General features: G+C 42.5%; 1 protein-coding gene across 1 annotated transcript; it reads left to right on the top strand.

Annotated features, from left to right (window-relative positions):
* The first annotated feature begins 6,477 nt into the window (after positions 1-6,477).
* On the top strand, positions 6,478-53,295 carry TRANK1 (tetratricopeptide repeat and ankyrin repeat containing 1). The gene is made up of 24 exons (XM_080975692.1): positions 6,478-6,667; positions 19,508-19,660; positions 19,991-20,120; positions 21,307-21,457; positions 22,926-23,044; positions 24,176-24,259; positions 24,725-24,863; positions 25,767-25,898; positions 27,117-27,287; positions 29,276-29,437; positions 31,204-31,458; positions 32,922-33,098; positions 34,631-37,582; positions 38,805-39,004; positions 39,468-39,605; positions 40,125-40,268; positions 40,895-41,051; positions 41,690-41,778; positions 43,998-44,101; positions 45,077-45,209; positions 46,042-46,187; positions 47,012-50,052; positions 50,449-50,550; positions 52,144-53,295. The coding sequence occupies exons 2-24, from the start codon at positions 19,509-19,511 to the stop codon at positions 52,254-52,256; spliced, it is 8,991 nt and encodes a 2,996-aa protein (XP_080831818.1). The 5' UTR covers positions 6,478-6,667; position 19,508; the 3' UTR covers positions 52,257-53,295.
* The last annotated feature ends 13,145 nt before the right edge of the window (positions 53,296-66,440 follow it).

Below are 66,440 nucleotides of genomic sequence, written 5' to 3'. Positions count from 1 at the left end.
AGAATAATACATATTATTTGATCAACTTTTTAGCATCCCTCCGCTTAAAAAAAACAAACCCCAACAGAAAGCCTATTGGTTCACATATTTTATCTGTGGCTAAAGGATCATGAATCACTTCCATCATTTGCATTGATGTAAACCTCTGGAATGTACAGTCATACCTCGGGTTGAAGTAGCTTCAAGTTAAGTATTTTTGGGTTGTGCTCCACGGCGCTCCGTTACTTCCGGGTTTCGCCGCTCACGCATGCGCAGACGCTAAAAATGATGTCACACACATGCGCGGAAGCGGCAAAACGCGACCCCCCCCACACAGACGCGCAGTCACGTTACGTTTACTTCAGGATGCGAATGGGGCTCCGGAATGGATCCTGTTCGTATCCAGAGGCACCACTGTATTTAGTATAGCTAGCTATTTAGCTCCATCACCAGTATATTTTATCTTATTGCTATGGCTAGTAGCTAATGCAAATAAAGTTTCTATCTATCTATCTATCTATTTATCTATCTATCTATCATCTATCTATCTATCTATCTATCTAATCATCTGTCATCTATCTATGCAGATGGCGGCTCTGCTAGGGCCAGTTCTTCCTTTGGGGAGTACTGAGACCAATTACTGGAAACACTTGTGTGACACTGTGAAACAGCAGGAAAAGTCACTCCGGCATTTCACGGCATACAGCATTTGGGTAGAAACACCATCTAGGTGTGGACTATATAAATGCATTTATGCAGAACGTCACTGCATCATAAACCAAGGAATTCAGCAATGGAGGGGCGTGTTCAAATGCCTAGTGGCTAATACATTGTTAAATATAGGCACTCACTGTGCTGTTTTATATGCCTGCTAAAAACAAGGTAGTACGATGTAATAAGTATGTGCAATATGATTAAAAGAACAGCAGGGATCAGAACAGTTAACTCGGACATGCTCTGATAGTGCAAAGGGATATGCGACTTGAAGGACTTTTGCTTCAGCTCGATTTCCCTACATTTCCTCAGAGGTTCCCATCCTGCAAAGACTTATATTTGCAAGCAAGAGAAAGGAGACGAAGACTTGAATGCAGAGAGAACGACCTTTTCCCTTTACTGATCAGAAATAGGACCCGACCCTCATGTTGGTTTCTGTTTCCCTCACTGAGCAGCAGCTGGCAGTCACAAGACTATGTTTTCATTCCACAGTCCAGATACTGTTGGATTCCCACGGGAAAGGGAGACGGGATGTGACGTTTACTGGTTTCCTTTTTTTTTTGTACTGTCGTTTCTTTGTTGGAGTTGGTCTCTACTTCCCACAGAGACAAGATGTATATTTGTATGCTCTCAGCATAGTTTAGAAATAAAGAATAGAAGAAGAAGAAGAGTTTTGGATTTGATATCCCGCCTTTCACTCCCCTTCAGGAGTCTCAAAGCGGCTAACATTCTCCTTTCCCTTCCTCCCCCACAACAAACACTCTGTGAGGTGAGTGGGGCTGAGAGACTTCAAAGAAGTGTGACTAGCCCAAGGTCACCCAGCAGCTGCATGTGTAGGAGCGGAGACGCGAACCCGGTTCCCCAGATTACGAGACTACCGCTCTTAACCACTACACCACACTGGCCCTCAATGTAGCAATGTGCTACTAGCAATGTAGCACCATACCTGCCTCAACCTTTCGTTGTGGACACTGGATGTATACTCTGCTGGGCTCGATCCAAGATGAGCCGTATCAGCTCAAGATGGGCCGGAGCTGAATTTAACTGACACTTCATATCTGTTTGGAATAGAGCCCCTGAGTGGGACTTCTCCACCTTTGAGTACATGCCCAGAATTTCTCATGCGACAAAGAACATTTTATCTGTGGTCACACCATCATGTAAATCCATTGCATAATCAGTATATTCTCAAAATAAAACCGTGTTGTGGTTTTCTCTCACTATGGTGGTGTTTGAAATACCCTTCAAGCACACATTTTTATTTTCAGCCTCCCAAATGCCAAGGCTATTACTCCATCTCAGCAAAAAGATAAAAGCTGGATATTTCTGTTGTCATCCGTTTTGGTCATAGAATCACAGAACTGCCGAGCTGGAAAGGACACGGGGGGTCATCTTGTCCAAATTCTGGAATCTCAACATATGGGTCCCCCCATCCAATTTGAAACCATAGTAGATGTTGCTTCGCTTTGCAAATATGTTAACAGGTTTGGTTTTTTTTAAATCAAAGCCAGCATTGAACCATCATGGATGCATGATGGTGTTTGTTGAATTCAGCAGTGCTAAAATAACAATAATTAATATGTGATAGGATTTGGGGAAGTCCAGTGCACAGATATCTAAACATGTTTCTAATTTGCATTTCCAGTGTGAGGCATAAAGGATATTTTGCATGAAGGCATATGGAGCATAAATTATTATTATTATTATTATTATTATTATTATTATTATTATTATATTTATTTATACCCCACCTTTCCCCCCCAACAGAGACACAAGGCAGCTTATAGATAAAATGTTGTTGTTTGTTGTTTAGTCATTTAGTCGTGTCCAACTCTTCGTGACCCCATGGACCAGAGCACGCCAGGCACTTCTGTCTTCCACTGCCTCCCACAGTTTGGTCAGACTCATGTTTGTAGCTTCGAGAACACCGTCCAACCAACTTGTCCTCTGCCGTCCCCTTCTCCTTGTGCCCTCTATCTTTCCCAACATCAGGGTCTTTTCCAGGGAGTCTTCTCTTCTCATGAGGTGGCCAAAGTACTGGAGCCTCAGCTTCACAATCTGTCCTTCCAGTGAGCACTCAGGGCTGATTTCCTTAAGAATGGAGAGGTTTGATCTTCTTGCAGTCCATGGGACTCTCAAGAGTCTCCTCCAGCACCATAATTCAAAAGCATCATGGTAAAATAGATAAAATAGATAAAATATTTTTATCTATTTTATTTATAGATTTTATTTATAGATTTTATCTATTTTATTTATAGATAAAATAAGAACAGCTAAAAACATAGACAAAAATCTTTTTTTTTAAATTAAACATTAATAGCATATATCATCTATTGAAAACTTACAGGTAATTACAATTTAAAAATGGATTTTCAGATTGAGGCTCCAACATACCAAAGTTTGCGGATGTCAATCTTTGAGTAGTTTGGACAGAAATATGAGGTGTTACAATAGTGATTGGATTTGATCCACAGTAAGTTACTTGCATTTAGTTTCTACTGAAATCAGTGGGACTTAAATTCAACGGACAGCTTAATCCTATACATGCTTTCTCAGAAGGAGACAGCTCTCTGACCCATCAGTAACAGTGGTTAGGCTTATGGAAACCAAAGACGAGGTCTGTTTAAGTGGTGGTCCTATACTTATGGAATATGCTCCCCTAAGGATGTGGGTGGACAACCAAACCCGGACAATGGGTTGAAAACTTAATTTCCCCACTCCACACAGACCAATTTTATAGGGATCACTCACCTTTCCTAATACTGTAATGACATCAAGTAATTAAAAGCATAGCTGTTAACGTTTCCCCCTTTTTAAGGGAAATTCCCTTATTCCCTGAATAGGATTCCTCGCAAGAAAAGGGAAAAGTTGACAGCTATGATTAAAAGGTGTCAAGAGTTCAAAAGGGGTCACTGAACCTATCAGTGGTTATAGCAATAGCCTTTAAAATGAGCTCATTGGTGCTTTGCAAGGGATTTGCTGTAACTGCTAAATTCATTGGAGATCCCAGAAAGCCCCTTTGAAGTCTGCTTAGAGAGCCAACCTGTAGACATCCTGTTTTGCCTCAGCAAAGAAAGCGCTGTTTGGAGAACGCAGTTTGGATCCAAACTGCTTCCTGCAGAAGGAGAAAAGGGAAAGCACACCCCCTCAGCAGTGGGGCTTCTTGCCAGTGATGATCACTTTAGGTTTCTGATTTTAATAAAAAGTTAAATACCTGTGTAGGGCAGGTAGGCATGGTTTAGTCAATAACAGTCAAATGGGGGGACCCATTTTGGGCCTAACTGATATCGAGGGCCAGAGGCGCTCTTCCATCACCCTGATAATTTTTTAAAACTCTCATATCAGCTTTTAATTAGATCCACATTTCATCCATTTTTATCCCATGTGCCTTCACTGCCCCCTCCCTATTTTAAAGGGGGCTAATTTTTGCCTTAAATTGCTTCTGCATGGCTTTTGCAGGCTGCCTTATGACGTTTGCCCTAATTATATAAACCTTATAATGCAATTTACACGTGTGTGTGTGTGTGTGTAGTTTTTTTTATTAAAATTTGTTTTACAATTTCAAATAAACATTGTACGTACTTAAAATATCAGTGACTTCCCTTCTTCTCTTTCCATGGTTCATTTTGCATATCTTATATCTCTGCATATTTTACAACAACTATACCAGTTTTTCATTACTACATCCGTCACAGATTACCGTATTTACACTGTTGAATTTATCTTAATGCTGCCAGCGTTTTCAGCTGTAGTTATTTTCCTTATACTCAATAAACATTTCCCAATCTTCTTTAAACGTATTGTTCTTCTGGTTCTCTTATTCTATATGTTAAGTCTGCAGGTTGTGCATATTCTGCAAACTTAAGTTGCCAATCTTCTTTCATTGGGACCTCACTCTTTTTCCATTTGGGGGCTAACAAAGGAGGGACCACAGTTGTTGCATATATAAATAATCTTTTCTTACACCTGGGGATTTCAGTCTGGGTTATCCCCAACAGAAAGGACTCTGGGGTTTTGCTTTTTTGGCAAAGTAATTTTAAACCTTTTTTCCAGTTCATTATAAATAATTTCCCAATCCTCCTTTACATGTCCATCACGTATGAAAGAACATTCCCTCCAGCTCTTTACACTTCCAGCACCTGTCTGATTTTGCCTTGGAAATCTTAGCAAGCCCACTCGGAGTTAGAGACCACCTGTGAATCACTTTCAGATAGTTCTCCTTCAAAGAACATCATGCTGTAGATTTCAAGTCGCTTCCCCAAAGTTTCTCCCAAAGGTGAAAAATCTCTCTTGTGTCCTGTAGAGTAATGCAATTTGCTTCTGAGACAGGGAACCCTGGACGAGAGAGACAGGCAAAAGACAGGGTGGAAAGTCAGACTAGAAACCGACTTTTTACACCCAGCCATAGCTGTCAACCGTCCCTTATTTGGTGGGAAACTCCCTTATCCCAGCGCCATGTCCCGCTGCTGTCCCTTATTGATGATGTCCCTTAAATTTATCGGGTTTCATGCTTGCCCGGCTCGGGAGGGAAGCAGCGGCTCAGGGTCCTCCGCCGCGCGAGAGAGCGCGCGCACAAGCTGCCGCATTTCCATCTCTCCCTTTTCCCCCTCAGGGGCACGTTGTGAGGAGACGGGTGGCGACGGGCGGGCAGGCAACCACTCTCTTGCGAGACTTCCGCCGCGCGGCCAGGGGAAGCCGGAGGCGGCAGCGGCGGCTGAAGAGGCGGCCTGAGGGAGGAGGAAGAGGAGGGGATGGGGACGGACGCAGAAGGGCGGCGCTTCAGCAGCCGCCACCGTGCCGCAACTGCCTCATGCCGGGCTCGCGGGCAGCGTGGGCAAGAGTCTCCCTCCCTCCACCCCTCTCTCGGGCGGGGAAGGGCCGATGGAACTCCTCGTGCCAGGACGACGGCAGCCCCGACGTGCTGCTTTGCATCCCCTCCAACCAGTGCAGCATCTTAATGTATGATTTCCCCCTCTGCATCCCTTTCATAACTCTATTTTAATAAATCATTCGTCCATCCATCCTTCAAATTTTTACGACAAGTTTTCTGTCAATCCTACCAATGTATGTAACACTTTGCAATAGCTTTTCAACTAAATTATAAACTTTCCCCATTCTTTATTAAAGAGGTCCTCTTCCTGGTTTCTAATTCTGCCTGTAAGCTTTGCCATCGCGACGTCGTTCATCAGTTTTGTCTGCCACTCTTCTTTGGTGGGAGTTGTAGACCCTTAGGATCATCTAGTCCAATCCCCTGCAAAACACAGTCAGTGGCAGCCAAAGCAGCATGGCTCCATCAGTGGTGAATTTCTGCATAAGCTAAGCCAAAATCCCTTATTTTGGCTGCTGATCCCTTATTTTCGAGGCTGCTGGTCCCTTATTTTCAAATCTGTAAGTTTTTTTAAGGTGTTTTTTTTTTACACAAAATCACAATCTATTAATTAAAATATATTTTTAATTAATATAATTAAAATATATTTTAAAATCAATTCCTTCTAAAATCAATTTTCTCAATCAGGAAGCTTGCTCTCCTTCCAGGAAAGTCATAGAATCATGGAGTTGGAAGAGACCACAAGGGCCATCGAGACCAACCATCGAGACCAGCTGGGGCTGACAGCTACGCACCCAGCTCCCAGGCGGAGAAGCGCCGGCGGAACTGGGGAAAGCTTCATATTCGCTTTCGCTTTCGCCGAAAGGAAACACGCTGCCTGCGAGGAAGCGCCCCTTTCCCCGAAATGACGTCGCGGGGGCGGGGCTGGCCCGCGGCTTGCGCTTCTTCTGCTCCCACCCGCGCGCGCCTTCGCAGGATGGCTGGCTTGGCTGATGCGCAGCAGCTGAGCGGCGGCAGCTCCCGCTTTGGCCGGGCGCGCGCGCCTTAAAGCAGCGAGGAGCGCCGCGCACCGCCTTGCCCGGGGGGCCGCCGGGTTACTTCCAGCCCAGGAAGAAACGAAGGAGAGGCGCGTCTTTTTGCATCAACGTATGTATATGCATGCGCGCACGGGGCATGTTTTGTGTTTAGCAAACGAACTGGCCCCAAATCGGAAGCGGTGTTTCCTTGCGCGGGTGTGTTGTCCCGGGGCAATGGAAGCAATTGGTTTGCATGGCAAACCTCGTCACTTTTTAAATTTTTGCCACGTAAACCCTAATCCTGCACGCCCATTGTTAGGGTGGGAGCAATGTTTGGGGTTTGCGTTTCCTTGGGTTGCAGGATTCGCGTAAGAGCTGAGCCTCAGGGTGCAGTCCTTTTCGAGATTAAGTTTCCTGGAGCTCCCTGGTAATTGGTTTAATTTCTGTGCGGAAATGCACAGCCAACAGCTGTGAGTCATGGGCGGCAGGAAGTTAAGTCGGGTTTTAAGTATAACTGGAGGGCAAGCAAGCGGACCAAAGGAATCAGGCATAGTCTCACAGGTTTATTTGAGTGTTTCTGCAGGGCTGGAGTGGCTAAAACCTGCTGCTTTTCACATATTTGTTGGACTACAACTCCCATCATCCATAACCACTGGCCAGGACTGATGGGAATTGGAGTTCCGGCGAGCGAAAGATTAGGCCCTTGCCTTGCAGAAAAGTGGCTGGCAGTTGCCTCCCTGATCGCCAGCGTAGGTTGTAAGAAACATAACTTCCAGCACTGCCCGGGTTAGATTTTTTTTGGCTTTCTACTTGGAAAGGCACACACTGTGAGAGAGCAGATCTGGGTATTGTTACAGGATCACACTTGGGAGAACATGTCCTCTTCAGACCTAGACTGTTTTTTCTTTCAACTTGGATTGAAACTGGTTTGGAGGAGTATGCATTGAAACAGTATTTCGGTTCCACTAGTGTAGGCTGCTCTCCAAAACCAGAGTAAAAGGAAGTGTGTACACATCCTTCGTAGGAAAATGAACATAAACGTTGGTGGTGACGTCTGACCCAATTGACTAATGTTGGTGGCTTGGCTATTTCAGAATAGTTGTCCTGCAAATAAAAAAATAAGTATGAGAGCTTCGACCAACCCTCGTGCTTGCAAACTACCAGAAGCTGGTCCAGGAAAAATGAAGTGCCCCTTTTAGACACAGTAGTTGGTTTCTGTGCAACTTTGTGAAGCCTCTGAGTTGGCCTTTGTTGGGGAGGGGGCATTGAAAGTCTGTTGAGAACTGAGAAGTTGCTAGCACGCTAAATGCAGTTTTCAAAGAAGGATGCAGGTCATTTTGAAAACTAGCATGGAATCTGGTGTCTTTTGAAAAGGCTGTCACGTTTACTGTAGGCCAGAGCTCATTTTATGAGACGCATGAAGTGGTCATTAAAGATATGTTGTTGTTGTTGTTTAGTCGTTTAGTCGTGTCCGACTCTTCGTGACCCCATGGACCAGAGCACGCCAGGCACTTCTGTCTTCCACTGCCTCCCGCAGTTTGGTCAAACTCATGCTGGTATATAAAGATACAGTTCCACATTATTCTGTCTCTAGTCTGTACCATGTCCGTTAGAAATTAAATGTTACCTGCATCACCAATTCCATTGCATGTCATACGCTCTTCCTTGAGGAAAACAGGGCAGAGAGGCAACTTCTCCTTTCTCTTTAGATTTTGCAAGAGTTTTGCTTCCCTGAACCCTCCTTTCTGAAATCGTAAGACATGTTACAGAAGTTGTTCCCTTTCCCCCATCCTTGAATTCCCTTTGTTGTTCCTTTGAACGTTGGCTGGGCCATGTTTTGCAAATGCAGAGTATGACTTCCGAAGAAGAAAAGATTGTATACATTTGTTTTAATAGCGAAAATTTTAACCAGCCTAGAAATAGTAGTGGTGTGATTGTTATCAAGTCAACATTTTAAAAACCCCACTCTGCTTTTCTTGCACTCAGAACAATTACCTGAACCTTTCTGGCAACTTTTAAAGATTTGTAAGTAAAGCTGTTTCCAAAAAAGATTGACTGCTTAGGACAGTCAATCCTGCTTAGGATATGTTTTTCTCAAGGGCTTTGGTTTTGAATTTGGAACAGCCTTTCTTCAAGCGGAGATGAACTTGGAATTTTTTTATTTGCATTTTATAGCACCACTATAAAAACTGAAAAACTAGAGTGCATGTTTGGAGAGTTGGCTTCTTTTAGACCAAGTTAGTTTAGCTCTTTAATAATTGCATTAGCAATGTGTTCCCGTATAGAAGCAACTGGGAATCCTTGGCATTACCGCAGAAAAAAAATGTTGCCAATAACAAAGCAGTAAAAATCTTCTTTGGAAAACAAGCCGTCAAGCCAAACAATGTTAGTAACCATTCGCTGGATCCTCCAGGGATTGAATATTACCTAAGTTTTGGCATGAAAGTGCAAAACCGTACAGTTTTGTTCCTACTTGTTGTTTGCAGGCAGATTGTTCTTATCTAAAGCAAGGGCATTTTGAAAAATGTTATGGTTGTCTTTACTGCTTTAGTTTAAAGTGTGATAGCACTGTCCAGAAGCCATCTACCATACTGACCTTTTAGTCAACCAACAAGCCTGAAGCAGACCAATGTTAACTGCTTTATACTGTGAAGTATCGAGTTCCCTTAATATACAGGTGATTTATGAAAATGTATTTCTTTTAAAAAACAATGCTTCCAGAATGTAAGAAAATTATTCCAGACAAACATTGCTTATGCCACTTTCATGTGAATAAACACCCAGCAATAAAAGATAGTGGGAGAGGATTTACCCCAGCAAATTATTTCTCAAAATTACAAATACCCAAATACAGACGGTCACTTACCCTTGCTAGATTCAACGTGCTGCCATCTGCCTTATTGCAGGGCACATTCGAGGGACCATACGTGGAACGAGTCTGCCCCTGCGGCTTGATGGAGGTAGAAACTCTCTCTCATGTCTTGTTACGCTGCTGTTTCTACGGGGATATACGCTCGGTATTTATCACTCCTGTTGTGCAAAAATCTCCAAATGGGCCCAAACTTCAATGTCTAAAACTCCTGGTAGAGGACAAGGATCTAGAGATCACGCTAAAGGTGGCCAAATTCTGTGCGACTGCCATAAAACAAGCTGTACTACTAAAATGATTAAGGTTTTAAATGACAATTTAAGGTTATATTTTAGTGATCAAGATTTAATATATATTTTTAACTGCCGCTATATCTGTATTGTCTCTGTTAGACCCAATTGCAATTCAGTGTATTCCTGTTGTGTTTTATGATTTTCCTGATATTGTAAGTGAGCCACTTTCATGTTCTTGCAACTTCATTTTTGCTGCTTCTTATACCAGTCCATGCCCAGAAGGAAGTTTTGACTATGCCCTGGGTCCTTTTATGTTTTCCTCCCCTCCCCTTAAATTACCTTAAGATTCTCACGCAAATTCTATGTGGGATGGTTGAACAGGGCAGAAGTTTCAGTTTTCTGCTAGCCCCTGCTTTCATTTGAATGTGTGGATAAATAAGGGCTAACCAATAAATCTCCAAAGACAGAGTGGGGTTAAGCAAGATTACTGTAGCACTTAATTCACATTGCATAGCTGTTTGCAGTAGCAGAATGTCTTGTGTTAGATAAAGAACTGCTGTGTCTCAAGCTGCTTTTGAGAATCTCAGTTTCCATGTAGCGTGAAGGGCTGTTGATTGAGAAATGTGGCAAAGGTCGACATAAATGGCTGGTACTGTTCTTTGGATCCCGTTTGTGCAAGTCTTCTTAAATTATATTCCCGGTTTTCTTCATGCAGAATTTGCATTACCCTGGCACATAATTATATTGGCACTGGTTCATCTGAAATATTTTCCAAATCCTCCTTCGGAGAGGGTTGTACAGTTAAAAATAAAAATAAAACAACTGAACAAAAGCCTGCCGGAGTAAAATGCATAATTGTGTGTAAACAAGCACACCAGAGTGACAATATAATCATGGATGTGGTGAACAGAGGGCGCGATCTTCTTCCTCGCAGACTCTCCAAGTGTCCCTGTTTCTGATTTGATCCCGGAATGTCCTGCTTTTCCTTAGGTTGTGCCTATTTTCACTGGAGAAATTGTTGGAGGGTATGGAGTCATCCACCCCCCCACCCAAACCATCTGAAGGCAATCCTGTATAGGGAAGTTTAAAAAAAAAAGTTTCATGTTTTATTATGTTTCTCTATATGTTGCACGCTGCCCAGAGTGGCTGGGGCAACTCAGTAAGATGTAAATAATAAAATTATCATTATGTTATGGGACATCCCTATTTTCGTCGGAGAAATGTTGGATGGTATGTCCTCGTTGCGGCTCTTGGTGAAATTCAGACCAAGCAAATTGTTTTTTGAAGCAGATAAACATGTATTTTTTATCGGGCTCAACTTGGGTTTGAGCTATGGAGAAGCCCCCTCAGGATCACAAATATAAAATAAAACATCAAAATGGAAAACTTTGGATCACATAGATGAATTTTGTTTAGACGCCATGTGGAAAGGACCTTCACATTACTCATTTCCTACTAATTTTCTGTTGAAGGGGATGAGGGGCAGTATATCTTGTTGCTGTTGTTTACTACTCGGAAGGGTAGTGGAAGCTCTTTCTTGCCCCTGACCTTACGGCTGCCTTATGAGGACTGTGGGCAGTTGTCATTTTGTATTTTAACTTAGGTGGGTGGGTTGCTTGATGTATTAATAATTTGCAAAACCTAAAATGCTAGAGCAGTGTGTCTCAGTACATCTAGTCCAGACTTCTGCTCTGTCCTAAGGGTGTAATGGAAATGGTTCAAATGTTTGGAAAGGGTGTGTGGTAAAATTCTCACCGAACTTTGTCAGTTCAGAATGCATTGGTTGCAAATAGGATGCAGATACTGTCATTTGCCAGTGCAAGCCTTAGAAAAAGTGAAGTCTTGCTCTCTCTCTTCTCCAAAATGTGTAGTGTCCAACTCCCTCAAAATGTATTTTGTCTAGTTAAGTTTTTGCCTCTATCTTCAGTATATTTTATTTTGTTGCTATGGTTAGTGGCTGTTGCAAATGAAGGTTCTTCTGATCTGATCTCGTGTCCAACTGCAGAAAGAGAACAGTTGCAGGTTTGTTTGAAGCACAGGAGGGAGATTTTTAAGGGTTAAGAACTTTGCCCCATCCCAGGATGTGCTACAACAGCGGCAAGAGTCTTGATAGCACAAGGATGGAAGGACGAGGAAATCCCAATGAAATAACAGTGGCAAGAAAAATTGATGAGCTACGCAGAGCTTGCTAAATTGACATACAAATTGCGGGACAAGGACAACTGTGACTTTAAGGAAGAATGGGAGCTTTTTACACATTATCTACAAAGACAACAAAATGAACTGGACTCCTTGGCAGGTTTTGAATAAACATACACAAATTCATTGGTTGATAACATGTTAGATAGATAATGTAAGGATATGTATAATTTTTTCACATGCAGAGAATAATATGTGCTGAGAAGTCAGAGAGAGGAGCTGAGGGAATAATGAATATGATATGTTTTGAAATTTTGTTATGCTGAAATTGCTAATAAAAATATTGTTTTTTTAAAAAAAGAACTTTGCCTCAGGATGAGAACAGAAATCACGCGATGGCGGCAGCGGGAGGCCCCATTAGCTAAAGTGGTACCCTGGTTAAGAACGGACCTCCAGAACGAATTAAGTTTGTAACCAGAGGTACCACTGTACAGGCAACATACGAAAAAGTTGCATGACTGTGTTGCTAATACGTATCAATAAATATCGGTTCTTTTGCCTTTGGAAGCACCCTTCCTCACAGCTTCCTGCTTTCTCCCAGACTCCACCTTCCCACCCTAATTCTCACCCAGGGTCTCACGACAGCCACAAAAAGTGCCACTAGGAGAAGGGTTGCTGCGGGCATCACCCTAGTTCCCCCCTCTAGGTTTGCTCTTTATGGGGTGGATGGAGCTTCCTCAGGCTGCCCACAGCTGTGTCCCATTAAACAGTCAGCTGCCCTCTCCATACTTGGTTCTGGGTGCAGTAGGTTTGGTGAGTTTGCCAGGGGGTCCCAAGGATGAAAAAAGAGTGCCCCTCCACTCACAGTTCTTTTTTTCTCTCTCTTCACAATAATATTTATTAATTTTCATACAAAAGCATAACAAAAAAGAGAATAAACAATAATAAGAAAAAAGAAAGAAAAAGAAACATAAAATACTTCAAACTTCCCATATATCACCACATAAACTAAAACTTAATTAGTTAATTAAGATCTATCTTCATAAACACATTACTTGACTTCCTCTAATCTCTTCCATCTGAATTCCCTTGTAATTAAATGTAGCAGTTTCCAATATCATTATTTCATAAAACAATATTACAGTCATAATCAAATTTCCTAACTTTTCTTATCGTACTTTTTTCTTATTTATTTATTTAATCCTAATTTAATCCTAGGCCTAATTAGTTCTTTCAAGTGGTTACACATCTTTACTATTACAATATTTATTCAAATAGTCTTTAAATTTCTTCCAATCTTCTTGGTGTTCCTCTTCTTTCTGGTCGTGGATTCTCCCGGTGAGATCAGCCAGCTCCATAAACTCCATCATCTTCATCTCCACTCACAGTTCTTCTCCTGCCTCTGTCTCCTTCTCGTCCAGCCTGTAGTGACGAATTGTGTTCTGCCATCCATTTCCCAGAGGATAGTGAAATATCTGCAAGGGTCCTCCTTGAACTCACAAATGAACTTTATTTTCCATATTTGAGAGTTTGAAGCAGGCATGTAAATAGCCATTGGCCTGACAACCTGTGGTGACTAAGGCCATAACCAGATAAACGTATGTCGTCTTGATAAGCTGAGAAACGAGCTAGTCTTTTGTCCCTTCATTCCTCCCTTTGTGGTATGAACAACCAAACCAGAAAGCCTTCCATTCAAGGCTGAAAACTATAGTTGCCAGCTTTGGAACAAGCCATGATATTATACACAACTTCAAGCCTTCCTTTAATAGCGTGGCTTGTTCTGAAGTTGGTATCCATAGTTTCTTGGTTTGGACAATATGGAAACACTGTTTAATTACAGGCTTCCTAGTTTAATTGTGGCTTGTAAAGAAAATGCTTGTTCGTATATTGGCTTATTAAGCGGAGAGATTATTGTTTTACCATTCTTAGAGCTGGTTCAGACAGGCAGGGAAACTTGACAAAGGCTCCCCTCCATGTTTAGGCTACAAATAACTAACATAGGTAGGCACAGACAGGTGGGCCAGTGATATTTCTTCTTGTATGCTGGCAAAAAACACACCCAACTGTGCACTTTTTAGCAAGGTGATTTAAGTTTCTGATAGCTTTCCAGGCTGACATTCTGTTACGATAAATCCTGAAAGCACGATATTTAGATTGTCCTCCCCTTGTTTTGCTAGGAACAAACAAAAATAAATCCAGCAACCATTTCATTATATTTTGGGTGTCTGCTATTTCAGCAACCTCTTTCTACGTAGCTCCCAAGACAGACTGGTTTTATTTTATTTTTAAGGAAACAGCTCAAGATGTTTCCATGCACCTTCGGCAGCTAGTCCTAAGGAGAGCCTTTTTCAGTTAAAGTTGGGTTGGCATCATGACTGTTGAACTTCACTTTTGCCATTCACTGTTGAACTTCACTTTTGCCATCTTGCACCAGTAGTAGAGAGTGATGCCCATTCTGTGCAAAGGGGCATCATGGTCCCACACCTCCCTATTGAAAAAACCTGTTGTATATCACAGTTGAGACCACAGGTGCTTTTATTGAATCTGCTACTTGCCAAGTGGCAAGTAGTTACTTAGGTCCTTCCGTTCTGGATTCTGTGGTGCTGGGCACAGGGAGCAGTTCCACATACTGTATGCACCAAAGTATGGTTTCAGGAGTCTGTGATGATCAACTTGCAGATGCTGAAGGCTGAAGGAGTGGAAATGATGTTATCATTGCACCATGAGATCCTTGACTACTGTAATTTGCTCTACGCGGGGCTGCCCTTGAAGCTGTCCCAGAAAATCCAGCGGGTGCAGAATGCTGCAGCGAGGCTCCTCACGGGGTCCCTGCCATGGGAGTATATTCACCCAATGCTTTTCAAGCTGCACTGGCTCCCTGTGGAGTACAGGGTCAGATTTAAGGTGCTGCTTTTGACCTTTAAAGCCCTTCACGGCCTAGGACCCTCGTACCTACGGGACCGCCTCTCCTGGTATGCCCCACGGAGAGCCTCAAGGTCCATAAATAGCAACACCCTAGAGGTCCCGGGCCCTTAGGAAGTTAGATTAGCCTCAGCCAGAGCCAGGGCCTTTTCAACACTGGCTCCAGCCTGGTGGAACACTCTGTCTCATGAGACCAGCGCCCTGCAGGATCTGATTTCTTTCCGCAGGGCCTGTAAGACAGAGTTGTTCTGCCTGGTCTTTGGCTTGGAGTCAGTTTGATTCCCTCTCCCTCTTTCTTTTTCCTTTCTTCTCCTGTGAAGAGGCTGCATCTTAATGTTTTAATGTTGTATTTTAATCAACTTATTTTTATTATTGGTTGTTAGCCACCCTGAGCCCAGTCTTGGCTGGGGAGGGCAGGGTATAAATAAAATTTATTATTATTATATTCCTACCCTACAGGCTTTGAGGTAAACAAAGAGATATGGCAAAACTCACCAGAAAAATAAGAAATCAAGATAGCACACTTTTTATAAAATAATGCAAATGGTTTATTGAATATTTACCAATAAACTGTAAACCGATAAGAACATTGGCAGGATTATTGTAATAACTTGCAGTTTTATAAGAGTGTATATTTAAAGTAGATGAATAAATCAGTAAATTACCGTATTTTTCGCTCTATAAGACGCACCAGACCACAAGACGCACCTAGTTTTTGGAGGAGGAAAACAAGAAAAAAAATTATTCTGAATCTCAGAAGGCAGAACAGCAAGAGGGATTGCTGCGCAGTGAAAGCAGCAATCCCTCTTGCTGTTCTGGCTTCTGGGATAGCTGTGCAGCCTGCATTTGCTCCATAAGACGCACACACATTTTCCCTTACTTTTTAGGAGGGAAAAAGTGAGTCTTATAGAGCAAAAAATACGGTAAGTTAATTTGGCATATGCAGAAAATATAAAACATAAATTTAAGGAACTGCAGAAAGGGGAAAGGAAGTCGAGTTTTGAAATGTTAAAATGGTTGTAAAATTATTGAAATGTATAAAACTTAACATCATAATTATTATTTTTTTAAAGAGATAAACAGAGAGATGAGCCCTATAACTTGCAGTACTTTGACTTGTGTCTGTGTGGTTGACAGTTCTCTGAGAACAGCACCAAAGGGGTCTTTGGAGGAGCAAATTCTGATTACTCTCCATTTTAATTCAAAATAAGAAACAGGAGAATATGTATCTCTCTTACCCTTTACACAAATGTTTCCTTTATCTTATTACTTTGATGCATTTGCATCTTTGGATCCCTTTTGATTGTACGTCTTCCTGTTCAGAGTTTAAGTTACAATATATCTCTGGTTAAATGGGAAGCAGCTGTTGAAGGAAAAACATCCCAATTATAAATTATGGGGGTGAAAAGAGGAGTATAATATTTGAACTGGGCACTATAAGCCTGTGGTGGTGAGTGTTATCTGATAATTGTCCAAGTGTGTACCTTGTACGATATGTTAGTTGAGTTAGAATATTATTATTTTTCCTTAACCAACATTTTTGACTCTATTGAGAGAGAGAGAAGCCTTTGTTTTGGGCAATTAGTCCGAGAAAGGAGGGAACAATCTTAGCTAGAAAGCAGATGGTTTCGAGGTCATTATTCCGAGACTGGGTGGAATTTGTGTTGTGGTTTTGATAAGGAAGGTTGAAAGATTTCGGGATGAAAGTGAAGAAGAACCAGAGAAGGTAGAGAATGTTGGTGGAAGTCATAAATTTAAGAATGACTCATTTTGATGAGGGTTAAAATTGTGCAGGAGTGTTACAAAAGAGAACAATTTGGAGCGTAGCTGGAGATTTGAAATGAGAAGAGTTGTATTATGGAAAATACGTAAAAACAAAGACTTCAAAGACAAAGACTTCTGATTGCTTCTCTCTCTCTCTCTCTCTCTCTGGATGTTCTCTTACAACTTTTAGCTCGCATTTGTTTTTCTCCATTGATAATTTTCTTGCTATGGCCTCAGTCAGTTCCATGGAGGCAAGCTGGCTTTGGGGTGTTGAAGACTGTTGTTGTTTAGTCGTTTAGTTGTGTCTGACTCTTCGTGACCCCATGGACCAGAGCACACCAGGCACTCCTGTCTTCCACTGCCTCCCGCAGTTTGGTCAAACTCATGCTGGTAGCTTTGAGAACACTGTCCAACCATCTCGTCCTCTGTCGTCCCCTTCTCCTTGTGCCCTCCATCTTTCCCAACATCAGGGTCTTTTCCAGGGAGTCTTCTCTTCTCATGAGGTGGCCAAAGTATTGGAGCCTCAGCTTCAGGATCTGTCCTTCCAGTTAGCACTCAGGGCTGATTTCCTTAAGAATGGATATGTTTGATTTTCTTGGATGAAGATCCTAGTTGAAGACTAGGCCTGTGCTTTTGAAGTGGCCTCATAGATGTTGGCTTTTCTTAGCGTTTTTCCTTCTTTGATCGGCTTTTGATTTTTCTAATCCTTGTGGATTATTTTTGCTCAGGAGTCTTGTAGTGGAAACCAATTGTCCGCAGCAGGTCTGGCAGATATGGACGCATTATTCCCTAAAGTCCCTGAGTCTATCCCAATATTAGGGACACACATATATGCTAAATCCCATTTAATTTTTCCTGTATTTTTTAATTACCTTTATAATGCAGATTTTTAAAATTTCTTTTTAGTGCTATTGCTTTTAACTGGACTGGAGGAAGAGGGTGCTAAGAAAATAACTGCTTTCTTGCGTACTTGAAGCAGCTAATACAAAGCCTTATATCTTATTTAGTTCTTGTAGTAGCCCCATTGTAATTGCGTTGTTTATTTATCCATGCACTCATTTTTATACATTGTGCTTATTTTGTATCATGCTTTCACTTGTAAATTAATACTTACCATTTTTCACCTTTTGTCAGTTATTTTTAATCGCTTTTTTGTTTATTTTGGAGTGGTTCTGGCTGTTTTGGTCACTGTTTATATGCTCACTAGGCAAAATTAATATTTTTTGAATTTAGAAATTGTTTTCCAGTTCCTTGTACAGTGTGAGGGAGTCTGTTGGAGCCAAATGCTATGTTTTGCTGCAAATAAAAGGACAGAGTTTTCTCTCTCCCCGCCCTTTTACACCGATGTTTCATCTCTAAAGTCCATATCAAGGCAATCCCTTTACTAGGCCAACCAAAATATTGCAAAATAGAATCCAGTCTTTTGAGTACTCTGGAACTCTTTAGCAGACTAGATGGTAAACACAGCAAAAAAGTAGGGAAGGAAAAAGGTGTGTGTGGGGGGGAATGTGCATTTACCGTATTTTTCGCTCTGTAAGACGCATCAGACCACAAGACGCACCTAGTTTTTGGAGGAGGAAAACAAGAAAAAAAATATATTCTGAATCTCAGAAGCCAGAACAGCAAGAGGGATCGCTGTGCAGTGAAAGCAGCAACCCCTCTTGCTGTTCTGGCTTCTGGGATAGCTGCGCAGCCTGCATTCGCTCCATAAGACGCACACACATTTCCCCTTACTTTTTAGGAGGGAAAAAGGGAGTCTTATAGAGCAAAAAATACGGTATGTCTGCACCTTCTAAGAGTCTTAAGGCGAGAGGAGGAGAGAGCAGGTAGGTCTTTTAGGTGCTACAGAGGTGGCAGCAAGAAAAAGACTGGTTGTGATAGGAAAATAATGAATTTGCTTGTTTTAACAGCAGAATCCTAAACTGAAGTAAGAGGCTTGTTATACCACCTGAGGGCAGGGCTTTTTTCCCCAAGGAAACATTTCATTCAACTGCTAGGCGCAGTTGTCCTTGTTGGTTTCTTTTGACTTGGCAAACCATCTAATATTAATTTTCACCTTTGCTAATATGAAGATTGCCTTAGCTCAAAAACAGGAAGGAAACCATGGAGGACTCTCTGTGCTTTGCTTAAGGATCACGACAGTCCTGGGCAATAGCTGTTAATTTTGTAGCCCCAGAGATGGGGAATTTACCCCATTGTTACTCTTCTCATTCGCAGTAACCTGAAACTTGCATATCACCTAAAGGGCCTCATATCATTGCCTGTGACTTCCTCTCTCCCTCAGTCTTAAGAACTTTACAAGACGCAGACAGGGATAAAGGTTTTATCACCAGATAGGCATTTTGAGTCTCCCTGCCCCATCTTCTTGCTTTGCTTACCATCTGTCTGGATGGGAGAGTTCCGCAGAGCTCAAAGGGTTGCACGTTACTTTGTGATATTTTGTTTGGGTTAATAAAGGTATTACATTAATATGGACTTTGGGATTCTTCTTATGTGCCAAACTTTTTGACCTCTAAAATTGTATTTATAAAATGTTTCCTCTGCCAAACTTTCTGATCTGTAAAATTGTATTTATAAAATGTTTCCTCCTCCCACCCCCTTAATAATTTGGGCGGTGGCGGTAGAAGACAGATGCAATTAAAATAAGAGGCGAAAACAAACCAGAGTTGGAGAGGGCAGGTTTCTGCTCAGCTCCTGCTACAAAAGGCTTCCTTCCTGTGACACCTTGTGTCCTTTTATGTTGGATCTAGATCCAATGTTTCCCAAACTTGGGCCTGTTTTGGTCTCCATCATCCCTAGCTAGCAGGACCAGTGTTCAGGGAGGATGGGGGTTGCAGTCCAAAAACAACTGGAGACCCAAGTTTGGGAAACGCTGGTCTAGATAGTCCCGATAATACTTCAGCTTATCATTGATGGTAGAAGCACTTTATTGGTGTTTAAATATATGCGGTGTTGGTTAAGTAACTGAAAATGCTCTTGTGCTGTGGGGTAAGGGAAATATTTTGTGCTGTCTCTCAGAGCATATTTATTTCCTCTTTGTCAGAATGGATCCCTTCAGCTTTGGGGACCCCATTAGTTACGCCGAGTTCTTGAAAGTGCAAGGGAATCAAGACTTCAAAAATGGAAACTATGCTCTTGCCATCAGAAAGTATGACGAAGCACTAAACATACTGGTCTATTTACACAAAGCAGTAAGGTAAGCTCTTTCTTAGAGAACTGTGAACTGTCTAGCTCTAGCTTCTAGACTTGAGCTTTCCTTCTGTGAAGCTACTGAACTTGGATTCCAGTCACCAAGTTATCTGTGATCTTTGCAGTAATTATTTGCCGTTTTCCTTACACTCTTTATTCAACTTTTCATAGCAGTGTTCTGTTGGGATTTAATAAAGGGAATGCATAAGGTATAACAATTCCCCCCTCTACTCTATTTCTGTGTAGAGGAAGGGGGGCGGGAATCTGTTCATGTGTTCTGTAAAACTATAAAGCTGTTTCTCTTGACGCAGCTACATTTAACATTCTCATCTTTTAGTTTTTCCCAACGGCGAGATGTGGCAGTTTTACTCTGCAACCGATCAAATGCCTTTTACAACTTAAATAAATGGAGAGAAGCCTTCTTCTCAGCAAGACAGAGCCTCCAGTGGGATCCAGCTTACGTTAAGGTATTCTGTACTCTACGTAGAGGCTGAGTGGCCATCTGTCATGGATGAGATTCGTGCAAGATGGCCCTGAGAGTCCCTTACCAGGGCCGTCTTAAGCATACCTGGCACCGTGGTGCAAAGATCCGTCTCCCACCCTGTTTCCTAGAGTTGTTGAACTTTTCCCAAGCCTCTGCGGGGATTGCTCTCCTCCCGTGGGGGCTTGGGAAGGAAGCTGCACATCCTCCAGCCATATGGTTGATGGGGAGCAGCTGGTGGGCGTGGAGGAGGGAAAGGGGAGGCTGCCGGCAAAGCCGTGCAGCTCCCCCCACTCTCTGGGGCGCCCCTGAGAGGCCAGTGCCCTGGCGCAGCGCGTCAGTAAACCCAATAGGAAAGACGGCTCTGTCCCTTACAACTCTATAGTTCTATGATTCTCTAAGCCTAGGTTGCAGGGTTGTTGTTTTTTAATTAAAAGATAAAATAAGGATTAAGAGTTCTGAATATAAGATATTTTGAAGCAATATGTGGTTTGACTCTTAAACAGAGAGATTTCAAGACCGGAAATGCAAGGATTGAGCACTGACATTAAAGGAGCTTAAAGCTTGAAGAACTTTGGATTTGCATTTGCTTGTTAAATTTTGTTGTATTCGGAAGCTCCACGTTTTGGCTTGCAAGTCACTTTTACTTAATATGAACATAAACTTATTTGCGGAGCAGCTGTTGGCTCAGAACAGCGTTCCCGTTCAGAAATTTATTTATTTAATTTCTGCACCACCCTTCATCCGAGGCTCACAGGATGGTTTTCAATATAAAAACACAAAAAACACGGTGCTTAAATAAAATATTACTGACAACAGAAATAAGATTTGTATCCAAGTTAAAAAAAGCCACACCATAGGAAGAAACAAAAGCAATCACCCTCCCATAGTTGAGAAGGCCATAATAAACCAAATGAATGTTTAATTTTATCATGTTCGTTAATATCTGAGTATATATTCTGAGTAAAACATAGTTGACTAGTGCCCATTGTATTTGGTGCAAAAGTGTTTCAACCCTGCCATTTTAAATGTATTTACTGCTAGGTTATTCTGTTCTTATATTGAAATGTTGCTATTAAAAGTCTGTTAGCCTTCACATATATTCCTGAAGTAAAGACTGACTCTTGGGATCTTTCTTTCTTTCTTTCTTTCTTTCTTTCTTTCTTTCTTAGGGGTACTATAGAGCTGGCTACTCCCTGATTAAATTGAGACAACCTCTCGATGCTGTTAAAACGTTTTATCAAGGTTTAGACTATCTCCGTGGTTCATCAGATGTGGCTCAAATTTCTGATTTTATAGTCGGTATCTTCTCAAGCGTTAACGGTAAGTGATAACGTGAGATTTTGTCTTCATTAAACTGTCACAATTAGGACAGGATGGGGGCAGCTGATGGCTGGTGAGTGCCTGAAATGAGTGGCCTCATTTGCAAATCACAGTAAACCATAGTCTGAAAGAAACTATGGATTACCATGAATGAGCAGCATGCAAGTGGTTCACTACTCCCTTTGCTGAGCTGAGTAACAAACTCTGGAGTGGATGTGCAAACCAACTCTTGTAGTTTATTTCTCTCCAAATAAGCTATAAGCAATAGACCAAGAAAGAAACTTGGCTGCTTCTTGTGTTTTGTTCAGAGATAAACAAACCACTACACTTGTTTGCACCCAGCACTAAGCCAGCCAATCCATGGTGTGTGTTTTTTTACAGGCTTAGTGCGTCATAACTGAGCAGCGGGCAGCAGCGGGCTTCTCATTCACAGTCATTTATAATGTGTTTCAGAGTATTGCTTACAATGATGTGCAAACCAGGTCATTGTCCACAATCATCATTATAGTGTAACCTTTGCAAAATGGATTTGTGACCTCGGGCTGGTGGGTACAATGTCTGCAATGCTAGGTTAAAACGGCAAGATCTTTGCCCTGACCCAGCGAGGGAGTTAGCCGCGTAGAAGCGGCTTCAGGGAGCAGATGGAAGAACCATGCTTGCAGTGCGCTTTCAGGCGCACGATGTCTGGTGGTTCTCTTTGCACGACGTGGTGGGGATAGGAAGGAACCTGTGCTCCAATCCCTATGCCCAGATTCTGCACATTTGGCATTGCCCCCTGCTATATCTGCAGGTGGGTGACAATGTTTTTCAGCGCTTCCCTATGTTGAAAACTCATTACAGACAGAAAGCCAAGAGCAGGAAAAGAACGAAATTACCCCCCGCCGACTGCGTTAGTTTTCTATTTGTATAAATTTTGGTGCATTGGAAACCTGCAGGCTGAAATGATGCAGCCCATTCTACCACTACAACATTCTGCCATCAACTTCCTACCTCATTCTGTTGCTTGTATAGACCAGCTGAAGGGAGCCCTAGGGAGAGAGCATTGGTGATTGTGCAGTTTGTTTTCTCTGTTGTGTAAAGGCTTTTCCCCTTCCTTGTTGATGCCATGAGGGGATTTCCTAAGTTGGAAGAGCACAAACTGTAAATGATGATGATGGTGATGAAGGTTATGCAGGCTTATGCCTCTCTTGTTTCGTGTTGCCCCCCTTTAGATGAGAGCCAGTGTGGTGTAGTGGTTAAGAGCGGTAGTCTCGTAATCTGGGGAACCGGGTTCGCGTCTCCGCTCCTCCACATGCAGCTGCTGGGTGACTTTGGGCCAGTCACACTTCTTTGAAGTCTCTCAGCCCCACTCACCTCACAGAGTGTTTGTTGTGGGGGAGGAAGGGAAAGGAGAATGTTAGCCGCTTTGAGACTCCTTAAAGGGAGTGAAAGGCGGGATATCAAATCCAAACTCTTCTTCTTCTTCTAGATGAAAGAACTATTACCCCACATTTATTATCCGTCTGTAAAAAAATTGTGAGCGATAATTTCACGCCACCAATTTGGCAACAGGTGATTGAAAAGCTGGCCAGAAAAGGACTGTGGCAGGTAGGCATCTTATCGTTGTAAATAATGACATCTTTTTTTCTCCTGAGCTCAGGCTGGCTTTTCAAAACCTGTATGACAGTAGGTGATTGCAGGTTCTGGAATCTGTCTGCTTCGACGTTTCAGCCCTGTGATTGCATAGCCCAACTTAGAATTGGGATAAGCTGATGTGAATTGTAGGTGTGCTTCCTTAATTTGTAAGCTTAGCACAGTTTTTGGTGTAGTGTTCATTATTTTTGCTCGCACCTTTTAAAGAAGGAAAAAGAGAGACAGACCATGTAGGTAACAGTAAGCCAAACTATGGCTTGCTGTGAATAGGCAAGCATTGGGAGAAAAGCACAGCCATTGCAGTCGTTCTCTGCTCCTGCTGCCATGCTACTGGGAGCTCAGCCATGGCTTGGCTTCATGTTATGTCTGAGCATTGTCTTGTGGTCTATCTCATTCCAAACAAACCACAATGGCAAGCCAAGGACAAAACTTGGTGGCTTGTTGAAGTGAGACCCAATGACGAGGCCAGATTCATACAGAACAGTAAACCAAACTGGTTTAGCTCTCAGCAGCTAAACCAGTAGCATGAGCAGGAAAGGACAACCACTGCAGTTTTCTCCATGTTGGCAGGTCATAGTGCAGCAAAAAGCACTTTCTTTACTTCCAACGCTGTTTCATGGATGTTTAGGTAATTACATTCTTGCAGCCTGATGCAATAGTAACCTGTGTTGATCAGCAAAAAGAAGCAAATACCAGCTGCTCAGCTAATACACATGTGGTGGTTCTTAACTCTCACCTTTCTACTGATGCCAATAATCTCTGAGGAAGCAATACTGAATTCAGTTGTCCCTTCCTTCCCCCAACAAGTGAACACTTCTGTCTCATTCAACAGTAACAAGGTGTAATCTTTGGTGATTCCGGAAAAGCAAAATTTTAAGGTATTGGTGTTTATTCACTAACAGTAGCACCTAGAGAGAGAAAATAGAATCGGAATACAGCCAGATATATTTCCTTTTCACGCTTTCCATAGTTTCAAAGAATTGTTCTTGTTAGCAAAAGCACCAGGTGTCGCTGTGATCTGAAAAAGATGTGAGGTCTACATGCATTTGAAGTTCTAACGAAAAAATCTTTTCCCTCACTCCCTAGTCTTGCCTAATGTTGGCTGCTGAGAAAGACCGGTTGCCAAGGAATCTGCAAGTGACCAATTTATCACTAAGAGAGCTGTTTGAGGTTTGTCGAAATCTTCCAGTAGAAATCCTTTACTGGGGCCTGGGTGAATGGAATTAGGAAATGGATTTCACCAGAGGGCTTGCATGAATGGCAGGTAACATAGGTAACGAATAGATGTTGTACAAACTAAAGGGTGTAAGAGGAGCCTGCATGCAGTCCAGCAAACTTAAAAAACAACAACCCAAATCCATTACTAGCTTGTTTTAACAGACTTGTCTATTTCCCTTAATTGTGGGTGGACGTGGATAACAGGGTTTTAGTTTGTTTATTTAAGGCAAACATGGTGCTTAAATAAATACTACTGTCAACAGAAATAAAATTTGTATCCAAGTTATGCTGCCTAATCATCAGCATTTCTACGTGGTGGGGATTTTATCATAATACAGTGATGATGGAGGATTGAGATTTTATGTGCACCAAGTGACCAGAGCCTTATACATGTATTCTTTGTTTCTCTTGAACCAGAAATATGTTCTCTTTGGCCAGTATGAAAAAATGGAAAGGGTGCCCAAACTGGTGGAGTGGCTTGTCTCCCTCGGAGCAAATATAAGAAGTGTTGGAACCTATCCTCTTCATGCTATCATCATGCTTTGTATCAAAGCAAGTAAGTGCTTAAAAAAAATCAAATCAAAATAAATGATGTCCTGAATGGTGCTGCAGGTAATTTGGAGATGAATTTTATATGCAAAACATAAAGCTATGGTCCTATGAAAATAGTGAGAGATGTACAATATAGGCTGGCCAGCCTTTGGATGGGGGGACACTTGGGGGCAGCGTAGAAGTAGCTATGTCATAAAGTCTGGTATTTTCCCTTCCTCAGTATATTAAGAGTATCTGTAAACTGGTCTTACTGGGATGCGGGTGACACTGTGGGTTAAACCACAGAGCCCAGGGCTTGCCGATCAGAAGGTCGGTGGTTCGAATCCCTGCGATGGGGTGAGCGCCCATTGCTCGCTCCCAGCTCCTGCCAACCTAGCAGTTCGAAAGCACATCAAAGTGCAAGTAGATAAAGAGGTACCACACTGGCGGGAAGGTAACCGGCGTTTCCATGCGCTGCTCTGGTTCGCCAGAAGCTGCTTAGTCATGCTGGCCACATGACAGAGCAGCTGTACGCCGGCTCCCGTGGCAAATAAAGCGAGATGAGCGCCGCAACCCCAGAGTCGGTCAGGACTGGACCTAATGGTCAGGGGTCCCTTTACCTTTACCTTAAACTGGTCTTAAAGAGAAAACCAACCCCAAGGCAGGGAGGAGCTGTAAAAATACTGTACCGTCAAACTAGAGTGGCACCATTTCATATTCTGGACTTGATTTGTGCCGCGTGTGCCAAGAACATTGGCTATCCCTGCCCTGCAAGGTTCTTTGCTATACACCAACTAGGCTAGATAAAGCCAAACAGGGAAAATAAATTATATTGCAAAGATATATCCTATCCTTTTTATGTATTCTGGAAAGGTTAAGCACAGTCTTCCTTAAATTGATGGTGTATTTCTTCTTTTTAATTATTTAGATGGAAACTACCTTTTCAGATGGTTATTGAATTATAAGCCTGAACTGAAGGATCTTATCAACCAGCAAAATGAAGAGGGTGCCACAGTTCTCCACATTGTAGCATCTCATTCAGTTGGCTATCCTATGAAAAGTAAGTTTGTGTGTAAGTGCATGTGTGTGTGTTTAAGTAACCTGGTTTTTGGACAATACACTATCTTGCTAGTTTAATTCTTGTTCTCCTATTCTTTTTACAGAAACCCTAGAAAGGGCTAACTCTGGCTAACATTGTGCTTTTAACAGAGACCGGCTTTTGTGTTGCTGCATTTTGAACAGAATACTCAGACTAGGAATCTGCTTTCCTTGAGACCATCTCTAGTGGACATATTCTCATAGAATTGTAGCATGATAGTTTCTGCAAGTTTTATTTTGCCCACGAGGTGGCAGTGGGAAAACAAGTGTCTGTTCCAGCATCAAGAGTAGGCTTCTAATTCAGTAACAGTGCAATCCTAGGTTGATCTACTCAGAAATAAGCTCCATTGAGTTCAGTGGGGCTTACTCCTAGGTAAGTGGGTTGGCAGTAGTAAGCATCATCGTGTTAATGGAAGAGATTTTCCCAGAGCCACTTGGGTGACCGAAAAGTTGGAATAACATGAGTAATAAATTCACTGCTGTCGCAGAAAGGGAATGAATAATGGGATAAAGACATGCTCAGGAAGGACTGTATTTAATTAATAGAACAATGGCTCTGGGCGTAGAAGGTCCCAGAATCAGTGGGGCCATCTAAACCTAGGAGTTCCATAAGATTGGAGCCACCATTGAAAAGCAATAATTTTGTGCTCCCAGTATTTTTGAAATAACGATTTGTATTGCTTTGCACTAGGGAGTGGGGGAAGCAGGTGTCTTGTTGGCTTCCTGTCTTGCAATCCTTTTTGAGATTGAAGGGGAGAAACTAAGCATCTATCTGTTCCATTTGAAAAATGCACCTATATTCCTCTTAAAAAAAAAAAAAAATTATCAGTCTAGTGGGCACCCAAAATGTGAATCCTCCACCATATATTTCGCAGCCCAAATTGGTGACCTGAGAACTTTTTGCAGTTTTTGTTATCCTCTTTTCCCTGTGTGACGGACCCGGCGTAGATGAATGAGTGGTGTGTTTTGATGTTTCTGGCAAGCATGGATTGCTGCAATCAGTTACTCATTGTTTGCTCTTTGGACCAGTTTCAGAACTGCTGCATACGAGCGCCACCCACTTCTCAGAGGTTCTTCCTTCCTGCAAGTGTCAAATCACAAAGCTGAACTCATGACGTGAAGCCTGTGGTGATTCAAGTCAAGAATATTGCAGACTCCTTTTATTTGTTTTGTATTTCAGATCTGATAGAAAACGTGGTGATGCTTCTGAACGCTGGGGTGGATCCAAAGATTTGTGATGCCCAGTCAAGGTCTGCTATGGATATCTTGAAAAAACACAAGAAGTTCAGGGTTATAGATATAATCAGCAAGCACAAGGAAAGATTTAATCTACACCAGGATGAGTCACCAGGTACTTCAGAGACAGGCCTGCTTGTTGAATTCAGTAATAACCCTCACTTGGCAAAAGTGTCCTCTTTGTTTTCTAGGTTGGGTCTCCCATCTGTTGTTGGACTACAACTCCCATCATTCATACCTAGCAGAACCAGTAGTCAGGGATGATGGGAACTGTAGTCCAAAAACAGCTGGAAACCCTGCTGTAGACATAACATTTAACCATTATTCAGGGACTGGACGTCATGATCATTCTTCTCCTCTCCATCTCTGTGTTAATTTCATCCATGTCCCGACTTCCCACCCCTAACCATGGTTTCCTGTTAGGTTTTTGCAAAGTGTTTTTGTCGCCAAAGCTTTGAAACTGGGCTTTGATACTGGAAACCCAAAGCTGCTACACTATGACAGCTATCAGTACCGGTGCAGAGCTGAGACAAGCCTACATAGGCCGAGGAGATTTGTGCAGTCCTTCAGGCTTGTGTGCCTGCTACTGTACTAATAATATCTCACCAGTTGAGCGACAGGGCTGCATGGCGACGTTGTTTTGGTTGATACATATAATTGTGTGTTGTTATGTGCTAGAGATGGAGCTTTCCCCTAAAGTTCTTTTGGGAAACTCTGGGGTTCCTCTGAAACTTTTCAGGTCATCTTCAGAAAAAAGATGCCAGACACTCTTCTCTGAAAGAATCTTGCTCACTCCTACAATTCACAACGGCTGAGAAGTGTTGGGGGTGTATTCTAGAGCAGGGATGGCCCTCCAGATTTTTCAAGACTCCCGTCATCGCTGAGCAGTGGCTGGGGCAGATTGGAGTCTAAAAACTTCTGGAGAGGGACATGTTCCTCAGTCCTATTCCAGGGTATGCTCTTTGGTTATGGGCCCAGTGCTGAGGTCCAACAACTATCTACAGTGGTACCTCGAGTTACAAATGCCTCAGGTTACAAACGCTTCAGGTTACAAACGCCGCTAACCTGGAAGAGTTACCTTGAGTAGAGAACTTTGCCCCAGGATGAGAACGGAAATCATGTGCCGGCGGTGCAGCAGCAGCAAGAGCAAAAGCACACCTCTAGTTAAGAACAGTTTCAGGTTAAGAATGGACCTCTGGAACGAATTAAGTTCACAACTAGAGGTACCACTGTATTTGTTGTTTAGTCGTGTCCAACTCTTCTTGACCCCATGGACCAGAGCACGCAGGGTACTCCTGTCTTCCACTGCCTCCCACAGTTTGGTCAAACTCAAGTTGGTAGTTTCAAGAACACTGTCCAACCATCTCGTCCCCTTTCGTCCCTTTCTCCTTGTGCCCTCAATCTTTCCCAACATCAGGGTCTTTTCCAGGGAGTCTTCTCTTCTCATGAGGTGGCCAAAGTATTGGAGCCTCAGCTTAACGATCTGTCCTTCCAGTGATCACTCAGGGCTGATTTCCTTAAGAATGGATAGGTCTGGTCTTCTTGCAGTCCATGGGACTCTCAAGAGTCTCCTCCAGCACCATAATTCAAAAGCGTCAATTCTTCGGCGATCAGCTTTCTTTATGGTCCAGCTCTCACTTCCATACATCACAGCTATCTATAGGCAATACAAAAGAGTTATGTGTCCAACAGAAAGAGTTATCCAAGAATGTTTCCTAGAATTTTCTACAGGATTTCCAAAACACATTACCTTGATGTGTTTCTGAAGAGAAAAACAACAACAGTCCCATGGCGTAGCAATTAAAAGATGTAACCCTTTTTAAACAGCATGATTTTATAAGCGTGATTATATGCATGAGGTATTGTCACAGCTGCCTCTTTCAAGATGGTTACAGCGGAAGGTTTTGGATGACGGGAAAATTTGAAAACCACTGGTCTTTGGGAAATATATGGCTATTGGAAGCAGAAATGTTGGGCCACTTTACTATTGATTTTTTCCTTCATATGCCCTTATCATGGATTGCAGATCCATGAGCTCTGTTCCCGTCGAAAAAGGAAAGAGAGAAAATGTCTCAGAAAGGTTTTCAATGTTGTTCCCCACAGAGCAGACTGAAAGCACAGGCCCTGCAGACAACGTTGCCTTGCTTCATGATGCTTTTGAGCAGTTTGTGAGGTTTTGTCGTTCGGAAAACAGAGTGCATAACATCGGTGTATTGAGGCATGAAAAAGTTCAGAGGCTTCTGAACCTGCTGAATTCAATAAGAGGTAAATATGTTTCATTCTCAGTGTCTGATATATGCCAGGGACATGTTTGAATCATTTCCAAAACACAAGGATGGCTTGGAAACCAAGTAAAATGTTTGCTATAAAGACCAATCCTCCACTGCTTAATATTTCTAGAACTTGAGCATTCATGTTGCTTCATCTAAATAGCCAATTTTGGCAGTTGTTCAAGTCTTGCTGCCCCTTGCACCCCGCTACTATATGTAGGAAATTAGCACACCGGGGGATATTTTACATAGGAGCAATTTGAAATACAATCCTCTGCTTGCTATCTACTTGAACGTTCTGAAGGCTGAATATTTACTAATCCATTTTAACTGCTTTGTTTTCCTGTCCTGATGTGCTCCATAAAACCCCAAACTGACAGCTGCATTCCTGATGCATGTCCACTTTCAGTCTTCAGAGGGATCAGCATATCAGATAGAAAGTCTTAATTGCAAAGCATTTATATTGTCCTCTAGGTGGCAAAAGTTGTTAAGTTGGATATTTTAATGTGCTGTGTAAACTGATTTTCTGTGAAAGGTAACCAACTGAGTCAAGGAACATAGAGAATTGGATTAACAAAAGAAAAGCACTTGTTGTCGGGGGGTGTAGCTCCTGCCTCACTTAGAAGCCTTTCAGTGCTTGCCAGAAAGTTTGATGTACCCTAGTGCTAGTTTGTGATCTACGGTTTGTAGCAAATAGGAGACACCAATGGAATCTTTCTGAGAAACAAAAGGGAAACAATGATGTATTTTCATTGCCTTCTTCCTGTCTTAAATAGAGAACTGAAACGTTACATTGGCAATTTTGCAGGTTTACGGGGAGTTCCGTTTTTTCATCCCTAGGTTTGTAGCTTTTTAAATAATGCACAGCTGTGTTAAGTGTTTTGAGGAGAGCAATCAGCGGCCATCTTTCTCTTGTGCTAAGCAGCGATTTGTATGTCAACGTATTCAGTTGGCATTTAAAAAAGATAGAAGTTGTGACTTGTTACGGATAGAGCAAAAGGCGAAAGTGTTTTGGATTTTTCTAGAACAATGAAGAGCCGCCTTAAATTTTCACTATGTCTAAATCAGATTAGAATTTCGAGTTTACATCCAGGCCTACTCAGAAGTAAGCCCCACTGGGTTTGATTAGGTTTGATTCAGTGAGTATCTAGAAGAGATACATATATCACCCCCCCCGGACTACTTTTCTGGAAAGCGGGTTAAAGTAATTTACAGTGGACTCTCAGGTTACCTGAAGGTAACGTAACTTTCGGGTTGCGAATGCGGCAAACCCGGAAGTGTATTCTTTAGGGTTTTGCAGCGCGTGCATGCGCAGAAGCGGCGCCTCTACTTGCGGATTTTTCGGGGTACGTACGAACCCCTGGAACGAATTACATTCGTATCCAGAGGGTCCACTGTACGTCTCTCTTTAATGTGCTCCACAAACACAGCACACAGCACATGCCAGCAGAAGCATAACATTTCTCAGACAGCTGGAGGGAAACTTCCATACAACTAGGAAAAAAGTGCGTAAAATACTACCTCTTTTAAGTGTTCTGAAAACTACATCAAAGGGAAGAAAAGGCATTTTAAAAGGCTAGGAAAAATAAGAAGGGAACAAATGAGAATGAAGGGACTTGGATGGAATGAAACCATGGGGTGCAATACACATGCAATAATCAAATCCGAAGTGCCAAGGAATTTGTTTTTTTAGTCAAGTGTATTTCAAAGATCTTGTAACTTTGCTGGGCATAATGGCAGCCTTATTTTGACTACTTTCAGAAATTCCTGAAGAAATAGTTTGTGACATTCCTCCTGCGTGCGCCAGCAGCTTCATAAAGCTGTTGCTGGAGAAGCAAAGGTGGCATGAAGTTATGCTGCTGCTGACCCGAAAAACCACAGGGAATATGACATTGGGAGACGGCCTTATTAAGAACTGCAATCTGTCGGACGTTGACATTGGCACTGTCTTGAAAAACATGGACAGGTCAGATGGGCGACGGCTGCATCTCGTGAGATGCTTGATCCAGAGGGGAGGTGAGTATTCACAGAAACCAGACTTTCTTTGAAGATCTGAATATCTCTTCGTTCTTGAGTTAAACTAATGCCAGTCTATCTCTTCTGCCTTTTTTTAAATAAAAAATACAGTCGTACCTTGGAAGTCAAACGGAGTCTGTTCAAGAAGTCCGTTCAACTTCCAAAGTATTTGAAAACCAAAGTGCAGCTTCAGATTGGCTGCAGGAAGCTCCTGCAGCCAATCGGAAGCCGTGGAACCCACATCGGACGTTCAACTTCCAAAAGAACGTTCGAAAACCGGAACAGTCACTTCCAGGTTTCGATCGTTCAGGAGCCAAAACGTTCGAGAACTAGGCTGTCTGAAACCCAAGGTAAGACTGTAACTACAAATAGCCTTTTGTGCCTGCTGAACTATGGCGTGGAAAAGCTGTGGTATTGTGTTGCATAATAAGATGGCGCTTTATGTGAGCAGAGGGTGACCAAGCAAAATTGGTGGCAGAGGCTTGGTGGTGTGGGATACAATCAAGCAATATTGAATTGTGACGCTATGAGCTGCTTTGGTACTGCTAGCTCAGTTGCAAGCTTGCTGTACCCATCCTTGGGTTTAACTTGATTGTAGATGGCTGCAGGAACATTAAGAAGCTAGGAATTACTGTGGTACAGAGCGCTAAGAACCCACAATGCCCCCATGGAAATAAACTTTGCTTTTGAGCTGTTTTGAGAAAGAAACAGAGAAACAGAACCCTTGTATAAAGGAGAATAAAGGGGAAAGGGCGGGGGGACCCAAAACTGTATATTTTGCAAAGTTGTTACAGTGGTATCTCAGGTTACATACGCTTCAGGTTACAGACTCCGCTAACCCAGAAATCGTGCTTCAGGTTAAGAACTTTGCTTCAGGATGAGAACAAAAACCGGGCTCCGGCGGCACAGCAGCAGCGGGAAGCCCCATTAGCTAAAGTGGTGCTTCAGGTTAAGTACAGACCTCCGGAACGAATTAAGTACTTAACCTGAGGTACCACTGTATTGTACTTCACCAGATCTTAACCTATTACAGTATTTGTAAGAGTGGATTCCAAACAGCATTGAATCTGGCCATGGCAAGTCTGCGTTTATATGAAAGTTGTTCATATGTTGCGAGTTTGTGTAAGTCTTCAATCCAATCGTAGAAGGGAGCCGCATTTTTATTAAGCCTGCCTTAAGCTTAAGAGAGAGGCTCCCATTATGCCTTCCTTACCTCTGTCCTGTTTATCATGGGGCTGCGCTTTGAAAGCTGCCCTTTCATCTCATTCTCCCCCTCCAACCTAAACACTAGTAGACAAAGGGCAGCTTGCATACAGTCACAGCGAAATCCTTGTTGTTAATCTCACAAGCTTCTGTGGATGCATTGTGCCTTTTCTAGAACTGTTGAAATTTAGCTGCTGTTTCGCCCAATCCCCGGTAGCATGCGCTTGTAATGTTGGTATTTGTAATATCATTTTCCAAAGCGTCACCTGAGGGGAGTAGAGCAAGCCATGAAAAACCACTTCAGAAATGTTTAAAGAGCAATGATTTTGAGCTGGCATGTGTTCTCCTGAGCTCGGGTGCAAATCCACACCATATATCCATGGCAGAAGGCGATACCCCTTTACATGCTGCGTTGTCCATTTATTTTGATAAGAAAGGTAAGGACTTTGACTTGGTATTTTTGTGGGTGGTGGTTTATTGAAATAGTTTATAACCTTCATCAACCATGTTGACGGCAGCTTCTCCTGCCATCCTCTCACCATTGCAAAGTCAGTGGCATGGTTTGCAAAACCACCAGGAAGGGGATGGGAATGTTCCATAGCTCAGTGTAGAGTCCATATTAATTTATTTATTATTCCAATTATATTCCACCTTTCATCCAGCCGGAAACCCAGCCAGATGGGCGGGTACAAATAATAAATTATTATTATTGTTGTTGTTCGAGGAGCTCCTGGAGGCATGAACAGTTCTCCCTGCCCATTTTTATCCTCACAATGACCCTGTGGAGACCCTGTGGGGACCCTGTGGAGAGCCAGTATGGTGTAGTGGTTAAGAGCAGTAGACTTGTAATCTGGGGAACCGGGTTTGCGTCTCCGCTCCTCCACATGCAGCTGCTGGGTGACCTTGGGCCAGTCACACTTCTTGAAGTCTCTCAGCCCCACTCACCTCACAGAGTGTTTGTTGTGGGGGAGGAAGGGAAAGGAGAATGTTAGCCGCTTTGAGACTCCTTCGGGTAGTGATAAAGCGGGATATCAAATCCAAACTCCAAACTCTGTGCAGGAGATTAAGCTGAGAGGCAGTGGCTGGCCCAAGGTCATCAGTGAGCTGTATGGCTGAGCCAAGGATCTGAACCCTGGTTTCCTAGGTCTTTGTCCTCTAACCACTGCCCCCCATGATTTCTGTTGGGAAGAATTGTGGGCAGCAAATCGTAAGAAGAATCTTTGCCAAAGAACCCAGAGAGTTTGCTGCCGGTTGAAATGGGCAACTTGGGGTTCCATGAACAAATGAAACCACCTACATCATGTGTAATATTCGTTAGTTCTTTCAAATATCAAAGAACACAGCGTGGCACTTTTTATTCTCCTTTCTGTCCTGTCTTAGAGAGCTACCTCATTTGGAAGCTTTACCTGAACAATTAAGTATAAGATTCAACAGAGCCGAGAGATTTAGTCAAGTTAATTAGGAACAAATGAACCATTGCATTGTATGGAGAATCTATATGCTGGTGATGACAGATGGGAGTAAAATGGGGACAACCTGTATGCAGAGTGCAGCTCTTGAAGCACCCTTTTTATTCTTCCACTCCCCATCCCCTTCCGAAAAGGAATAAATATTCCTTAAGGTGGGTCAAAAGGATTAAAAAGAAAAGTCACCTAACACTCCCTAGATCAAGAGATTGCAGAACTCTGAACTTGTTCCAAGGCGGTGGAGAATTCCTTCTACTTGGAATGAAATATCTGCCCTCCATAGGTTTCTCTCAGGCCAGTAAATTTTTATTGTTTCTGGTAGGCAGCATCTCATTAGAAGTAAGTTAACTTGAAGGATGGAAACAGAGATGGTTATGAACCACTTTGAGCATTGTACAGTATGGATAAAAGGGATCAACTTTAATGTAAAATATTACTGTGGCTTGTGCGAATGGAAATACAAAACTTAATTTTGTATATTTTTGTTTTTTCTCTCTCTCTAGACGAGAATGGCTTACATTTATTGAGTCACCTTCTAGAACTGTACGATTCAGATCCATCCAGATTTTCGTATCTTAGTCCCAATAGGCGAGACAAGAATGGGGACACAGTCATGCACATTATTTTTCAGAAAAACCTAACAAAGCCTGTTAAGAAAATGTTGGGCTTGCTTGCAAAGTTTGAAATTAACTTGAATTTAAAAAATAAATCTGGCAGAGATGTGCGTCACAGAATAAAAAAGACCGATCCGATGCTTATAGCTTGGAATGAAGCTGTGGCTGAGAACAAGAAGAGGTCCCGACATGACGCAGCAGGACATCAAACTAAAATACTGAAATCCACTTCGGCTTGCGGCAAGTCAGAGCCGCAAAATTCAACCCATTCTTCAGCTGCGCAGTCATCCAAAATGCTGCCTGAAGAACTGCCGTCAGACACAGAACGTAATCTATGTGAAGAGGAAGAGGCAGAAGTTGCTGGAGTTCAAAGCTCATCTTTCAGAGATACCAATAAGCCATTGACTCTGCGAGATTGCCTTGTACAAGCAATCATACAGTTAATCCAAAAACTCGCACTGAATGAAGTCTCAACAAAAGATAACTCAGTGCCATCCCAAGTACCAAAGCAGCCACCTTCCATGACTAGGATTGTAGATGGCAAGAGTGAATATCGGCAGGCGTGTGCCCATGAGGCTTATAATGCTTGCCCAGACCAAGATGAATTGGGGGAGAAGGCGCAGAATGAGCTTGAGGAGGCCAAAGCAGAAGAGGAAGAAGATGCCGAAGTCAATAGACAGCTTCAGGAAATTGAGATGTGCCCTCAGGACTTTGATAATATGACATGGGAAATTGAATGCACCTCTGAGGTGCTTAAGAAATTAGGAGACAAAAGCTTCCCTCACCGTATGAAGAAGAAAGTAGTATTGGCAATTCAGCAGCTAGGAAACGGTGAATGGACTCAAGGTTTACAAAAGAGGCTGAAACATTTGAAAGGTGACATTCGGCTCTACGAGGCGAAGTTGGACAAAGGGGCCAGGCTGCTTTGGGAGCTTGCCATAGACTTTTCTCCTCGCTGTAGCGAGGCTGCGGAAAAGATAATAGAGAATGAGAATTCCACACATCCCACAGAAAAAACTGGGAGGGTTTACACAGAAATCATCAGGATATGGGACATTGTGCTTGATCACTGCAAACTCAACCGAGCCATTGACCGCGCTATCGACCGTGCTGTTGATCTTGCTGCTGACCGTGCCGCTGTTGACCTTGCTGTTGAAAAGATATGTAAAGCATACAATCGTGGGCTGTCCTGTATTTTGAGGAAAAAGCTTAAAGGTATCAACGCAACTCCGATTTCTTCTAACTTGAATATACAAAAGCGCATTCCTCGCATATATGTTGAAGATACTAAGCCAGAAAAGTTAAAAGATCATGTCCTGCCTGAATACTTTCCCCCAGCTAGTGCGGTGGAAACGGAATACAACATAATGAAATTTCACAGTTTCAGTACTAACATGGCACTTAATATCATCAGTGACATGACCACTGCTGTTGAATACCCCTTCAGAGTGGGCGAGTTGGAATACGCAGTCATTGACTTGAACCCCAGACCGTTGGAGCCAATCATCTTAATTGGACGGAGCGGAACTGGGAAGACTACTTGTTGCTTGTACAGGCTTTGGAAAAAGTTTTATTCTTACTGGGAGAAAGCAGAGTTGGCAGGAGGTCCCTTGCTAGTCAGACAGATGTGGCACAGATTGAAATTTAATATGCATTTTGAAAACAGCACTGAGGAGGAAGATAGTGAAAAGCAAGATGGCAGCAACCCCACTGATTCATCTGAACTGGAAACTTCTCTAAGTACAGATGAGCAAGAGCTGGATGAAGATGAACAGGGTTCAAATCTAGGAGACCCAGAAATGAATTTACGGTATGACTCTGATGAGGAACATGCTGAAGAAGAAACTGACAAACTGGAACACTTGCATCAGATCTTTGTTACCAAAAACCATGTTCTGTGCCAAGAAGTTCAGAGGAACTTCATAGAGCTTAGCAAGTCTTCAAAGGCAACTAGTCATTTCAAGCCCCTTGAACCAAATGTTCACCGACTTCAGGATGTTAAAGACGAAAACTTTCCTCTCTTCCTCACATCCAGACAATTGCTGCTCCTCCTTGATGCCTCTATGCCTGAACCATTTTTTCTGAGAAATGAAGACGGAAGTCTTAAGCGCACCATTGCTGGATGGTCTACTAAAGAAGATCTCGCCATCTCAAATTGGCAGGAGGAAGAGGAAGACGTTGACGTAGATTATGATGAGGATGAAAAGGTTGCAGAAGTCCATATTAGAGAGAGTGATCCTCGAGTCTTTGTGACTTATGGTATATTTGCGAATGAAATCTGGCCCAAAATGGTAAAAGGCAAATGTCCCTACAACCCAGCCTTAGTTTGGAAAGAAATAAAATCTTTCTTGAAAGGGTCTTTTGAGGCTTTAAGCAGCCACCAAGGCATACTTACAGAAGAGGAATACAAAAAACTAGGACGGAAGAGGTCCCCAAACTTCAAAGAAGACCGTAGTGAAATTTATCAGCTCTTCAGCCTTTACCAACAAATAAGATCACAAGGAAATTATTTTGATGAAGAAGATGTCTTGCACAAATTGTCTCAAAGACTCTTAAAGCTCAGTGATCTACCATGGTGCATCCATGAGCTTTATGGGGACGAAATTCAGGATTTCACCCAGGCAGAGCTAGCATTGTTAATGAAATGCATTGATGACCCGAATGCGATGTTCCTGACTGGCGACACAGCACAGAGCATTATGCAAGGAGTTGCTTTTCGTTTCAGTGACTTGAAATCACTTTTCCACTATGCCAGCAAAAACTCTGCTGACAAGAAACAGAGTATTGTTAGAAAACCAAAAAGGATATACCAGCTTTATCAGAACTACAGGTCTCATTCAGGTATCAAAATCTTAAATCTATATACATACATTACATGGGGTGGGCTTAGGAGACAGAGGTTTAAAAGAGAGGATAGCTGTACTCCATTAAGCTAAAGTTCCTTTAAAGTATTCAGGTTGAACAACCTAGAACAGTGGTTCCCAATTGGTGGTCTGTGGACCCCAAGGGGTTTGTGTAAGCCACCCAGAGGGTCTGTGACACCATTCACATAACAAAAACTTCCATAAAAATATCATCGTTTTTAAAAGTAGGGGGTTCATGGCTTGGCTTTTGAAAAACAGGGTCCACTGTACTTAGCTAACTGAGAACCACTGATCTAGAATGAAAATGATAATTTCCAGGCTGAATGAGAATTTATTTTAGCTTGTACAGATATCCTCTGCAGTCTTATACTGAAGCACTGCTTTACAGAGGATTTTCCTGTAATTCTGCCATTTGACCGGTGTGATTTCTCTTACCCATCTTTGCAACGGTTCTCTGATTCAGGCTTCTGATTATGGCATCTCTTGAACGGAGAAAAGAGGTGGAGAATCATTGCTCCCAGTAAAGCCATTGCTGATCTGGAAGTTGGCCCCAGTCCAAGATCACATGGACAACATGCATTTAAAACACTATTTTAATAGTCATGGAGAATCCTGAGGACTATAGGTTTGTTTTTTTAAGGGTGCTGACATCACAGAGCAACAGTTGCCAGCACCCTTAACAATCTTAACAAAGATTATCCATGACTGTTGAAGTAGTATAATAGTGTTTTAAATGTATGGCGTAGATGTAACCCAAATCAATCCCACATGACTTTTCGCAGAACTGTTGAGGCTTTTGGTGACTGATTCTCATAGCTGCTGCTGCTGTGCAGGATTTGGCACTAGCACCAGCTTGGGTTGGTTCCTATGGGTCTAAAGCGGTGATTCTGTGATACCCACTTCTATTCACCTTTCTGATGAACATGAGTTTATCAGATATGTGGAAGGAGGATATATGATTCGACCATGTTCTGCCCTTCTCTGTCCCCTCATGTGAAGCAGCCTCACTGAAGCAGCCTCAATGAAGCAGCCTTTAAACCATAGCTGTAAAACAGCTTTGTGACCCAGCTGCGGTTTTGAGCTAGGCATTTGCTAACTTTTCAAGATTAATATTGTCCTTTCAGTTACCCTTTTATTTTGTTTCCCACCCGAGAGACAAATTTAATAGGTCAATTCTACCTGCTCATTATCATTTGCAGGTATTCTCCACTTGGCCTCGGGAGTTGTTGACTTGCTTCAGTACTATTTCCCAGAATCCTTTGATCGTCTTCCTAGGGATTCAGGCCTCTTTGATGGGCCCAAACCCACCGTCTTGGAATCTTGCAGTGTTAGCGATCTGGCAATTCTTCTGAGAGGCAACAAAAGAAAAACACAGCCAATAGAGTTTGGAGCGCATCAGGTAGGCTTTTCTCAGCATATAATGTTCTGTACCAGAACAGAACGTTGCTGTTTTCGCTATTGTAAATGACAGTGTGCTGTCTTGAGTTCTTTGAACAGCTTTTCAGAATGTTAATAAAACTAAGCATGTCTGTAGTAATTGAGAAGACCACTTGTTTTTCTTGTTTATTTGTTTGAGAGCATCAGAATACATTGCACTTGTAAATTATGGGCACCAGGTCTGAATCTTCAAGAAAAGTCCACAGCCCTAATTTCAGATGGAGGTGTGGAAACTGTTCCTGGATAACTACGATAACCTAGGCACCTAAATGAGGCCATTCTTCTCAGTGATAGGATCTGTCTAGGCTTATCAATCACCAGAATCTGAAGACCTAGATTCAACTTCAGGCAACTTTCTACTTATTGTATTATTTTCATGGGTTGCTGTGGTTTTGGTGATCTAATGTCTCCCATTCTGATTGTAGGTGATTCTTGTAGCAAATGAAATAGCAAAGGAAAAGATCCCCGAGGAACTTAGTTTAGCTCTTGTGCTAACAATTTACGAAGCAAAAGGCTTGGAATTTGATGATGTGCTCCTTTACAACTTTTTCACAGATTCAGAGGTATGTAAAAATAGAGATGGAGAGAGAGAGAGAGACTGGATATCATTCATTTCTCTTTAGGGGAGAGCTGAACAACTCAAATAGGCTAGGTTGAGTTGTCATCCTTTGTTCCTGCTAATAACGATAAGTTCTTTTATCTGCTGGTTTGATTTCCATCACATGTTCTTGTTTGTACTAAATGTTGTTTTTTGCAATATCAGCACATCTTAATTTACAGAATATATTCAGGACCAGTGAAGACATTGACCCCAAGTAAATTGTTTTGGGAACACTTGACAAACGAGTTCCACTTAGCTTATAGCTGGAGTCATTTTCATATCTGGTATTAGATAAGGGATTTTTGCCCGTGATAGAGGGGTTCTTTGTTTCCTTGCACTGTGTGCTTTTGCTCACTGATTTGAAGATTGTTTTGCTTTCTGAGGTTGACTTCAAACACGAGTAAAATTGAAAACTTGGTTACAGCTTTCTGGGTGCAGTAGTGCTATTATAGCTATGGTTTTTTGTCTCCCCCCCGCTTAGGCTTACAAAGAATGGAAAATAATTTCTTCTTTCAAACCTCCCTCTCCTTTACCTGAAGAAACCAAAATGGTCATTGAAACGCCCTTGGAGAAAGTTGCTGATGTTCAAGGAAAACTTCCTGTTCTGAATCCAGAAATGTACAAGGTGATTCCAAAATAAAATCAGAAGCAATCATCATGTCCCTATTTTTGAACCTATTTTTAAATAAGTAATTGTTTCCGTTGAATAAATAAAGAATACATAGGAATCTCTAAATAGTTGACATCCCAATCTTTGAGGACTAACCGAAAATATTGCGTTGTAATGCATTTTTAATCTTTCATCCATTATCATAAATTGGATACTAATTGTGCTTATAAAATTACATTCCAAGCTTCACTTAAGTATCTTAGCGTCCAAGAGAACTACAACATTACAATATATTGCCCTTCTTTCCTGGGCAGGCAAGTTAATATGTGAACTTGAAGCCCATAATGAGGTTTTGGACATGCACACCAAATTACCTGCTGATTTCTCAGACTTGTGGGAAAATAATTGTATTATAAACAAGCAGTGAATTCCAAACAGGTGAGTTTAAACCAAAGGCCACACTTGGCTTGGCAGTCTAATGGCATGTTAGGTTGCACTAGTAAATTTATTTTAATTTCTGTGTCTTCAAACATGATGTCCTAGAGTTTGATGTCTCTTGATGAAACATTAGTCCAAATGTATTTAGCTGCAGCACTGCTCTTTATGATAGTCTTTTGCACATATCAACATTGTATTCCTAGATGCTTAATGGAGAGCTAAAGCAGTTATATACTGCTATTACAAGGGCCAGAGTCAATCTGTGGATATTTGATGAAAACAGTGACCGGCGTGCACCTGCATTTCGATATTTCATCAAGCGAGAACTCGTTCAGGTTGTCAAAACAGAGGAAGATAAAGGTAAGTGCAAAATTCTGCAAACTAGACTGTCTCATAATCAACATTTGATTTTAGCACAGAAGGTGCAAATAATTAAGGAAGGAGAAATTTATGCTTAAATGTTTTTTATCGCCCACATTTTAGGAAATTCCCAATGACTTCAGTAATGTTAGGGCTAGTTTAATGAGCTTAAAAACAGCCTTCCTGTTTTTAACTGCAGTATCCATCCGCCCCAACCAGTATGGCCAAAGGTCAGGGATGATGGAAGATGTAATTCTACAACATTTGGCAGACACCAGGTTGGGGAAGTCTGACTTAAAAAGATCTGTGTCTAATATATCTCTGGTTTCTTCTTATCTCTGTCTCTTCAAGAGTGCCTTGGAACCAACTCACAGTTGACTGCAACATACTAGGAAAGCATTGGCTAAGGCTGTCACATATCCAAGAACATTTATATCTGTGGTCAACAGTTAGCTTTGTCAGAGGGCCATTTTGGGAAGGGGATGTGAGTTGGGGAACCAACCTCCCATTTTCTCCACCCCAAAGCAGGCTTACAGTCGAGAGAACTGCTCAGATGACTGAATTAAAAGTGAGCTGAGTTGATGTCACAAGAATTTTAACAGTGCAACAATTCCTTCCATCCTTGTTTTCCCTCCTAGATTTTGATGACAGCATGTTTGTTAAAACCTCAACTCCAGAAGAATGGATTGCGCAAGGAGAATATTATGCAAAGCATCAGTGTTGGAAGGTAAATTCACAGACTTGCTTAAAAGGGAGGGCATTTTAGGAAAAATACAGTAACTCTGGCAATGAATCATAGAAGTGAAATTGCAAACAAACAAACAAACAAACAAACAAACAAACAAACAACCAACAATACAGATTAGAATTATGCTATGCTGTGTACCTGTAGAGCTTTGTGGGGGACAGGCTTCTGCTAGGGTGGGGCAGAACCTCATTTAATTGAGTATTTTTTTAATGCTTTTCAGTAATTTTGCAGATGAGGCATGGCAAAATGCCATGGATGTGGCCCCTCTTAATTCACAACCGGGAACACACCTGCAAATCCTGTTGAGTCACTCTGTTTAAGTCTGTATGCCCTGTTGATGTTTGCTGTACTTAAAATAGTGTTTTTTTTCTTTTTTGCAGTGCAACACAAAGGCTTGTTTTTGTTGCTTTCATTGGTAAAGTGTCACTCAGTGAAAACTATATAGCAAGTAGACCGATAATTGTGGAACTAATTTCACATTTTGTCTTTGTTGTCATGTACCAGTGTGTCATAACTGAATTGGCACAATTTTGAGAAATGCTTAAGAATTAAGTCTAGATCCAGTGCTGCTTTTGTTTTTTAACCCAGTAGTTTAATTAACCAAATGCTATAGAGCATGCTTAACTTGTTTTGGGTTACCTTTGGTACACTTGAAATATCGGGTGTGCTTTTCTGTATATATTTGTTAATATAGAAAAGTAGTGTGTTTTGTAACTGTTTTCTTTTTGGTTTGCAATTTGGATTTTATATTAAGAATTTTATTTTTAACCAATGTTCTTGAGAGGTTTGCATGTACATTTAGGAATGGATCCAGATATGCTTTTCCAGATGCAGAAGGCAGCTTAGGCTTATGGAAGGGCAAGGGTTACAGAGTTGTGTGCAAAGAAATGAAACTAAATTCAAAGATGCTGTTCTTCTTTGCTGTAGAAGCCTGCCCTGCTACATAAAGCACCGAGTGAACTCCAAATCAAGCTGTTGTGCCAACGTTTGTGGAACAGGGCTTGTTGCTATTTTCCTTCCATTTACACTTCTTTGGATCCAACTCTGTCGTAGTTTGTTGCTCAATTTCTTTGCACACACACTAATTGCATGTTGCAATTTACAGCTTAAGCCTTAAGCCAAGGTTGGGCAAATGTTTGGGTTGAGAGTGAAGCAGATGGCCTCAGAATATGGTGGACTATCTTTCCTTAGAGGTTTTTAAGTAGAGACTGGATGGCCACCTCTCATGGATGCTGTAGCAGCAAGCAGCAGTGGCTCTTGAATCGTGGGATGAGCCAAATGACCTTTCAAATCCTTTCTCAACTCTGATTCTGCATCTTTCTGCAGTTTATGATTAACGTGAAGTTCACTGCTGCAAGATGTGAAGAGCGATACCTGCTTAGTGTTGGAATTCTGTTCCCCCGTTGTGCAGATATGTGGGATTGTTTCATCACATGTCTGTGTTTACATTCCATCACTGATGGAGTCATGGGAGCGGATGTTGTTTTTACACTGTTCCGCTCTGTTGTACTGTTGTATTCCTTCTCTCCGAGGAAGAAGAGAGAGAGAGGAGCCTTGGTTTCCTTTGTCCTGATTTGTATATAATAAAAGTAGCTTAGTACTCACACCTCAAGCCTAGCTCTGCTGTTATTGACTCTGCTAAGTCAATGTGTGCTCATCGCCTCATGAGTCACGGAAGCACGTCGGGGAAGTAGGTTGATGGATCTCCCGAGCAGCACGAAGAAGGGAGAGATGGGCTGGCATGTATATGTCATTTGCCAGGGGGTCTGTCCTGCCTCCCGGCGACCCCCCAACACAGATGGTTTTCAACAGATAATTCATGGAGGGAAGGTCTATCTGCGGCTATTTGCTATGATGACTAGATGGAAGCTCCATGTTGAGTTTTGTTTTGGGGGTGGGGGTGGGCAGCAACAGTGAAGAAGGACAACAATCCGCTTGTGGGCTTCCTACAAGCATCTGTCCGGGCACTTTGTGAAGCCTTCTAGGAGCGCTGCTTTTTGGGGAAGCATCGATATCTCAAATAGCCGCAGGTCAAGATACTGTTACAGGCACAGGAGCAAGAGATCATTAAAAACAAACAAAATACCCAACAATTAGCAAGCCTGCCTGGTCTGTTGTCTGCCATTCAAATAAGTGGGTAGCACTGCTCCTCTGTGAAACAACCAGCGCTCTGGATAAATGTTGTTTTCCTGTTTCAGGTGGCTGCTAAATGCTATCAAAAAGGAGGAGCAACCGAGAAGGAAAAACTAGCCTTGGCACATGACGCTGTGCTTAAAGTACAGTCAAAGAAAATGAACCCCAGGTAAGTGTCTTCTAAATGTAAAAAACATAAATCTGTTTGAATGTTTTTGGTTAAAAGTCGGTTGATGCATCACCATAAACGCTGGTTTACAGCAAACCCTGCCCTCCCCCAACTTAAGCACATAGAAGCAGCAAATCATAATCCAGGCATAGGCAAACTTGGCCCTCCAGATGTTTTGGGACTACAACTCCCATCATCCCTAGCTAACAGGACCAGTGGTCAGGGATGATGGGAATTGTAGTCCCAAAACATCTGGAGGGCTGAGTTTACCTATGCCTGCCATAATCCTTGGTTTAATGTTAATTTGAACCAGAGATTGGTTGTTTCATTTTGGTCCAAGCAAACCATTATTTGCAGCTCAGGGATCAGTCTTGCTTTGTTCTTTGAACTTGCTAGTAGAGAGTCACAAGAACAATCTGCGTATTCGTGGTAAATCATTATTTGTGGCTTTCTGTGACTTGTGAATTGGCATGGCGGTGATAGGGAATCTGTGGCAGTTTTATGCTTCCTATCTTAGATGCTATAAAAAGTAAATATCTTGCCTTCCTCTAGGGTGTACACCCAGCTCTTTAGGATGCTACTACAACCTCTGCTTCCTACAATTATCATTCCACATACTTTCTCCGTCAGACTTTCTCCTGACTGGCCTTTCCATATCTAGAGCTTCCTTTTAAAGCCAATGGAACAAATTTGGCATAACTACTTTACTCCTTTTTGCTTCCAGTTGTGATGGATGTAACATAGACCATGGCTTGATTCAAAAAGAAGACTTGAGGTCCCTTTTAGAGCAGTGAAGTCACTGTTTATTATATTTCTTTCCTGCATGAAGAGCGCGTGTTGGAATCTGTTTCTGTCTCAGCTTGTTAATGTTTTAAAATAGCTAATGGAATGAAATACCTTGAATCAATTGGCTGCCTATTTTTCAAAATGTGATTGCTTTGTTTTATTTCTCTCTCTCTATATATATATAAACAGAGAGAAGCAAATGGAATATATGGAACTGGCTAAAACTTATCTAGAATGTGATGAACCAAATTTGGCTCTCAAATGTCTAATCCATGCCAAAGAGTACCAGCTTTGTGCACAACTTTATGAAAAATTAGGAAAGGTAAATGTGGTTTCCCCACTTCTTTATCTTTCATTTTCCAGTTTTTTTGGGGGGGCTCTTTAGTATTTCACTATGGGAGAGTAAGAAATCCAAGTTGATTTATCTCTGCTCATCAAAGCATTGCATTGAGAGCTATTTTAACAGTTAATGGAAGTGACATTTGACTCAGGAGAGCTGTTTGGGTCAGTATATTTTATCCCACAGCTACTCTGCATGCAAAAGGTTTCTTATTTCATATTTTCTGTTGTTCATATTCCTTCACTTTTGCATAGTCGGTAGGCAGATATGAAAGCTAGCTTGGTGCACACCTGGTTGCTCCTACAGAATATGTGTGTTGTGTGGATATTTGTGTATGAAGCCTTAATTTTACCTAAGTGGGTGAGACTTAATAGAGGTCAGCCATGGAGAAGCAGATGGTTGGGCGGGGGGAGAGAGAGTGTCTGGAAAGTCTAGGAACTAGTAAATATTTTAAGCTGACCCTTGTGTTGTTGTGTGGTGAGGACAGACAAATCAATTTCCTTTCTATTGTGAGAGGTGTTAAAAGGGAGAAATTTGTCACACACGCATGCACCTGATTTGATTTTCTTTACATTTGTCGTGGTAGACTTGGTGACTTGCTGCTGAATGTGTATTTATTCACTTGAAATATGTGGTGCTTGAGTGAACTCCAGGTGATAACTAAACTCCTATCTGATGTTTGATGATAGCCTATTGGGCATAAGCAGGTTGTTTCATCTTGCAGTCAATCTAGCCCTATTTGCTAGAATTAGAGAGGTGTTGCCAGCTATTGCGTGCTTGATGTAAGCATCCATGTGGTGTCATCATCGTACAGGTGAAAGAAGCGGCATATTACTATAAAAGAGGACAATACTACAAAGATGCATACAGATGTTTTGAGCAGATGCAAGAGTTTGATCTAGCACTTAAAATGTGTTGCCACGAGGAGCTGTATGAAGAAGCAGCAAAATCTGTTGAAAGGTCTGTATTTCAAGAACCTGTTTCATTAAAAAAATAGCATTTCTTCTGCCTTGCCAGTTTTATGAAAAGATTGCTGATTTGTGTCCTTGGGTTGCAATGCATGCCGTTTAGAACCACATATCTAAATAGCCTATGAAAATGTGAATACTTTACTTGGAAAAGATAGTTTAAGCCATGGGTAGGCAAACTAAGGCCTGGGGGCCGGATCTGGCCCAAGCGCCTTCTCAATCTGGCCCATGGATGGTCCAGGAATCAGCATGTTTTTACATGAGCAGAATGTGTGCTTTTATTTAAAATACATCTCTGGGTTATTTGTGGGGCATAGGAATTCATTCATTCCCCCCCCCCCCAAATATAGTCTGGCCCCCCACAAGGTCTGAGGGACAGTGGACCGGCCCCCTGCTGAAAAAGTTTGCTGACCCCTGGTTTAAGCCATTTCTACAGTGCATATACAAAGATCTTATAGAAAAGTAAAAGTGCTGGTTTTTTTTTTTAAAAAGAAACAGTGCCCAGTACTTTTTTGTTTTTAAATCAGCTTTGAAAATCATTCAGTCACTCAACCAATGAGCTGATTGTACTAGCCAAATGCCATGACATATAACCAGACTATAAACCATAATATGAAATGTACACCAATAATAAAACCAAACACCAGTATTGTGAAGAAAGGGAAATCGGAAATATTGAGACCTGGCTCAACTTCACCTTAAGCTCTGAGTCTCCAGAACAACTTATAGCAGTGTTAGATAACATCTCACTGGATGTTAAGTTGTGCATCTACTTCCAATTCCCTGTTGAAGTTTACTTGTATATGTCTGTTTCAGATATCAAAAGATGATGAGAAAAGAAGGACTGCCAATTTCCAAACTTTCATACACAGCAAACCAGTTTTATTTGGAAGCCGCTGCCAAGTACCTGCGCACAAACAAGATGAGTGAAATGAAGGAGGTGCTGTCTCACCTTGACACCGAAGACCAGCTTGTGTTTTTGAAAACGCACAAATGCTTTGCTGAAGCTGCTGACCTGTTGAAGAGGGAAGGCAAAGATGAAGAAGCCGCAAAGCTGATGATGCAACATGGCTTTGTACTGGAAGCAGCCAAGCTCACTAACCAAAAAGAGTTCCGAGCATCGTGTCTGCTTGCTGCGGCCCGCCTTAGTGTGGCAGGCATTTGTAAGGTGGAGAACGTGAGAGACATTTTGAGCGAAGCCTTAGAACTGTTTCAGAGAACAGACCAAAAGTCTGGTAGCGCAGAGGCTACCTATTTGATAGGACTTTTAGAAAAAGACTTCTATATGTTGAAGAAGGCCTTTGGAATGTTTTTGCGTGTGAACCACAATGCTGGTGCTGTGGAAGCTCTGTTTGGAGCAACAAGCTGTGATGTCGAGAGTGAGGCCATCTTGGGATTAACATCCTATGGAATCGAAGCCCTCCTAAATCTGGTCAAAGCTTTCAAAAAAGCAGGCACCAACGCCGAGAAGGAAATGGTGAAGTCGTGTTTTGAATACTTTGGAATTGTCCTGATAGATGGGAAAAGTTGTCAGGTCTCCCAGAATGAAGCAGGCTGTATTCTAGAACATTTGTCTGAGAATTACAAACAGAGAGAAAAGAGAACAAGTGATAAGCTCAGTGTAAGCCTGGAAGAGGTGAAATTTGCACTGAATAAACATTTGTTGAATAGGCTTACTGCCATTATTCACCATTTACATGGTCTGAGCTTCCCAAATATTTGCACAAAGTTTATTGCCGGCTTGAAGTGTGAGGACGAAACCTGTGAGGACTTCCATAGCTCCCTGTCACGTCACGAGATAAAATCTATATTTCAGTGTAAAATGCACCTGGCTGCAATAAATGGGCTTCTGTTAGAAGCCAAGCAAGTGTTCCCAAAAGATTTGCTTCATGAACCCAATGCCATTGATGAGCTATTGACCGCTGATAAGTATGCACTGTGCAAATCTCTTATCAATGCAATATTTCCCAAGCATTTCCACCTGAGGATGGTGTCCGAAAATCCAGTGGTATGCAAACAGATCCTGAGCCTTTATCGCTTTAGCCATAAAAATTCTAATCCTTGCAGGGCGGTTCTGAGAGAATGCATCCGGTCTGAATTTAGAAACGAGACGGCTCAGAACAGGAGAGAATCGACGGATCTGTGGCTGAGAATGATGCAGGTCTTTGCCTTTACTTCCACTTACCCCGAAGAGTTTGAAAGACTCCTTTTCAAAGAAGAAGATGACTATAATAGAGAACTGAAGATGGCAGATGAAAGGGGAAGAGGGAGATCCAAAGGCATAGAGGGCAGATATGGAATGCTGCTACCTGATAAATATGCAGGGAATGCTGAAAGCACATACTTGTGTTTCATCAGACTCTTGCAGGACTCCATGGACCAGCTCTACATTCACAGAAACCTTGAGCAGTGCAGGTGGTTGTTTTATCGTTTCATGAATGTCTTGGTGAAGAAATGTGTTGACCCTTTAATTCCAAGCATAGGAAACACTGTGGCTTTGCTGGAATTTCAGTTCATCCTGTGTTGTGCTGTCCTCATGCGCCTCTGCAAAACCATGACTCTCTGCCTTCCCAAGAGTTATATTGCCCTCTTCCATTACTGGGACTATTTATTCGCAAGAGGGGACCGATGTAAAGACGCCTTCACCTTTTCTGTCATACAAGAGTATAAGCCACAGGACACAAAGCAAGCCATAGAGAAATTTAAGCTTCACCTGAGATACTTAGCCAATGTTCTGTGTGGGAATGAAAACTTCAATGTACTCTTTGATGCTTTTGGTGACCTTGGCTTCATCGTGTCTGGGGAAGCTGAGCGCACTGTGGTGCTTTGCTTAGTGATGTTGGTGAATGCTGATCAGGTGCTTGGTTGGAAATATAAAGATCGTTTAGCCAAAATCTTTCCCACCCTTCGAGAATTCCTTGCAGAACTGAAAAGGGACTATCCTTCCAAGGTGCCTGAAAGATTGATTAAGATTGTGGATCTGATGAGTGAGACTTCCAGTGTTAAAGAAGTAGTTGATGGCCTCAAGGAGCTGCTGCTTTGTCGAGATAAAGAGTATTTAGCGGACTGTTGTTGGAGGTGGGACCCTAAAGGAACAAGGGTTACGAAGTATGAGAACAACAAACCTGTCAGAGGTATCTACTTTGAGGTTGCCGACTTGGACAGATTTGCATATCTGAGCCAGGCAAGGAATTTTGAAGAGGCAGAAATAGATCTTGAAAAGGACATGTACATCGAAGAGAGAGAAGACCCATTAGCCAATATAGCATCGATAAGGCAACAGAAGCAACAGCAAAAAGCTTCTGCCAAGCGGAAGCTGTGGGGCCTTTTCCTGTTTGTCTGTTGTTGCGTTAGATGGAAAAGGATTTCCTCTTCAAAGCAAGAATCCCCGGATATGGCACTGGGAGTCTTCAAAAAAGCAGACGTTGACCCAACACAGTGTGACCTTTGTGGAGTCAAATTTCTCCAAAGGCCTGCAAACTTTGCTGCTCAGACAGAACCTTCTGAAAAAGAACCCTCAGAAGTGACAACAGCAACGGAGGCAGAGTGGGAAGAGAACATGGACAGAAATGAACTTTTTGCCGCTGGTGAAACGTTTGAAAATCACATCATGCTGGATGAACATGGAAATAATTTTGCCTCTTACCAGAGGTATTTTGAGTTTTTCAGAATTAATGTGGAGCCATTAATCCGAAAGGGGATGGATGTGATGGAAAGTATTGCCGATAACACATGCATCAAAGGCCACTTTGCATCCAGTGAGCAATCTAACCACATGCAAAGTAGAATCCAAGCGGCTATTAAGAAGATTTCTGATATGGTGGAGGACATCTATAGAAGAAAGGCATGGGCTGATGGTAAGGCATTTCAGTTGTTTCAACGTCTATCATCTCAGCAGTCAGGGAATGTTTTCCTTTGCAGGGAATGATACTGAAATGTCATTCATCAAAATTATTTAGTGAATATAAGCATTCTGGCAGGACCCACACTATGCAGATGTGATTTTTCAACAACAACAACAGTCCACTCCAGTAATGAAGTGTTAGATCTAATGCCTAGCACTTCATAAGGAACCAGCCATCATGCACATATACTGTTAAATAATGGCTTGCCTTTTCAGATGAAAGTAGTGGTTTCCTTGTCCCAAATTTCCATTGTTTCTACATTCCTATAGTAAGTGTTAAATGGGGTGTTACCCCTTCCCATTACACCCATGATCCTAATTGGTTACATCTTTTCGTTTTATGTTTTAGCTGAAGAAACCATGTCCAAGTTGGCTAGCAATTTGAATTCTAATGTAGACAAAGCTTCTAATTGGCTGAAGGAAACGGAGTCCCGCCTACTAAAGGAGGAAGGTACGTTTTAAATTTTAAGTACATGCAGCTCACTATATAATGTTACATCTGTTAAAACTGAAGCGTGTATTGTTTAGAAGTGAGCAGTACTGGGGCTTGTAAGAATAGTGATATACCATGCTGGCAGCCCATTCAGTTACTTAGCATGGAACTTGTAATTTGAGATAGTGGATTCAGTGTGTATGCAGCCTTATTGCTAGGTCAGGAGCTTTCCTTGACTAAATTCTTCCTTTCTTGCTCAACTGCTGAAGGGACAGCGAATTTTCTTTCTCCTCCTTTTGGCAATTAGAATTGACACACGGGCCATTCAGTAAGGCAGAGGTTTTCACCCTTTTTGAGTCTACAGCTCCCTTGAACAACTATATTCTTCCTGCGGCACCCCTGTGGGGCTCAGGAGCCCTGTTATGTCACCCCTTGCCTGCTGAGCTGGCAGTCCCTCACCCTTTTTTTGAACACCCTCCCTCAGGGAATGTTCCCTCAGCCTCCTCCCATCTCCTTGGGAGTCCTCTGGGCAGCTGCTGCTGCCGCCCCTGGTCTCTGAGCTGCCACCCTTGCCCCAAAGAGAGGTGCCTCCTCACACTGCCCCACAGGGGCCTGGGACTTGTCTGCCCATTCCCAACAGCAAGGGCTGGCTGGACTCCCTCGCCCACTTGCTTGCTTGCTTCTTGGATGCCTCAGCCCCTGGCAACAAGCACCCCCTGGCCAGCTCCAGAGGCACCATTCACCTACAGAGCTTGTAGCCAGCTATGCAAACTTTGTATTTAGCTATACAAACAGCTATACAAGCCTTTGGGAGGCAGAGACGCAAGAGGGCATCAGGAGGGAGGGAGGGAAAGAGGGACAGAGGCCAGTGTTGCCCATGGCACCCCTGACCATTATTCAAGGCACCCCAGGGTGCCACAGCACACTAGTTGAAAACCACTGCAGTAAGGCATTTAAACAGAAGCATCAACTTCAAGGTGTCCTATTGAAGTTGGATTATTTTCACACACAACCCTTCCGCCACCCTACCCCAAATTGTGTGTTTTCTGAATCAGGGTCAAGATGAACTTGCTGAGAAAGGAGATTAGGATCCTCACTTTTATTTTCGGACAGAGGTTCATGGACCTTTTATTAGCTGCACGACAAAAATTCAGCTGGCTCTTCTCAGTAAGGTGATACAGTAATTGGAAAGTATATCTTTCATGCATTGTCACAGAGCAGCTCATGGAATGAGGGCTAAGCGACCAGAGAAGAAACAAGATGAGATCCAGCAGCTTCATTAGTGAAGAAGGGGGGGACCGACCCCATAAAGTTCTAGCAGCATTTTTTCACAAGTTTAAACTTGCATGTACAAGGGGATATTTCATAAGTGACATCTAACGAGTGCAAGTTTTACCTCCTTTTGATGGCTTAAGGCTTACATATGTTGAAAAAGGTTTTAGATACAATAGAAATTTAAGCCATTCTGGCATACTTGCCAATGACAAAGTGAACAAGAAGACTGTGGGACTCCACAAAACTTTTCCCCTGCTAGGATGCAGCTGAGTAAGTATTCCTTGGCACATTGTTTTGTCTTTAAAATTGAACAATTCTTCCTCTTTCCTCTTTTAGAGTTTGACCATGACAAAGACTTGGACAGTGAAGTGAAATGCGAAGAGGACACTTTTGAAGAGCTTCACCCCAAGAAGCCCTCAAGAAAGATGATGAAGAGAAGAAGAAAATAATTAATTTTTTTTTTAAGCTGAGGTTTATTCCTCCCTTGATTTGAGTTGTATTTCGTTTACATTTTATAACTTGAGTATTGAAATGTGAAAACACCAATTAAATTGGAAGGTGAAACCTGTCAACAAAGGTTCCCCCCTCATGGTAACTTGGATAGAAGGTTAGCAGTCAGCTTTTAGTAATTTAGAGTTGGGGTTTTTTTAAGTACTTCAAAGAAGCTTTAAGTAGAATAGAGTCAATTCCACAACAGGAATCTGGTGCAACATATTTGGCAGGGAGTCCCATGTCCCTGCTGGTACATAGAGTGGTTGGGAGAGGACACAATTCAACTCAGAAGTGGTAGGGGGGGTAGATGCTTAGGTTTTTTGGCTCATCTCCTACTTTCCCCTGTAACACTCCCCTACCACCACCAGTGTCCTAGATGGATATTGGTTGCATTAAGGGGGAAACGTGTCTTCTTGTTTCCTGTTCCCCCCTTTAAAATTGCACCTTCCCTCTGCTGCTTTGCAGTTGCTTGGCAAAAGTCCAGCTTTTGAAAACTCCTGCCATTGTTAGATGTGTCATTCTACCTTTCAAAGCCAATGCATAAGCAATTGGGAGCGGAGGGAGAGAGAATAATCCTTCCCCTTCCCTTCTCATCTTCTTTATTTTCCATTTTTAAATATGTGCCTACAAGCTGGGCTAGGAACATCCTCAACAACAGGAGAGGTTTTTTGTTTTTAGTTTCATAGAATTTTAACTTTTGCAGAATGTTCAGAAATACCTTATGCAAGTGAGAAGCAGCCGAATTGGTGAATTTTCTCCTTTCCTCGTGTCTCCTGGAAACTGCAAGGAATAACGAGAGTGCTCATTTTTCTTGCAAACTTACTTTGACATCAGCTGTTCTCCTACAAGTGTCAAAAAAGATAATCTTTCTCTAGAGTTTCATTATGGTTTATATGCATTTTAAAGGGGTTTTTTATACTTTTGCAATTCAACAAAATAAAATACAGCATTGTACTATTTTAGAAAATAAAACAAAACAAATATTGGTGTTTATAACTGACTCGTGCCTTTTTTCTACAGAGGTTGTAAAATCAGTTTTAGAGAGGCGTGGGTGGCTTGAAGTCTGTCATGAGGATTTCTGACTCCCAACCTGGAAACAACAGCATTGCTTTTCGCCCCCTTCCCAGTTATTCTGCTGAAATGAAGAAAGTGTGCCAAGGGTGGGGGGCATAAAGAACAGGTGCTGGTGTAGAAATACTTAAGTTCGATTGAATTCTGATTTTTTAAAAAAACTGTATCCTGATCTCAGAACTATTTGATTCTAATGGTATGTTTGGCTTGGCTCAGGTTGGTGGATATCAGGGGTCCTAGTAAAAAAAGTAAGCTTGAAGTCTGCCCATATCTGACATCAATTACAAGGGGGAAAATATTCTCCCCAATTTAATTATTCCAAGAGATCAGTAGAGGTCAGTGCAAGCTTCCTTTGAGGGAATTTTGTCTGCTGTTAGTACTCTTCGCACTGAGCAGCTCTTGTCAACAATCACCTTCCATCTAAGGAACCCAAAACAGTTTGGGGGCCACTGGGGTTGAGCATGTGTATGCAATAATGCCAGTTTCAAATAATTTTTTCAAGCAATACTCTTTTAAAATGTACTACAGGAATGTCACCCAAAGAAATGGGATCTACAACAGTCACTTCATCTGCAAATAATTCTATTCTTTCTCTTTGTATTATGATACACAGGTGTGTGGGTTTTTTTTGTGGGGGGGGGAGAGGGGTAGAAATGATATGTTTTAGAATTTTTATTTGAAAGCTGCCTTTGGCAGAGTATCATTTGGAAAGGTGGTTTATTATAAAGGTTTTTAAATGAGTAAAATACAGTGGTGCCTCGCAAGACGAAAAACGCGCAAGACGAAAGAGTTTTCCGTTTTTTGAGTCGTTCCGCAAGACGAATTTCCCTATGGGCTTGCTTCGCAAGACGAAATGTCTTGCAAGTTCTTGTTACAGATGGGTAGCCGTGTTGGTCTGCCATAGTCGAAATAGAAAAATTCCTTCCTGTAGCACCTTAAAGACCAACTAAGTTAGTTCTTGGTATAAGCTTTCGTGTGCAAGCACACTTCTTCAGATACACAGTGTATCTGAAGAAGTGTGCTTGCACACGAAAGCTTATACCAAGAACTAACTTAGTTGGTCTTTAAGGTGCTACAGGAAGGAATTTTTCTATTGCAAGTTCTTGCGAGTTTGTTTCCTTTTTCTTAAAGCCGCTAAGCCGTTAATAGCCGCGAAGCCGCTAATAGCCGTGCTTCGCAAGACAAAAAAACCGCAAGACGAAGAGACTCGCGGAACGGATTAATTTCGTCTTGCGAGGCACCACTGTACTTAAGTGCTTCAAATGTCAAAGCCAGCCCCTGGAAACTAATCAGAAACCAGTGCAGATCACATAAAACAAGCATGGCAGTACTAAGCACCAGCCCCCTGGCTACAGCTTTGAGCAGAAACTGCAGTTTAAACTTCTTCTTTTTTTAACAGCAGCCAAATGAGTTAGTCCATTTAGAGGTCACTATGGCATGACTGGCAAAGCTGTTTGGCTGGGGTGTGTGGGTGTGTGAAGCAGCACTTGCTACTGAAGCCCCTTCCACATTTAGCAGAAGCATCAGATGAACCTCATCAGCAGCTCAGCAATGAGATGGTTTACGTGTAATGCAAGCCAAACCATGACTAAATGCAAATGTGTGGGTTCCTAGAGAGGAGAGGGTGGCACCCAGTTCTCCTTTTATTGTGTTGTTGCTCAGAGCGAAGCCATGATTTGGCTTGGCATGCCATCTAAACCTAGGCTTATGGTCTTTCTCCTCCAGACCAACAGAAACTCTAAGCCCAAAACCAAACCACAAACCAGGGTTGGGTGGCATGGTAAGCCAGGACTGGAGGGAGGAACTGGGGGCCACATTCTTTTCTAAGCAACCTGCTGGGGGCCGCATGCCAGTGGTGGGTGCGGTCGGGGCAAAAGTGGGTGGAGCAATAATGTGAATTTTGCCTTTGTACAGTATGCTAATTTTTGCACATATTATGTGTGCATGCTCTCAATGTGTTAAGTATCACGACCAGTGTGTATGCATGAAATTGGAAACCCTTGAATGGGCATGTCTTTGTCTTTTTGGCTGGAGAAGCTTTGCTTGGACTTCATTAACAAAACGCCACCAAACTAGCACAACACTTTGGCAGCAGTTTCCAATCAATCAGATAAGATTGGATTCTGGGGATTGGATTCACAAAACGTCGGGTTTGCAGCACAAAACGAGCTAAAAACTCTGGCACCTCTTTAGAGTCAATCGGACAAGGTTGGATTTTTTTGGCATTAACTTGTGACCCCAATTTTCTCTGTCAATTACTCGGTTGTGGGGGGGGGCAGCACAAAATGCAGGGTTTGCAGCCCAAAATGGCATGAAACTAGCAGTAAAGTTTGACATCAGTTTGGGGGGATCTGGAATTTTGGATTCACACGTTAATGAAGCTCTTTGAGTGTTTTTCCTTCTAGAAGGAGAACTGCCATTTGTGCACAACAGGATACTATGCTTTCATACATAGGTTTTTGAAAATAGTTTTAGGATCTACATCAAGTGTAAGCACTAGTTAGCGAATACGGTTTGCTTTTGTTTCAGCACAGCTGCCGATTTCTCCTGAATCAGTTAATGAAGCATTTTAAATCAGAAACCTAGAACTGATTAAAGAGTTTTTATTTCAGTGATCTCACCAACAGCCCACTGCCCTGTCTAACGCTACTTAACACTGGAAGGAGTGCATTTTTTCTCTGGCTCCTCCCTTTAAAATAAAATATAAAAAAACCTCTACAGATTGGGCATTCCAAGTGTCCAGATTTAGTACTCCAGTGTCACGGTGGCAGTCAATGAGTTACAAACATTGCCTTGCAGCCTATGCCACCTTACAAGGTATGAGGGCTTATTTTATTACAGCTACTAAGAAGCCATTTCTTCTTACAAAAACATGCAGCATTGCAGCAAGCACATTCATCTGTGATTAAAACCAACTATGTGTGTGGGTGGTTGTGGAGGAGAGCTCAATATCATCTCTCGTCTCTCATTTTTAACCAGCCAGCTTATTCTTAAGGAAGAAAACAAATCTCTCTCGCTAGAGGATGGAGGAGGGAGTTCAGAATCTATTATGTCATCATTCTGGTCTTTTGTTGCTGCTCCTGCAAGGGGGTGTGTGCACTTATGACAAATTAGGAGCACAAAAGGATGAATTTTAAAAACCCAACTGCACAATGAGAAAAAGACTCATTTAACTGAAGTTTACTGAGCGGCTTTCCTGTGTAGAGCATAAACCATATTATCATACAAAATGAAATAGAGGTCTGCACTCAGAAGCAGGTCAGTGTTAAATGTGCGTAGGATTGCACATCTTGGTGCTTCATCTCTGTGCTGGGAAAATTCCCACATTTGCTGTTCAATATGATGTTAAGCACACATTTGAACCCTACCTGAAGAAAGAAAGATGGCCATGGACCATGATATCCTGCGCAAGTGGTCCACGTGAAGCGCGATAAACTCTCTGTATTTGGGTCAAACCTATCCATTCTTAAGGAAATCAGTCCTGAGTGCTCATTGGAAGGACAAATCCTGAAGCTGAGACTCCAATACTTGGGCCACCTCATGAGAAGAGAAGACTCCCTGGAAAAGACCCTGATGTTGGGAAAGATGGAGGGCACAAGGAGAAGGGGACAACAGAGGACGAGATGATTGGACAGTGTTCTTGAAGCTACCAGTATAAGTTTGACCAAACTGCGGGAGGCAGTGGAAGACAGGAGTGCTTGGCGTGCTCTGGTCCATGAGGTCATGAAGAGTCGGACACGACTAAACAACAACATTTGGGTCATTTGATCCTCGGTTTCAATAGCTTTGGTCAAAGCAGTCCTGTGGTTCAAAGAACTACCACAGGGAAAACCTCAGGCTTTACCGGCAATCTCGACAATCATGATCCCTTGAATTCTTAGTGGAAAATGGTGGCCCTTGACGGTCAAATAACATCTATCGGTCGGGTCGACTGAGAGGCAGAGGACAAGGTGGCATCTCTCTCTCGCCTGTCTCCCACTGAGCATACAGAAGCTGACAGGACTGGCTCTTGAATCTTGCTGCTAGGACTGAGGGCAGCAGGCAAGGTTAGGGGGCTCAGGGTAGTCCCCCACACACGCACCTTGCTACCTGCTAACTATTGTATATCTAGGTCTTTTTAAAGCAAGGGCAGGAAACCTCAAGGCCACAGTCCAGCTGCCTACCCTCCAACATTTCTCCGAAGAAAATAGGGATGTCCTATTCCACCATAATAAAATAATAATTTGATTATTTATACCACGGCTATCTGACTGTGTTGCCCCAGCCCCTCTGGGCAGCTTCCAACACATATAAAAACGTAATAGAACATTTAATTATTATTATTTTATAAGCTTCCCACTACAGGGCTGCCTTCAGATCTCTTCTAAAGGTTGTATAGTTACTTATCTCCTTGACTCAAGGGTCACATACTCTCCAACATTTCTTCAATGAAAATAGGAACATCCTAGGTAAAGCAGGACATTCTGGGGTCAGATCAGAAACCGGGACGGCTTCTGTAAATCCAGAACTTCCCCCTGGAAAATAGGGACACCTGGAGGGTCTGCAGGCACAGCCTCAAGCAGCTTCCTGTCTTAGCTCAAGGCTGGGCAACGTTTTCTTAAAATCGAGGGCCACATACATTTAGGAGTGATCTGCCATGGGCCTCATGGTGACTGTGGGCAAGGCCAAAGCCAAGAGTGTGTGGAGACACCCCTGGCTCCCTTTCTTCTTCTCTCCACCCAGCGGGCTGTTGGAAAAGAGATTGATGGCTCTTGGACCGGACTGCTGGTTTGCAGATGGCCTGCTGTGGGCCATCAGCTGTGACAAATGTCATTTTAAGGTCAGGTGACATTCTTAATAGGATGACCTGAGAAGAAAACGTCTGCCATCTACTTTTAAGTACAGTGGTACCTCGGGTTAAGTACTTAATTCGTTCCGGAGGTCCGTTCTTAACCTGAAACTGTTCTTAACCTGAAGCACCACTTTAGCTAATGGGGCCTCCCACTGCCGCCATGCCACTGCTGCACGATTTCTGTTCTCATCCTGAAGCAAAGTTCTGAGGTACTATTTCTGGGTTAGCGGAGTCTGTAACCTGAAGCATATGTAACCTGAAGCGTATGTAACCTGAGGTACCACTGTACTCTGCCTCCATTTAAGCCAGTGGACAAAACAGGCCTCTTTCTCTCTCTCTCCCTCCCTCCAATTCATGGGTCTTGAATAAAATGGGGGAAGTGAGTGAGACAAAATGGTTGCAAATACCGCCACATGTCTACAGAAACCCAAATTTGGACTTCTTAAACCAGCAGGGAAGAAAGTGCTTCATGATCTCTGACGGTCTTCCTGTGGAGCTACCATTTCAGTTCTGTAGCTAAGAAACGGGCTCATTTCTCTGTGTGACTTTGAACGGCCAGAGATGTTTGAACAAGCTGGCCAGCACTGTTTCGTTTGGGAGCTTTGTGGAGGGAGACCCTTTCATGAGTCTTTTTCAAAGGAAGAAAAATCTATAGTTGTGTTGTACTTGTGCATATAGGGAATCCTGCAGAGCCTTAGCTAAAAGGCTTCTTTTCCCTAAACATAATGCTTCTTGACAAATTTGTTGTCGATTTTAATCCTCTTCAGCCTCCCCTCCCTCCGAATGCGACTTGTATTAATGGGAAAGACAGATGACTAGAGTTATCTTGACTCCCTGTTTTTAGCTGAAACTAGGACTTGAGGAAGACTATCCACAGGGCATTGTAGATGATGCAGATAAGTTGCCATGGTAGCAAAGGAAGAGTCCCCAGGCTCCTGGCCTAATGACGAATTCTCCATGGCATGGGGGAAGGGGGGGCTATTCATAATAAACAGAGAGGGATTAGAAATGGGTTTCCTAAGTCTGTGCAGATAAACTTTCCTTCTGCAATTCTTTCAGCAACTGCACTCAAAACACTGATTTTGTAGTGGTGGTGCTTTAGGTGTTTGTTTTTTTTTTTAAAGGAAGGGGAAACGCCTCTTAAAACTGGGTGCTTTGGTTTTGTGGAGTTCTTTTCAGAACATCCTGCACTTTCTCTCCACCAGTCTAAACGAAGATCTGTGTCCATTGGTACCTGTTGAATGTAAGGTGAATTTAAGTACTGTACAGTAGTTTGCTGGCTTGCTCTGAGCCAAGTTCTTGAAAAATCCAGCCAAGAAATATTACACAGCCCCGCCCACTGATTTTAAAAAGACCATGTAGCCAATTTTTTCTTAACAAAATAGTAAATGAAATTAGCGAAAACGATGTATGGTTCCCCCACCCCGCCACATGACATTTGTATATCACAAAAATAGCACAATAAATGTGGGAAAATATCTATAACATGAGTTTCATTGTTAGTGGTCAATGTGCAAGTTCTTGGTTCATGAACTTAGTTGCTCGGTCCCTGCTCCTGCCAACCTAGCAGTTCGAAAGCACGTCAAAGTGCAAGTAGATAAATAGGTACCGCTCCGGCGGGAAGGTAAACGGCGTTTCCGTGCGCTGCTCTGGTTCGCCAGAAATGGCATAGTCATGCTAATAGTTGGCATAGTGGCCAACATGACCCGGATGCTGTCTGTGGGCAAATGCTGGCTCCCTTGGCCAGTAAAGTGAGATGAGCGCCGCAACCCCAGAGTTGTCCATGATTGGACCTAACGGTCAGGGGTCCCTTTACCTTTACCTAAGATGTCTATGTGTCAAACCAGCATCTGTTCAGGACTGCTCTGAGTCTCCCAGTGACTTATTGTAACATATTCATGGTGAGTTCTGGCACATATTTTTCTTGAAAATAATATATTATTATTATTATTATTATTATTATTATTATTATTATTATTCCACCCATCTGGCTGGGTTTCCCCAGCCACTCTGGGCGGCTTCCAACAGAATATTAAAATACAATAACCTATTAAACATTAAACGCTTCCCTAAACAGGGCTGCCTTCAGATGTCTTCTAAAAGTCTGTTAGTTGTTTTTCTCTTTGACATCTGATGGGAGGGCGTTCCACAGGGCAGGTGCCACTACCGAGAAGGCCCTCTGCCTGGTTCCCTGTAACTTCACTTCTCGCAGCGAGGGAACCACCAGAAGGCCCTCAGTGCTGGACCTCAGTGTCCGGGCAGAATGATGGGGGTGGAGACGCTCCTTCAGGTATACTGGAAAGCAGTGGATAAACTGTTTTTTTAAGTCAGGATTATTTGTGGGGTGTGGGGTCAGGGACTGAGAGAGTTAAAGCCCTCATCTCCATTCTCTATGATCAGACTTCCTCTCATCCTTTTTACATTTTTTAAAAATTGCATGTTTATTGCATTCGAGCAATTCCCATGACACTTCTAGTTTGGTCTTAATGGTAAAACAGCCTGAATGCAAATTTGAGTCCTCTGCCCTTGGCTATGTAGTCATATATCAATATGACTGATGAGCAATAACATAATAATGGAGAATTTGTGCCACTTTGTGATTGCTTCCCTCCCCCACTCCCAGAATTGATATGTTAAAAAAATTGCACGATGCTCCAAATTTCTGGATTTGTTTGCCATGTCAGAATGATGCTGGCAATATTTTTCAATGCAGTATGATTTTCTGTATAATAAGACAAATTGCTCTTTGTTATATAATGTGCACTGCAAATTAACATTCTTCTGACCTTTTCTCTGTTCTCCCTCTTCCCCAAGCACATGAGCAAATACAGCCCTCAAGAGTTATTTGGGGGCACTGGCAGTATCAGTTCTTTTTCTTTTCAAAGAAGGGCCCCCTTCTCTGTAGATAATAAAACAGATTTATTATAGAAAGTCGGTGGCAGGGCCTGCGCACTCTGGTGAAATGAATCCTAATGCTCCTCATTGAAATGGACTCAAGCAGCAACAACCCACATGTTCTCAGTTTATGTGCCTGAGGCCGAGAGAGACCTGAGAAGGCTGCTGTGTGACTCCCTTTTTTTGGGGATAACGTTGTGCATCAAAGAGGATGCCCTTTAGAAATGTACATCTGCAGAATTTATTTTCCCTGGGGTGTGCCTAAATTTGGAAAAGAGGTTAATGTGGACTCGTGTGTGCTGAAGTAAACACCATGTAATCCCTTCAGTTTTCTCTTGCGTTCCCACCCCCCAATGGAAATGAGAGTTGCCACTTTTAACTCTTCACTAGTTAAGGATTAATCCATGCTTTCTGCACATCCGTGAGAGTGCTTTTCTTACCCCTCACAGAGCATTTTTGTTCTGTGAACCACCCTGAGACCTTCAGGTATATGGGGGGGTATATAAATTCAATAAATAAATAATAAATATTCCTCCCCCCCATATGTTAGGGATTTAAAATTGTTTATTAAGGAGCTGTGCAGCGACAACCAGCAACACTCCCTGAACCTGGAGGTGAGTGGAACAGCAGCCACATTGCCTGGACCAAAGGCAGCCAGTCAAATAATAATAATAATAATAATAATAATAATAATAATAATAATAATTTATTATTTATACCCCGCCCATCTGGCTGGGTTTCCCCAGCCACTCTGGGCGGCTTCCAACTGAATATTAAAAACAATACAGCATTAGACAATAAAAACTTCCCTAAAGAGGGCTGCCTTCAGTTGTCTTTTAAAAGTAAAATAGTTGTTTATTGCCTTGACATCTGCTGATGTAAATCGAGGCATTTTATTATTTAGCAAGAAAAAAATTGACCTTTGGCTTAAACAGTGGAAGAAGAGAGGGATCTTTTCTATGGTGGCAAACCAAAGAAGTATACTTGGAAGTGATTGGCCAAGGTGGGAATTCAACCGCATAGCAGGTAGCTTGTGGGATTAAAGACAAGATACAGATTCTACTAATCGCTATCTTGTTCCCCATGAGTCTTGTCAACTCTTTCTCCTTGGCTTATGCAAATCATGAAATTTATCTTCAGTACCTAATTGGTGAGAGGCCCTTGAATGAGTAATGCCCTTATTTGGGGTTTAATGCATGTATTATTATTATTATTATATTACTCTCGAAACTGACCATTCCTCATTTTCTGTCCACCTGACATAAAATGAGTTCCCCACAAGCTCCCCATTCCTGGACTAGTTACTAGTAATACTATATATATTAGTAAAGATTATGCTGAGCTGCTCATTGTATAAAGAGGCGGCAAAATCTTCAGTGTTTGCTATTACCTGTCATTGTTTAATGCCGTTTCCTGTTTTTTTAGGTGTTTACTATATGCACACAAGTTTGTACTTTGTTCTAGACAGAAGTCTTGCGCAGTCCCTTTTCTCTGCTGGTGTCTCGTGGGGTCAGGGAGGAGTTCCTTATGTAACCTTTTTTTGTACCCATCACCTGTGCATAACATCTTGTTTTCTTTTTCTCCCAGCTGCTTGTTTGTGGGCACACATCCCAAAGTTATTTTCCTGACATCTGTGTCAGCACAAACCAAGCCAGGAATCAGGCAGGTGAGAATCCAGCCTAGGGACTTTGCCTGTGAGAGGATAAATACATTTCTTCTACTTTCTTCTTCCCCAAAGAGGCATTTCCTGAGTTTCTTTTTTGCCCTCCTGTAGGTGAGATTACTTTAGTACTTAACTACCTCCTGCAGTTAAAAGGCAAACCTGAGGCAATGATGGATTAATTAGGTTGTTTTCCTAATTCCTCATGGCATGAGATAATTCTTCTCCCCCATCCACCTACCAGAACTGGATGCCTGTGCTGAATACCTGGGACAGCTTGAACCCACCTAGGCTGGGAATTTTGCTTATTCCTATGAACGATCCTTAGCATTTGAAATAGGTTGTACATGTGAAATGCTTTAAACCCGTAAAGTGCCGTATTTTTCGCTCTATAAGACGCACCCGACCATAAGATGCACCTAGTTTTAGAGGAGAACAAGAAGAAAAATATTCTCTCCCTCTCTGCGCAGCGCCTCTCCAGCAAAGCGGGAGGAGAACTGGAAACGCAAAGCCTGCTGCGCTCAGGAGGCTTTGCGTGGCTATCCCTGAAGTCAGGAGAGCAAGAGGGATTGCTGCGCACCGATCCCTCTTGCTCTCCTGGCTTCAGCGATAGCTGCACAGTCTGCATTGGCTCCATAAAACGCACACACATTTCCCCTTACTTTTTAGGAGGGGAAAAGTGCATCTTATAGAGCAAAAAATACGGTACTTGCAAGGCATGATTTCAGTCATCTTTAACGTGAACCTTTAAGGTTGGCCTGTTTTATTCCTATGTTTAGGGTAAGGAACTGAGCCCTAAGGCGAGTGTTTGATACCTGGGAGGCCTACGGACCGCACCAGATCTAGGGTGGTTTTGGCAGTTCCCACGCACAGGGAGCCAAGCCAAGGGGGCACAAAATTGAGAAGATCCACAATTGAGAAGATTCATCTGGGGGCGCCAAATTTTGGCCTTGCACCAGGTGGCATATTACGAGATGTTACCAAAATTTGCCCCTGCTACAGTAGCTGGTGGATAGCATTGCCCATTCTCCCCGAGTATTGGTCGCACTGGCTTTGGCTGATAGGAACTGAACTACAACAACATTGAGGGCCACAGATTCCTGATCAAAGGGCACCAAGCGAATGAATGGCTGGCTGAGGTCAGATATGAAGGTGCTGGTTTCACACACTTCTTCAGAGTGTTCGTAATTCCTGCACTCAATAATAACAGAGAACCCAGACAGACAACCTCTTGCCTTCCAGTGTTCCCTGTTCTTTCTTTTGAAGGGTCTGGTCTCTGGGAAGTTTCTGGAGAATGTTGTTGCTGTTTGGTCGTTTAGTTGTGTCCGACTCTTCGTGACCCCATGGACCAGAGCACGCCAGGCACTCCTGTCTTCCACTGCCTCCCGCAGTTTGGTCAAACTCATGCTGGTAGCTTCGAGAACACTATCCAACCATCTCGTTGTCCCCTTCTCCTTGTGCCCTCCATCTTTCCCAACACCAGGGTCTTTTCCTATCACCATTATTCTGCACCTTGTGGAAGCACTCAGTTAATTCCACTTTCAGCAAATTGCAGGAGAACAGTGCCTAGGCCAGGCATAGGCAAACTCAGCCCTCCAGATGTTTTGGGACTACAACTCCCATCATCCCTAGCTAACAGGACCAGTGGTCAGGGATGATGGGAATTGTAGTCCCAAAACATCTGGAGGGCCGAGTTTGGGGATGCCTGTCCTAGACAATTCAAAAATGCCTTACTGTGGAAAGCACTAGATACTTTGTGGTTCATAGCTCCGTCTCTTAGCTACACTCGCTTTGCCCTGAAATGAAAGTCACATTGAGCATTATTATTATGGAGGTCTGTTTCTTTCAACTTGATTTAGCCGGCAGCGATCGCCCCAAGCAAATAAAATACTGAGTCTGTTAATTCTCAGTTTTACTGAAGGTAAGTGAGACAAAACTAGAATTGGTCTAGCAGATTGAATGACAAGGAGAAGCATGCATTCATATTTTTATGTGATTAAACCAACTGAATCCTGTTCATTTTAAATACGCTGCATAAGAGTCTGTGCTGTAATAGCATTTCATGATGTTTGCAGGGCAAACATCAATAACTGAAAAACAATATCTCCCATGAGATGTTTGATCAGCTACCTCAGAGCAGTAAGTAAACAGATATGCAGCAATTAAATGTGTACATAGCCTCACCTGTATTCAGTCTGTAAGCCCTACAAATACATTTTATTGTTTCAACATCAATGAGACAGCTGCATGGCTCCTAAAAATCCAGTTTTGTGTCAGGTTGACTGAAATTTCTTAGCCTTCAGGAGAAAATGCTTCTAGAAAGACCCCAAATGCCATGATATTCTTTAATGAAACTGAGAGTTGTCTGTGTATACCATTGCATTATAAATAATAAATCTTACTGAGAGTTTGTTACTTGGTTTATATAAATAAAACATGGGTAAACAGCTTTTTCCACTAAGTTAGTAGTGCAACGGCTGTCATCTGAGCTTTGGTTATTTGAGACTCCTAGTTGTCCAAAACTCAGTGTGCCCTCTATGTCATTGTAACTCTGTAGGTAATGCTCTCCTTAATTTTATTAGTTGGGATAGCTATAAATAGAAGATCTTTGTGCAGGCGTGGCATACTTTGTGCATCCAAGCTGGTGAGGGCAACCAGCACAGGAGGGACTAGCAACTTTGATGCCCTTTTTGAGTGCTTAGATGCATCTGGCTATACACTGTCAGAATCAACATGCTGGACTAGTGATACTCATGTCTGGCTATCGATTTGGACTCAAGTCTCTCAGTCCAAAACAAAGGGTTGCATCCAAAGTTAGTTCTATCCAGAGTAGACCTATGGGCGTTACTAACTTACTAATTTCAATGGGTTTACTCTGAGTAGAACTCAGTTGGAGACAACTCACTCTACAGCACGCTGGTACTCCTGTGAGTCAAAAAGACAATTCTTACATACTTCAGGTGGAGTTTTTATTTTCTGAATATTTTGGTAGTGTCTGACCCATTCAGACAAAGAAGCTTTTAGTGTGTTGATTCTTCCAAGCAGACCACAAAATTTTCAGCAGCTGCAGCAGCAGCTATTCCTTCTTTTTCACAGCTACTAATGGTGCAGGGTACGCGGGTGGCGCTGTGGGTAAAACCTCAGTGCCTCGGACTTGCTGATCGTAAGGTCGGCGGTTCGAATCCCCGCGGCGGGGTGAGCTCCTGTCATTCGGTCCCAGCTCCTGCCCACCTAGCAGTTCGAAAGCACCCCTAAGTGCAAGTAGATAAATAGGGACCGCTTTCTAGCGGGAAGGTAAATGGCATCTCCGTGTGTGGCGCTGGTGCTGGCTTGCCAGTTGCAGCTTCGTCAATCTGGCCACGTGACCTGGAAGTGTCTTCAGATGGCGCCGGCTCCCGGCCTCTTGAGCAAGATGAGTGCGCAACCCTAGAGTCGGTCACGACTGGCCCGTATGGGCAGGGGTACCTTTACCTTTAATGGTACAGAACCCCCAATTTATTTTGCATCTGGCTACCCTAATCCTTTAATCTGCTCAGAATAATCATTACAAATCATTAAATAAAAACCAATGATTAATGGGGGGGGCACATCCACCAGGTCAAATTAGGAATTTGCTTTTTGAACTTAATTGCTTCTACTGCCTGTCAAAAGGCAAGCAGTAAAGGAGTCAGGCGCTTCTTCCTA

This window comes from Podarcis pityusensis (genome assembly GCF_964106645.2).
Source record: "Podarcis pityusensis genome assembly, chromosome: 12".
Lineage (NCBI taxonomy): Eukaryota > Metazoa > Chordata > Lepidosauria > Squamata > Lacertidae > Podarcis > Podarcis pityusensis.
Note: the sequence above shows the minus strand (reverse complement) of the source record. Positions and strands in the feature narration are given on the sequence as shown.

What these genes read in the sequence shown, in the direction of transcription:
- TRANK1 (XM_080975692.1), top strand. Translation starts at nt 19,509, where the DNA reads ATGGATCCCTTCAGCTTTGGGGACCCCATTAGTTACGCCGAGTTCTTG. An exon ending in GGGATCCAGCTTACGTTAAG is followed by an intron (nt 20,121 to 21,306) that starts GTATTCTGTACT and finishes TTTCTTTCTTAG; the next exon opens with GGGTACTATAGAGCTGGCTA. An exon ending in ACTTTTTCACAGATTCAGAG is followed by an intron (nt 39,606 to 40,124) that starts GTATGTAAAAAT and finishes CCCCCCGCTTAG; the next exon opens with GCTTACAAAGAATGGAAAAT.